The 52,898-nt window shown below is 54.8% G+C and overlaps 2 protein-coding genes across 3 annotated transcripts; one reads left to right on the top strand and one right to left on the bottom strand.

Annotated features, from left to right (window-relative positions):
• Positions 1 to 247: 247 nt before the first annotated feature.
• Positions 248 to 2,846, bottom strand: TMEM170A (transmembrane protein 170A; the record flags this gene model as incomplete). 2 transcript variants are annotated; one of them, XM_082769730.1, is made up of 3 exons in its annotated part: positions 248 to 2,057; positions 2,418 to 2,588; positions 2,732 to 2,846. In XM_082769730.1, 3 exons carry the CDS (start codon positions 2,844 to 2,846, stop codon positions 1,927 to 1,929), a joined length of 417 nt encoding a protein of 138 aa, XP_082625856.1. In that variant the 3' UTR covers positions 248 to 1,926. The 2 variants fall into 2 exon arrangements, with proteins under 2 accessions (XP_082625856.1, XP_082625857.1); XM_082769731.1 differs by having other exon boundaries at positions 2,373 to 2,588; positions 2,732 to 2,822.
• Positions 2,847 to 3,069: 223 nt separating this feature from the next.
• CFDP1 (craniofacial development protein 1) lies at positions 3,070 to 52,648 on the top strand. The gene is made up of 7 exons (XM_082769791.1): positions 3,070 to 3,172; positions 3,286 to 3,391; positions 3,944 to 4,154; positions 5,608 to 5,726; positions 18,786 to 18,890; positions 48,851 to 49,009; positions 51,932 to 52,648. The coding sequence occupies exons 1-7, from the start codon at positions 3,112 to 3,114 to the stop codon at positions 52,020 to 52,022; spliced, it is 852 nt and encodes a 283-aa protein (XP_082625917.1). The 5' UTR covers positions 3,070 to 3,111; the 3' UTR covers positions 52,023 to 52,648.
• Positions 52,649 to 52,898: the final 250 nt, after the last annotated feature.

Genomic DNA, 52,898 nt, shown 5'->3' on the forward strand with positions numbered 1-52,898 from the left:
ATTTTTTTTTTTTCCATTTGTTCTCCAGGATGAGGGGAGTAGGCTCAGGGCACCAGCAGGATGGTACGGCCAGCCCTGCCCCGTCCAGCCCCAGCACTTTTAATCCATCTGGGAAAGGACAGGATGGGTCAGTGAATTAAACCAGGTGCTCCAGGCACAAGCTGTGCGAGGTGATTTGAAATAAGCAGCAGGAAGGGGCAGGAGATCCAAGCAGCTCGCTCGTCACTCCTGCTTCTCATTTGGGGCAGGGGCAGGAAGCGCAGAGGGGAGAGGCCCTACCAGAGCCCCAGGGCTCAGACCCTGCCCAGCCAAGGAGAAGGATTTGCATTCAGCTGCTAAAATTCACAGCTTTATTCCCTGGATTAACACAGGCTAAAATTGAGCGTATTCTCCTTCAAGCTCCTGAAAAACAACTTTCTCCATCCGCTGCCAGAGGACTGATCAAGAGAAGTCGTATCACAGCGAGAGAATTTCAGTTCATGATGCACACGATCCCGTTCAGGGCTGTTTCATCACCTTTGTGGATCACCACTGGCCGTACGGGGGGGATCAGACAAGGAGGGCGAGCTGCTCTGGAAACCCAACGAGTTCAGGAACAACCCAGGTGGGAAGCGTGGCCTGGAAGGCTGGACACGGATGGTGCCTCCCTTCTGCAACCCAGATGATGGCAGCAGCTACGAAACACACGGGGACCACAGCAAAGCCCTGGGGCTGGCTACTCCACGCAGCAAAAGCCTCAGGATTCAGCCCCAGCCTCCCCACGGCCCCAAAACCCAGCCCCCAGAGAGCACACCTGAGAGCCCTGAGCGCACAGCACGCCTCCAGGCAAGGGGCAGATGAAGAATTAATGAAAAGTCACTTAAAGCTAAACCAGTGTGTTAGGAGGGAGTGCACCTCGGCCAGTAGGGGTTGAGGTGCATCTAAAATTATGCTTGCACACCAGTGAAGATGTCCAATTCCCACACACTGACGTGAGCACGTTCAGCAGGTGAAATCAGAATGAGTTCAAGAACACAGATCTCCAAAGCCCAAGAAATAACCGTGCATGCTCACACGTGCCCTGGGATTGCTGCTGCAGGCAGCAGGGTGCAACTCCCGGGCAGGACGTCCAGTGTCTGAAGAGTTTCACAGTAATAAAATTGACTAAAATCACAACTTTCACACCATTTCCCTTGCCCCTGAGGCATGTTCACAGCTCTCAGCCACAAGGTTTCATTCTCAGCTACGATTTTTCCTTTTGCTGCTCCCCAACTTCACCATGAGAATGACCTGGCAAAGATAGGGCCAGAAGAAAAACAATAAAGGAAATTTCTCACTAAAAGAGCTTTGGGCTCACTGCAAACCAAGCAGCAAGAGGTCAAAGCATTAACTGAGCGCTCAGGACACCACAGCAGGCGTGGCTGCTGTTCAGTTATGCTCTGCTGCTGCCACAATTTGTCACCTGCAGAAGGTAGCTGAGCCTCCCCCAGGGAAATAAAGTTTCACTTGGCACTTAGTGTTACGAAAATGTAACAAAATTAATAAATCTCATCTTAATTTCTAAAGCAGACCGGGGACCCGTTTGGTGGCACATTTTGGCCGGGAAGCAGCCAGTGCTGGTCGTTGCTTGCAGCTGTTTGCTCAGGATCGGTGGCACAGCTTCAGCAGTGCCAGGGGGAGCTAACCCAGCTGTTATGGTGGCACACGAGCAACAGAAGTTACAGAAAGCACGTTCTCCAGTGCGTGTTTGTGGCACACAGCCCTTCAGATCAGGCTCTGCCACCGGCCTGGAGGCAGAAAGCCTTCACACAGCCTCGAGCAGGGGAGGAAGCGCACACTGAGGCACCCCTCGAGTTGCGCTCCCTCGTTACTTGATTCACAGAGCCCAGGAGTGGGGCAGACCTTTGGGGCCCCTTCCATTTTCAAATGCTAACATCCAAAGGAAAGCTAGAGAGTGGCTAAAATCCGTAGGAATGAAACCACCACCACACAGAACGTCTGACCCACGCCTAAAATGAGGGCTTCGAAGGGAATCATGTTTTTCCCTGCGGCTCTGTAAACTCCTGCGATGGCAGCACCTGCGGAGAGGGGGAGAAAGCAGAAAGATTAACGCATGGTATGAAAAACACACGGCTGTGCCACGGGGAGGGGGCTACCTGGAGGAAGCGGGGGGCTCTGAAGGAGGAGCCCTGCAGCCCAGCGGGCTGGATATGTGATAAATCTTATCAACCAGGCAAGGAACGTGGATGGCAACGGAGATTCATGGAGAAAGGCGTTGGCAGAGCTCCGCCAAGCCCCCCGTGAGGTGCTGAGCTGTCTGGGGACAGCCTCTGGCTCCAAACCATAATGAGCCAGCCCATGGATACAGCCCATTTTTTACACAGCCCCCAAACCTGGGTGTTTTTTGCCCAAAGCAGGTCGCGCGGCCGGTGCCGTACTGGTGAGGATGCCGGCGGTGATGGGTCCCACGATGCCCATCAGCAGCAGGCCCAGCGACATGAAGCGGCCGTACTTGTGGCGCCGCAGCGTGAAGAGGGCGAGCAGGGCGGCGGGGACGTGGAAGGAGAGCGAGGAGACGAGCGCCCAGAGGAACACACCGTACCACATCTCTGCGGGGGGACGGCGCGTCACGGGGGAGCCGGGCAGGCCCGGGGTAGGCCCGAGGTAGGCCCGAGGTAGGCCCAGCGGCCTCCAGCGGCCCCCCGGGAAGGCCGGGCCCGGCGCCCAGCCCCGTTCTCGGTTGTGTCCGTACCTGAGAAGGCCACCAGCGAGTTGGAGTAGGCGGCGGTGCCGTTGCCGGAGCGCGGCACCAGGCGCAGGCTGAGGATCTGCTGCAGCAGCCCGCCGCTCGCCTCGCCGCCCTCCATCGCTTCACCAGCCCCTCCCTCCTCCTCCCGTCTCGTCCAATAGGAGAGCGCAGCGCGCTGACAGGCACCTCCACCCGCCAACCAGCGCCCCGCTGCCATGGCAACGGCTGCGGGGCGACACCCGGAAGCGGAGGGGCTGCGGGCCGGGCTTCCCCACAGGGCGTGAGACGGGGTCCTCCCCGCTAGGGGGCGCTGCAGGGCGGCGGCGGCGGCGGGGGCGGCGCTCTGGCGGCGGCGGCGGCTCTCGGTGGTTACCGGCGGCTCCATGTCGGGCTGTGAGGAGGAGGCGTACAGCTCGGCCGAGGACGAGGACTACGTGCCCTCGGGTGAGCCTCCCGCCGGGCCGGGGCTGATTAGGGGAGCTTAATTAATCACCGGGGAGCTTAATTCATCACCGGGGGGTCTAATGACCGCCGTGCGTTGCCGGTTGTGCCCGCAGGCGCGGAGTACAGCGAGGATGAGGGCGGCGAGCTGCTGGAGGAGGAGGAGGAGGCGCGGCCCCGGGCAGCCCGCGCCAGGAGCAGCCCCCGCCGCCCCGCCGCCAGGTAGGGACGCGGCCGTGACGGGGAATTCACCGAAATTTGTCCTTGTTTTGGCGCTGTCCGGTGCTCCGCGAGGGTTTGTGGTTCGAGGGATGCCCGGTGAGGAGAAATGTCTCGTTGTGGTGCGCGGTGTGGCTCGGGGTTGGGGGGTGAAAGGGTGGGAAGCCTCGGGACCCTCACCTGTGGCTAATTAGGTCCGTTAATAATGCCCGTAATTAAGCAGTTCTTCATTTGGGGATCCTCAAACCACACACACAAGGCACGTTTAAGGCCTCCTCACCTGGAGGTTCCTCCACGATCCACCTGTACACCCACACTGTATGCCCCCCTATAAGCCCCATTCAGGGCTTCTCACCACGTTTTCCACCTAATTACTGTCGTTTCTGATCAGGGCAGGCCTGTAATTAACCAGCTCACCCCCTCTGAGGTTAGGGGAAGCCTCCCAGGGTGCTGTAGCCAGAATACAAGGCGTCTGTATTGTTTCGCCCACCTAAGTTTGGGGTCTGGGGTGGTGCTGCAGGGTCTCAGCGTGGTTTTTTGGGTGTCTGCTTCCAGGAAGAGGAAGAAAGGAGGCCTCGTGCTAGAGCCCGATGAGAAAGAGGAAGGAAAGGCTCAGGAAAGTGAAGAGGAGGAGGAGGACAACTTGAAGCAGGAAGAAAAAGACAGAGAAGAAGAAGAGAAAAAGAAAGAGGACGCGCTTTGGGCCAGCTTCCTTAGCGACGTGGGACAGAAGCCCAAAGCAGCAGTGGCCACGCAAGCTGACAAGGTACCGGGGCCTTCACCGAGGGGATGTGTGTGGGAAGGGCTTGAAGTTGGGAGGTGCTGGTTCTGGCTGGTGGAGGGGATGGATTTGCTCCTGCCCCATCTGTTTTGTAAGCCTGGAGCCCCACTGGGGGCAAAGCTGGTTGCTTTCCAGCCAGGGAGGTCCATGGTCTGATGGCGCTGATTTTTTGGAGATGCTTTTCAGCATCCTGGAGCGTCCCATGGAGCCCTGGTGGCTTCCCTTCCTGGTGGTGGGATCCCCTTGTGAAGCAGAAACAGCACAGCGAGGCCTGGTCTGAGTTACCTTGTGTGTACAACTCTCCCCCGTGGCTTCCTGTGCCTCTCCTGCTGCTCCAAAGCTGGGGAGACAGAGGAGAGGCACCACTGCCTCTCAATTGCTATGATTGATCCCTTTTTTAAGGGATTGGCCAAAATAATCTCTTATAACTATAATTTTGACTCTTGAATGAGTGATGTGTGAGGAGAACAGTTCTCATTGCGTGACACTTCTTTCTCTAACTGCTGGAAAGCTGGAGAACAATGTAGCTGCATAAGCTGCAACTTTCAGAAGAAGAGCCCTTTTATTTGAAGGCTCATGCTTCTCTCCACCTCAGTTGTTACTGGCTGAACAGCTGAGGTGGTTGTAGGTAGGCAAGATAGGAGAAGTTTTCTTCTGAGCAGTTCTAGTTTTACATGTGGATCACCAGAACACATGTGGTCATTAGAAGTTCCCCTGCGGTCTGGAATAATTTATGGAGATGCAATTCCTCTGCTCTTCTCGTGAACTTCTTAATTTGGACTTGTTTTCTGAAGCTGGCCTCAGTGTGTGGTTGATTTTGAGCACGAATTCAAGTTTTTGCATTGATTATGTGCACGGTCTGAGGATTTTCACGTATAACATTAAAAGCTCTAATTGTTACTGTGTAAATAAAGAGGCAGTGTGGACAGATAGCTTAAGAAAGCTATTTTCCTCTCAATGTTATTGACAAACGGTCTGGTATCTTCAGGGCTCTTGGTGAAGATCAGCCTTGCTTTTGCTACCGATGGATCTTGTATGTTTTTGGGCAGAACCGAATGTATTTCTGTTTAATCCACCCTGGCAGCTTTGCCGTTTGGCTGTGCTTGATTTGGGAAAACTGAATTCTTCAGAGTTGTGCTTGCTTTCTGAAGTGCAGCAATATATTCTTGTCAGTTCCTATATTTAATTACAGTTTCACTTCTCATTTTGGGTCTGTTCTAAATCTTGACTTCCAGTGAGAGTCTGGGAAGGAGACGGGGAGTTTCCTTCTAGCAGCAGGGACTCTCCCTTTTTCTTGTCTGTGGGTGACGTGCTTTGACCAGCAAGACTAAACCATGGTGCTGCCTGAGGTCTGTCTTGGGTCTTTGGCCACTCGGAACAGTGACTTGGTTTGGCTGCACCAATGCATTGCTTTGCTTTCTCCTTCCTGTATTCACAGGCTGAAGAAGAGAAGAATGTGAAGAAGCTTCAGGAGAAACCAAAAGACTCCGAGAAGCCAAAAGATTCAGGAAAAGTGACAATCACCAAAGTGTTTGACTTTGCTGGTGAGGAAGTCAGGTGAGTTGGCAGCTCTGTGCAGAGCAGGTGTCGTTCTGCTGCCGGCAGGCTGGGGATGCGTGGTGTATCCTCTCCTTGTCCCTTTATGCTTTTAATCCTGAGCACAGAAGGACCTCAAGGGAAATGAGGCCAGGATTCTTCTGCCTGAGGGCTGCATCTTTAGATGTAGACCTCAGCCTTCACATTGTAGCATCAGAATATTCCTTTAAATTTGTTTAGGCCTCCTGTGTGGACAGTGTATTAAATGGTGGCACTGCCACTGAGGGATAAAACAAGGAGAGAATCGAATGTGGCCACACAGGCATGACAGCTGTGCATTTTATTCCTTCAGCCCTTTGTATTCCTTCAGTCTAGTCCAAACCCTGTGCCGAGGGCAGGATATCTGCTGGCATGTTCCCTGGCGTTGTGCACAATCCAGTACAAAGATCTGCCGATAGTAAGAGGTGTTTTGCTGAACTAATGGCTAACCTCTTCTCTGAAACAGCTGCAGCAAAGGTGATGGGCTAAGTGAAATCATCAATTTCACCTTTGGCTTGCAGGAGGCTGCATGGGATGAGCTACAAAAAGGGGCAGGCAACTAAGGTGTAAAGGTTCAAGACCAAAACCATGGGGCCCTTTGAAATCTGGCTTTGTCAGATGAGAATTTCGCCTGTGTTTTGTGTGACAGCAGAGGGCAGCAGTTCCCAGCAGTAACGCCTGAGCTGCCCGGATCTGGAGGAGGAAGCTGGGAGCTGGGGCTTCCATTGCTCTTGCTTTTCATGTCGGCACTGCTGCCTGAAAAATCTGAGGGGAGCCGTGAGTCATAGCGGTGCCTTTCCCATTTCCCTGCACGATCTGGACTGTAGGAATACCCTTTGTTCCCGATGAAATACAGAATTGTACCACTGCAGCAGATCTGCGAGAGTTATCATCCCCTTTTTGCACAGGGGAGATGAATTTTTTCCCATGGACACGTAGAAATCTGTAGCAGGATTACAGACAGACATTTTGTTTCCTGATGCACGGTCCTCTCAGCAGCCAGCTCGTTGTTTGTCCCTGCTTTTTCTGAGGTGTGGAAAAAGAGTTTCAAACGCGATGTCCTCCCAGGTAAGGATGGGTGAAGCTCCAGGTTTGCAGGCTCACACGAAAGCCTGTTGGGTTATGACATCTCATCAGGTGGCATGGGGCAGAACTGTATTCCTGGTGCTCTGGAGCCACATGAAATCAGCCTGAAACCTTCTTTGAAGTCTGGACACGTCCAGCCGTGTGTTGTAGGGGAGTGCCAAGTCCTGACACGAGCAGAAGTGCATCCCCTAGAGGAGGGGGTCGATTTACAGGAAAACTTGCCATGTAGGACTTCAGAACATGAGAAAGGAATTTTTTTTTTGTGCACTAACGCTTTGAAGTAGGACTGTTTAAAGTAGGGAGCTTGTGAAAATGCCTGCCTTGAAGCTGCTTGTTTACCTGGCTCTGTGAAAAGAAGCCCCAGATAATAATTGTTTATACTTAAAATCAGATATCTGAGTCATTCTGGCATTCTAGGTTTTATGTGGTGGGTGCAGATTAGTTTTACCAGTGCTGCCCTTGCTTTTATTGGTAACTTTAGTTGGAGGCACTGGGGAAACTCTGTCCTCCCAAAAGTGGCTCGCCTTATGTGAACAGAACTTGGTCAGAGCTCCCAAGATGCTGACGTTGTGGTTTCAACATCGTTATCTTATCTATCATTTTTTAATAGCTGTAATAAAAAGCTTCCAAGTTAGATAAAAGCATATTTTTCAACAGCAGTTGCTTTTCTGGTATCCTTTACTCGATATTGACTGTTTCCCTTGGGGATCTGCAAAGGAACGGATGCAGGCTTCTACTGAATTTGTTTCAAACAGGCAAAAGCTGGAGCTTGGGCAACAACGAGGCTGTAATCCTGCGAGCCACCGCTAATGTACTTCTTGTTTACAGCAGCTGCTGTATCAACAGGTCTCAGAGCCAGCAACAAAGCTGCCACGGGACCCGGAGGGCTGCTCTCTGCTGGTGCTGGAGTTGCAGCAGGCTGCTTTCTGCAGCTCTTTGATAACAGAACAATCCTGCCGTGTTCCCCCTTGATTTTTGCGGCTGCCAGATCCCATTAAAAGCTGGAGCTTTGGTGGTGGTTGCTCTGCCTCGCGTTGCGCTAGGTGGGTAGGATGTCAGGAGCTAGCCCTGCTACAGCTGCTGGTGCTTTTAGCCTGACAGGCGAGTGCCAGAGGGCTGCTTTTTCTTTCCTCTAGCAGGAGGTTGTCTTTGACCCTAATGGCTGCAAATGCTCTGAATACCAAATGCTGACTTCCTTGCCTGGGGAAGCAGCTGGCGAGTTGTTGGTTACAAAGGACAACACACGGTAGCTGTGCGCGCGTTTCGGGGCTGAAAGAACTGAAATGAGAGAGCGCTCTCTGTCGCTTTCCTTTCTGAATGGTTTGAGGCTACTTTGGAGCGTTGCTCTTCTGAAAGCTTGAGAAGAATTTAGATCAGTGTTTAAGCGCTGAGAGATTCAGGGCACAAATTTCCACAGTCTGCTCATTGAAGCCCTTAACAGAAGATCATTTAGCCCTGATCTCATGTTGCAGAACAATTTATTTTCCCCTATAAGAAGACGAAAGATCTCTCTTGCATGATTGGAGTAGTAAAAGTCTCCTGAAAGAAATCTCTAGCTGCAGGGTTACACTAGAATAGTGAAAGAGCTTCCTTTCTAAGCTGTCAACACCCCTAAATATTATAGCTGCACTTAGTGGTGCCTGTTTTAATTAGTTTGTGCTTTTACTGGTTGCTAATGCTGAACTTTAGGTTCAGACTATTGTAAATTGCCAAATAAAAGCCACTGAATTTAGTTCTTTAATTTTGACAAAATGCACGATTTAGTAACGTCTTGCAAAACCAAAGCTCTTGAATCCTGGGACTAGAGATAGTCTTTGTAATGGATTTCTGTTGTCTCCAGTTGTGGCTTTTCTCTTTTTTGTCCCTTTCTGGTGTTACACAGCTGAGGAGCAGCAGGTGACTGTCACCCCGAGGGCTGTGACTGTGGGCAGGGGGAACTGCAAGGGTAGGTTCACCATCCGAGTGGGAGTTCAAGACATTTCTCCCTGCCACAGGAGAGTTAAGTCCTCTTGAAACTTCTGGTTTGTGAACTTCTGATGTAGGATGCATTAGTAGGGAGCCACGTCCCCGGTGCCAGGGTTTATCTGTTGCAAAATGCAATAGCTGTGCGATGAGGCTGGCTTTCTCTGGCAGTCCCAACTATTTTGGCCGTCGGGTTTCTTTAAGCATCTGCTGAGCTCAGTGTTCTGTTCTTTTGCCCTCCTTCCATGAAAGTCACCTCTGTGTCTGTCCAGGGCTGCAGCAGGAGGTGGCTCACGTGAATGGAGCTGGCCCAGCCCCTGGGTATTCGTCACAGCCAGGGCAACAAGTTGGAAAGGAAGGACAAAGTCAGGTCATCGAATGTTAGAAAGAATGGATTTTAAGTGGAAACATCCTCCGTGTACCTTCATTTGACTTGCAGAAGTGCAAAATGAGTAATGATGTGTGGCTTAGGTGCTAATTCAGGAATGGGAGGCCTGTGCTCGAGACCCTGCTTTGTTCAGGGGTAATTGCAAGCTCCAAATAAAGAACTCAAAACTGGAAGATTCATAATTCTGTGCGTATGTGCTTATTTTTGGGATCCAGAAGAGCTCCCAGTAGGCTGGGTGCTCAGACCTCAGCTCTCTGGTCCCTTCCCCTCCAGTCCTTGCTGCCAGTGCTCTCTGCAAGCAGCCAACATCTCAGGTATGGCTGCTACTGGCCCCTGGAGAACTCCCAGGTCAGATCTTTGCATTAACCCTTGAGCCTTTTCTTGAGCATCGTCGCTGTGCTTGCGTGCTCTGAACCCATTTCTTTTAGCTCTCCCACGTCTGGCAGGTGTTCCTTGATGTGAGCAATTCCTGGCTTCTCAGCGCCTCTGGGGCCAGAGTTGTCACGCAAGCTGTGCCTGCTGGCAGGGTGCTGGGCCTGGATCCCTGTAGAAATGTTTCAGGAAAAAGGTTTCAAGATCTCTGTCTGCAGCACAAGCTTTCTGTTGCCGTCAAGATGCTGAGATAAGCAGGTGCAAAGATCCAACCAGTAGCTTTTTCCAAGCTGCATGTCCTTCTACTGAGCCTCCAGCGAGTGCTGAAGGCATTGTGCCTGTCCCAAACAGCAGGACACGGGGTCCTGGGCCAGAAATGTGTAGGGCCAGGGAGGTGGGGATTGTTTTATGGACCCTGCATAACAGGTAAATGTTTGTCCAGTGACTCTTCAGGTACCTCCGTGTCTGAAGGCTGAGCCGATGGACGAGGTTTGGCTGAGTCTGAATGAAGCTCATCTTTCCAGGTTGATCTTGGTAATCTTTATCCGCTTCTTAAATGCCTGTTCCTTGATTAATTCAGGCTGCTTCTGAAAGTATTCCTCAGTTTGCCTGATTAAAGCTTAACATTGCTTTAAAAACTCCATGCAGGAAGGGCCCACGTTCGGTGGGGTACGGTGCTCTCACTGGGACAGCTTTCAGGCTAAATTCAGTCCTGAAAATCACCAAGCATATGGCGGGGTTTTTTTTCTTGCCCCAAGGGACTGCTGATGACCCAGTTCCACGGATATTGTTTGCTTTTGGGGATTGTTTTCAAGTGGGTTTCAGCGAGGCATTTAGTCCAGAGGTACATACAAAGGAACAGAAGGCTCTGATGTGTGTTTGAAGTCCTTGAAAGCTTTACAGATAGAAAGGGAAGAAAATCCTTAGCTTTCTTACAGAACTGACTGTCTCAAAGCGCTTTTTAAGAATTGTTATTCCCCATTTAGGAATAGGAAAACTGAGGCATGCTGGAGCTGAAGATGCCCCCTGATTCCTTGGGTCTCCTGTGCCTCGTGACCTGGGCTCCCAGGGGATCCAAGCCTCCCTCACACACTGCGTGTACCAAATGGATCTGGGAAGGGCCAGGAAAAGGGCTCGTAGCCCAGCAGTGGGGCTAGTGCACATTGAAGCAGAATATAGGGATCTAAAGATGTACATAAATGTTGTTTAAATTTAAAAATGTACCAAATAGTTAAATGATTGTAGTAATTACTGGTTTTCTGTACTGGTTGAGGTTGATATTTCAACAGCCATAGTTGCCGTGTGGGATGGAAGAGAACCTGATTTTCATCTGGTCCTGTTTGCAAATTATTTTCTAGGGTGTTCCTGCAAACAAACTCACTACTCAATTTGTGTTGCTGCTTCAGAGGTTTTCAGCTTGCTTTCAGGATTGAGGAAAAGAAAAAAGATTATTCAGAGTAGATGGTTTGTATGATGGACCTTAAGGGCCTGAAATTGGGCTTTAAGTTGAAGTAATGAGTTTTAATGGTGAAATTCAGGACCTTTGGAGCAGTAGAAGTGAAGGTGAAGTGGTGTGGTGGTGGGCAGGTTCTTTTCTGGAGTCTCTTGGAGGCTTTTTTGTGCTGGCAAAAGCCCTTTTCCTGATAACGCATCTCTCCTTTGTCATCGGTCATCTGAGAACAGCCCAAAATCTCACAAAGCCTTGTGTAGCCTCTTATTTCCTTCTCTGTGGCTGCTGGTCCTCTCTGCTCCTCGTGTGATCAAGGAGACCAAATGTGGTGAAGCTGGGCAACAAAGCGGGTGGGAGCCAGGCAGTCTGGGGGGCTGCCTCCTGCTTTGTTGCTTTGCTTTGAAAAGGGGTAAGGGTCGCTTGTCTGGGTGATAGCTGGAGTGGGGACACTGCTCAGGATGGTGGAGTTAATTTATTTCAAAGGGAGGGGGGGAAACGAGCAGGGAATTTGCTCCCCCAAGTCTCAGGATTTAGAGCTGGCACAGAATAATTGAAGAAATGTGTAATTGTCCATCTGTGTTCTTGCTCTGTGGTCTCAGCATGGCTCAGTCAGATGTGTTAGGCTAATTAGCTCTGAGAGAACATGTAACGCCGTTAACTCTCGCCTTTCCTTCTGATGCTGTTCAGGAAACTCTGGTGATGAATAGCACGGAGTTGGCAGCATGCTCGTGCTTCTTGCTGGGTGTGAACCTCGGTCATTTGCTCCGTGCTCGTGGGGTTTTGTGCAATGCTGAGTGAAAGACATTTGCTCTTAAAATCAGGAGGAAGATCAGCAGTTCGGGTACCCATCTGACTACTGGTGATGTAGGTGGAGGGCTGCTTGAGCTCAAGGTCTGTGTGTGTGACGTGTTCCCCAAGTGCTTTTTTGCAAAAGCCTTTGATGTGATGGTTGTACCTGTGAGTGAGAAGGTGGCTGAGAATGTGTGGTGTTTGGAAAACCCTTTTTTTTACAAGTGGGTAGAAAGTGAAACACAGCTTCCACCAGATGTGGTGGATGAGATTTAAAAAAAAAAAAAAAAAAAAAAATGGAAGGCAGCAATCTGAGCTGATCAGGGCAGAGGAAGAGACCACTCCTTGTATTTTGGTGCGCTTTTTGCAATGGCTCTCACTGCAGTAGCTAGGAAAAAGGGAAAACTCAGCATAATGAGTATCAGTAACTCCTTGAAAAGCCATTCCGAAGTCTCATTGTCTCGTTGAGGACCATTAGATCTGGTTTGGTCTGATGACAGGCGATGCTGTATGTCTGTAGGGTTTTATCCTCAGTCCTCTTTCGCTAAGGGCTTGCAGAGAAATGTGCTTTAACCACTTCCCAGTGACATAGCACTTCTGAGCAGTAGGCTGGGGATGTTGCCTTGGGACCTGAAGACAGAATCAAACCACCCAGAATTAAATGGCACGTCGGTGGGATGCTGTTCAGAGGTGGAAGCCTAAAACATGAGGGTAACTTCTCTACAAACAAGCCCCAAAGTGCTGATGTTGGCAGAGTGGAGAACAGGCAGCAGCCTCCCTGTTCCTCTCCTTACATTGTTATTTTTAGAGGTCAGAGCATGCCTCGGCTATCCGTGGCTTATATTGGCTTTTTCCAGTTCCAAAATAAGCTATTGATTTTTTTTCTTGGAAGCCAGTAAGTGAAAATATGCTACCTGGCAAAAGAGGCTTAAGAACAAAAAGGTCCTGGGGGCACGTTTTGATAACCTTTCCTCTGCGTGCATCAATTCCCTGATGCTTCAGCACTTCCTTGGGGAATCCAAATGCTGTGTAATGTGACAGGGTCCTGAGCTGAGGTCCTTCAGTGTGAGCTGGAGCTTCCCTTTGTGCTGGTTCACTCCCTAGAGGTTTGCTGCAGAAATTAAACTTCATGGACGGGGACACAAAACACAACCAGAAATTTAAGCCAGAGCACTTGCTCCTAAAGTAAATCATGTCACAGGCTGCTTAATGTGCTTTGAGAAGGGGCATGGCCTCGTGAACAGCTCTGGTCAGGGGTTTTCATTAAGGGATGTGCAGATGGGGCTCCTGCTTAGCTGGGAAACTGAAGCACCGAGGGGCTGCGACTTGCAAAGTGTCACATAGCAGTGCCAGGCTTGTCCAGGGTGTTTTTGGCATTCAGGAGCACGCTGACTCCTGTCTTTCTCCCTTATGTTACCGTGCTTTTGAAAACCCACCAGTGACTGAGCTGGTGTCCAGCTGGAAGTCAGCTCGTGCTGCTCTCACGGCTTGGTGCTCGCAAGGAAACAACTGGTGAGCGCTGGTGTTGGGTCTGTGTTTTTGCTGGCAATCAGTGCGATGGAAAAGAGGGCTCAGCTGGGATCTCCAAAGGTGGAAAGAGCCTCAAAGCATCTCCAAAAAGACATCTTGACCTGCAGGCTAACTCTGCCAAGCCTGTGGGATCTGGGCACAGCACCAGGTTCTGGATGACCAGCTGCCTTCTCCCATTGCAGATTCCTCTGAGTGTTTTTTGCCTGTGGCCTGTGTAGTTTGTGTGGAAACAGTGAGTGCTGAGCTTAAGAAAGGATTCCTCCCTTTCCCAGTGCGTAACGGAGGGGACATTGTTCCTGTACCTGGCTTTCAGACAATTTCCTGACTTTTAAGGCTGGAAACAAAAGGTGCTCGGTGACCTTTTTGGGTCACACAGCTGCTCTTTTGCTGTTGGGCAATAAGGGGCTCCTTCGTCCCTCTGTTTGTGCCTTTGTTGCAGGGCCTCAGCTCTCAGCTCTTCACTGCTGGCCGTGTTTCCCTCTCCTCCACGCTGCCGACTCGTTCCTGACAGCTCCAGGCTCAGAAAGGGGCTTTTGATGTCTGCTGAGATGCTGGCAGAGCCGCCTCTGCAGCCCATGGGCTTGGGGTTTCCCCTACTGGAAAGTGCAGCTTGCCAGATGGATTTTTTTTTTTTCTTACTCTGAGATTCTGAACCAGGAGGGTTTGTGTGTTAGCCTGAAGGGAAGGCAAAGCTGTTCCCTGCCTCGCTATCTCATTAACACGTTACAAACTGAGTCAGGCTTAGCCTGGCCTTTCCTCCACGGGGATGCTTCTGCCTCGTGGTGTGGTGGCTCCTGCTGCCATCTGTGTAACCTCTGTGTCCATGCTCATAGCTGTAAGTGAATTTTGAGCCCTGATTCATTGAACCTACAACATTTCTTCCCCAGGCAAGAAAAGGGACCCATAACAGGGATGCTAAGTGCTTTGCAGGGTCTGAGGGGTTGCAGGGATCTGCCTTGCTGTCAGGGTGCTTGCTGCTCGTGGCTAACAGGGTCAGAGGATGGTCGCACTCGCACAGAGCAGCAGCATCCATCCGTTCACCCGGACTGCTCAGCTTCGAGGTGTGCTCCCTAATTTGCAGGTAACCCTTTGGGGAGGTGCAAATAAAAATGAGGGGAGGCAGCGAGCAGAGACACAGAGCTTGTGGATGCTTAGAACCAAGGTGGGTGAAGCTCCAGGCAACGGGGAGGCAAAGACCTGTGCCCTGGCTGGGGGTGATCAGCTCCCTCAGACTTATGAGGACGTGGATTTCATAAGCACTTCAGTGCATTATTTCTGCTAAGGCACCATTTGCTTCTGCTGCTTCTCAGGTGGATGGTTTTTTGGTGCTGGGCTGACCGTGTGGGTAGCAGCACACACCTGCTGTGAGGAACAGCACCAGGCAGGCAGCATGGCCCTTGCCTGGCTCCAGGAGAGCTCAGATCAGATTTGTTTTGTGTTAAAAACCAGCCAGCAGCTTCCACACAGATAGGCAGCCCGCAGAATTAGCAGTCGGTCCAGCCTGATCTTGCCTGTTTTCCTTCAGGGAACAGGCTCTGTTTCCCAAGGAGTAGCTTCTCCCACCTGGTTTGAAGAGCAAGGTTCAGAGAATGGTTTTCTTTGTATTTTAAGAGGGAAAACTGACCTTTTACCTTGAAATTAGACGATGTGAGTGAGTGCTGGGGACCTGTTCCTTTTTGCTCTGTTTGCTTTCCACCAGGTAATCCAGCACACATTAAATACACATCCAGTGTGCAGCTGGTGTGGCCTGGAGCTCTGGCTGTGCAGAGGCTTGACTCTCCCTGGAGGTGCTGAACGCACGTGGGCTGGAGCCACCTGCACCAGACAGGTGCATCTGGCTGGGGAGAGCACCAGGCCACGGCACTGCAAGCATGGGAGGCCCCCAAAACCACCTCCAAGTGGATTTAAAGGCAGTATTCCTCTTGGCTCAGAAGGGCTCAGTGGTTTATTTTATTTTATTTATTTTTATTTTATTTTATTTTTTACAAACTCCTGTAGATGAGTATTGTTTGATCCTCAAGTGATCATTCCAGAAAGCTGGAGGGCCACTTAATGAGGCTACGCACAGATGGGGAATATTGAAAAAGGATAATTAGCCTCGTTTCCCCCCTCTCTGCCTGCGATTCCCCAGAGCTACCAGCGTGAGGATGATGTGGAAAGTTTTCTAATTGTGTCAGGTCTAAACTGGGGCAGGTTTCCCAAGTGAGGACCGAGTGTCCTGAGCACGAGGGGTAAAAAGTTGGCGTTTTCCAGAGCTTCCACTTGTGCTCGCCCATCCTCAGCACGGATTTCAGGGGAGGTGGCACCTTTGTGCTGCAGCAGTGAGGGATCCTGGCTGTCCTCTCCGCTCCCAGTCCCGAATACCAGCCCGTGCTTTCTCAGCCTGCTGCACCCCAGGTGATTTGGTTAGAATAATGCCGTTGTATTGAGCCACCTGGGGATAGGTGCTTCATGTTCTGGAGCTTCATGTTCATTAAGCAATGTAATGCCACAGCAGAATAACGAAATCGTCACGGGGAAGTGATGAAACGAGTGGTTGTGCGTGTGAATTACAGGGTCTGCAAGTGGGCGAGGCACTAGCTCCTCGTTTTATTGCTGACAATATCCTTATTTTCATGTTTATACCTGGATTATAATGTGTGAATGGCATCCCAGTAAACAGCCGGGCAAACAGTTATTTGTGGAGTATTTAAAAGTGAAAGGTCTTGTAATTTTCCTTAGTAATGACTGTGATTTCTTCCAGCTGGATTAACGGCTCTCACGGCTACCCCTGAGGAGCAAGAAGTGTTTTGGTTTCTGCATGGGGAGTTATTGTCTCCCCTAATAATGCAGACCAGAGGATTTTTTCCCTCCCTGGCCTGGTATGTGAGGAAGGATGAGATGTGCATAACCTGAGCTAATACCAAGCAAAGCCCTTGAATATTCCTGCTTTTGTCATTCCTGGTGGAGCGGCCGGGGCTGCTGGCACCAGCCCAGCCCCAGCCTGCCTGGGAGCTGCTTTTGTTCAGTTTTATGAGGCAATCAGGGGGTCTTGTGATGGCGTTGCCTCCAAAGGTCAGTTTTAATCGCGTTCCTTCTGCATTCCTCTGTCCCCAGCCGGGCGGTCCTGCTGGAACAGGTTGCACACAGCTTTGCAGCTCTGTTGCTGCGACGAACAGTCTCAAAAATACACTTTGAGCAGCCATCGACAGGCCAAAAAAAGTGAACCAAGTGCTTTGTCTCTGGGTTGGAGCAGGCTGAAGGTGTCGTGATGTTAAGACAAGACCAGGGGCCCTGTGCTCAGGTCCTGCTCTGCAGCAAGCTTTGCAGAGCTGCTCCCCATCACTCACCCCAGATCCTGTGAACTATTTGCTTGCAGCTTTCTCCTGGGCTTGTGGAAGTCGAGCACACAGCACCCCAAGGAGCTGGGCTGTCACCTCCCAGCACAACACGTGCCATCGGGTGCTGCTTGTCACATCGTCTGCCTTTCCAGGTGCTGCATCCTTCATCCAACACTGCCCCAGTCCCAGCAGCTCACAGGGTGTGCGACCTAGCCCAGGAGGTGCTGAGGCTGCACCGAGGACTGGCAGCTCTTTGAAGGAGGCCAGCACAGGGATTTTTTTTTCCCCCAGGATGCTTTTTTGCTGTGCTGTGCCTCCCCAGCTGTGTGCCTGCTGTTCCTCCCGGTGACTCAGGGACTCAGAGCGGTGGTGGGCGGCTGACCGGGGTGGTGCGGCACGCACAAACAGGCTGCGGGGCTGTACTCAGCTCAGGGTGGGCTCCGTGGGGAATTGTGGCTGCGTGGAGACGCCAAGTTCATCCTGCTGGAGGAAATCCATGCACACAGAGCAACCTTTGGGGGTGATCGCTGCATGATGTGGCTGCTGGGGGCTGCGAGTGGGCGGTGTGTTTGGGATGGCTGGAGTGGTGACGGCACATCAGGGCTTTTGTTTCTTCCGGAACTGCTTTTCCCACCAGCTCCTTCCCAATCGGATCAGCGAGTCCTTCTGAATATTCATAACGTGGGATTTGTCTCTGTTCACACGACTGCCACCGGGCTGGAAGGTGTGTGCCCGTGCAGAGGGGGAAATGGGGTTAATCTGTTCGATGCTGGCAGCACGGGGCTGAGCAGGACGTGTTCAGTGCAAGCATTAATTCTTGTGTCTGAACGTGCCTTCTCCATCGTGTCTGCTGTCTGGGGAGAAGCTGGAAGAACCCTTCCCTATCAGCTTCTGCACTGATTCCCTGTCAGCAGGGGACGTGTGTGCGCTGGGTCGGTGCGAGTGGGATTTCAGGGTGCTGATGCCTCTGGGCTTAACAAATAACTCTGCTGTGCTTTCCTCCCTGCCAGCGTTTGGAGCAGCGATCCAGCTGGCTCTGCGTGTGCTGGGGTCCGGCAGGAATCCTGCAGCCAGCTCCTGCCAGGAGGGAGCTTTGGGGCCGCAGGCTCGCGTGCCATCGCCCCAGCTGCCAGCTTTGGTGCCGGACTCACTGCAGGAGCTGCTTCAGTGGGTAGCAGGCAGCAGCTCTTGGCCTGAATTTTAACAGGGCAGATCCTGTGACCGGTGAGGCTTTCAGCTACGGGGCCTGATGCTGGGCTGACCAAGCTGTGAGTCAGGCTGCCTCCTTCAGGTCTTTATTCTCTGCAGATCGAGGCCCAGGGCTTACGGATTTGTTATTGAAGGGAGCAAAATTGTTAGCTTGGCAAACCAGGGTAACCTCATTCAGAGCCACTGAAAGCATGCTAAGCGTGTTGCTGGAGGCAGGGCAGTGCGAATGAGGGGGCTAAAGTAGCTGGGGTTTCCAACAATTAATTATTGAGTGGTTTTCTGGAGATTCTTTCTCGTGATCATAATTCATTCCCTATTGTAGATGCCATATAGATCTACAGTTTTTTTTGAAGTTCAGTATTTTACACCCCGAGGGCCTCAAACAAAAATGAACTGGGAAATGAGAGCACGTTTCAGCATCCTGCCTCGTCAGAGCTTTCTCTCTCCTTTCCCACCCCTGCACCAGGCTCCTGCTCCAGTGTGGGTTGCAGATGTGGCCAACCCCGCGTACCGTGGGTGGCAGAACAGCTGTCACAGAAGGGCTGCCTCTGTCCAACAAATGAGGACATCAAGAGCCCAATTAAGAGGCTGGAGTTGCCCCCCAGTGACCCGAGCAGAGCATTCAGTGCTTTGGAGTGAGGCTGGCCTGTTTGGATGAATAAGCGCTCCTGTTCGTGCAGAAAAAATCCTTCCCCCAGCTCTAATTAGCTGCTCCTTCCCTTTTTTCTTCTGTGAGTACAGAGGGGCTGTAATTGCAATGAAATCTCAACAAGGTGGAAGTTGAGCTTGCAGCTGACGGAGGTGATCTTGGTGCAGGTGGGGTGCTCAGCAGCCCGGCTCTTGGACTTGTTTTCCGTGTTTCCTTGCTGGATCTTTGCTTTTGCTGTTGTCAATTTGGCTCTTCCTTACTCTGGTTTGTCTGTTTCCTCCAACAGAGTGACGAAAGAAGTGGACGCAACCTCAAAAGAAGCGAAATCTTTTCTGAAGCAGCAGGAGAAGCGGCAGTCGTCGGCTCCAGCTTCCCTCCCAACAGTCTCTGGGTGAGTCTGTGGCTTCTCTGCCCAGTATGGACCTTTAGCAAGAGATGTGGCACTGCAGGCTCTGCCCTGTGATATTTTAAGCTATTGGATGTTTGTTTCCTGCAGGATTTCGGTGGGAGCAGAACTGAGCCTGGAAGGGGTGATGATCTGTGGGGAGGGAAGCGAGCCGTGAGTCCCAGTGACTCACTTCATAGGTGCAGACTTGAATTTCTCAATCCTCATAAATCCTTCATCCCTGTAAGGAAATGTTGTTTTCAATGTCTTGAGCAGCGTGATGGAACTGGAGGTAGCCCAGGAACATGCCTGAGGTTGCCTGCAGTTCCTTTGAAAGGTGCTTCCATGGACCATAAAAAGCCACAACGGGCTGGGCTGTGACTTACAAACTTTGGGGGAGTGAATGAGACATGTTTCTGCCTCTCCAGTGTTCTCTAATGCCATTACAGCGTGGATTTGATGCTGCTTGTTCGAGCTCTGGCACATAATTAAGAGATTATGATGCTGCTTGTCAGAGATACAAAGGGGTCAGGTCTGGGCCTCTGACGTGTCACTGTGCTTCGTGGTGAGCTTGGGAGATCGCGAGCTTCTCGGCAGCGGGGGAGCTGCCTCTCTCCCAACAATGATTTTTATTAAGTCAGCCATCTGCATTTAGAGCTGAAAGACATAAGCTGGGTACGGGCTGGTCACGCAGACACGAGGCCCTTCAAATACCTACATTGTCCTTCCCATCTGCTGCAGAGCCATTCCCCGGCGTGATTTCAGGCTGCCTTTCCCCGAGATAGGGCCTGATTCACTCCCTGCAGCTGGATTGTCACTCGTGCCTCCAGCTCGTAGCTACATCAGGGTGGCGAGAGCACAGCGTGCGGCGTGTGCGTGACTTAGCAGCTGCTGTTCCTGCGATGAATGAACAAACAGATGAGTGTAGCTTGGCTCCTGCTCTCTGTGCCACACGACGGTTTGTCCCTGCAGAGCTGGCTGGTTTTAACCGAAGTGGCGTGGGGGCGTTGTGCTGGAGAGCCTTGCTTTGGGCTGGATCAGTGTTCCTGCTTCGTTTTGGCCAGCCACAGAGGGGGTGCAGGTGGCAGCTCTGTGCCCTGCTGGCACTCCGGTCTCTCCAAACCCCTCTCGGTCCCCCCGGCGATCTCCCCGCTGCTCTGAGTGCAGGCAGGTTTGGTGGCTCACTCAGAGAGCCCTTATTAGCCTTAATTAGGTTGTCATTCAGCTTGCCAGCGCCTGATGTCACCGTGACTGTCGCTTGCCCAGAATATGAGGCTGCCTGGCTTGCTGAGGGCTGTGGATTTCGCCTTCCTTCGGAGCAGCCAGCCCTGCTGCTGAATATGCTGGAGGTGGTGTGGTGATGCTACGGCAGAGGTGTCACCTCGGTGTGAGGAGCCCAGCAGTTCTCTAGAAGGTACAGCAGGTGATTCTGGGGCAGCCTGGCAGCGTGTGCCCTCCGTCTGGAAGCTTTCCACCTTCAAATAGTACCTGAGGGACATCTCTGAGCCTGCCAGAAAACACGATGCTTCCAGCTGGGAAGCTAACCGGGGTATTTTCAGGTGAGAAAACTATTGCCAGGCTTGCGGTGCTTTTTAAAACCAACTGCAGGTCCCTTATGCTAAGAAAATCGCACAGGTTTGAGGTGCTGAGCTATTGTCCAAGCCCTGACTTTGCTCCCCTTGGAGTTGCAAGGCCTGGTGGGGGGAAGGACGGAGCCCAGCGTGTCCTGCTGGTTCTTTACTGGTGTCCTTTGGCTACGTGCAGTACTGACGTGGGAGGATGGATGTGTTTCTCTCTTGTGCATAGAGATGGAGTCCCCGTCAGGGTCAGCATCACCAGCAGGCACCGCAGTGCACATAATCAGGGATCCTGCATGTGCCTGTGGACATCCACAGTTCAGCGAGCCGATGTCAGCCTCCAGGAGCTTTGTGTCAACTGTAATAAAACAAAAAAAGTAAATAAACCTCGTCCTGCATACAGGGGGTTGAACAGCTCGGAGCTGCTTCCCTATCTGCCTTTTCCTCCTGTACCTTGCAAGCAGCTCGCATTATTTCTGGGTGCACCCAGCCTGCCCCGTATTTATTGAATTTCCTTTCTCTAAACAGGCAGAAGCAATCCAGGAAAGCGGCGGTCACCGAGCTAAACATCCGGCGCCGCATCCCCGCGCTGCAAACCCTCGCAGCTAACTGGTGCGGGGCCGGGATGTTTGGGGCTGAAAGTGCATTTCCTCAATGTGCTGAACGGCCCCACCGGATGCGCTATAAAAAGCCGGCTCGTAAGGGACGTGGGGGTGGCTGGAGGGGACCAAGTGAAACACTTGGCTGTAATTAAAGCCAGGAATACGAAACATCCCACCCAGTTCTCGCAGCAGGCTTTGCTGGAGAGGTCAGAAGCCCTCGGTTCCCAGGGCCCTGGTGGTTTCCCAGCCTCCTGACGATTCCCATCGTGTCCTCTCATGGCACCAAGCTCTCAGAGCACTGTGGCAGCTGGCCTGGTGCTCACAAACCTTGCCAGTGTGTGTGTCTTAGGGCCTGTTTCCCATCCTTGTCACCACTCCTGAGCATTTTGGAGGCAGCGAGAGCAGCTCCTGGCCATCAGCGTGTGACCCAACAGCTCGACGGGCAGCCCTGGTGCTCCGAGAGCTGCTTCCTGCTGCTAGTCATCCTGCTTTGCAACACCCTGCCATAGCTCAAGTAAATGAGAGCCTCCACGTAGCTTAACTGCAAAATGGCTGTGTGCACGTACGTGTGTGTGTGTGTGACACTGGGAGGAGGGTGTGGGAGGCACCCACGGAGGTTTGGGTCCTCCTGCTCAGTCCTCTCTTCTTTTCGAAGCACGGGGACCTCACCTAGGGAATGGGGGTTCTGTGCAATCACGAAAATGTGCGAGATGAAAGGAAAGAAGTGCTGCTGGGGGATCTTATTTGAGATCCCCCTCTAGGCAGCTGTTTCTACACGGCCTGAACGGGAGCCAGGATGAAAAAGGGAGGTTTAGCACTGGCTTTGTTCTCGCGTTTGCTCATTACCGAAACCACTTGTAATTAAACGTGGACTTGCTTGCTCAGCCCAGCTGTTGCTTCTCTGTCTGATCCTGCCTGGAATTACAGCGGTGGATGCGTGACCTCCTGGGCCTCTTCACGCCTTCCTTGCAGCCTGGTAGAAACGCAGGGTGAAATCTGACTGAAGTGAGCAGCGCCGCTCCCACGGCTTTCGGTAGGTTTGGTGCTTGGTCCATGAGGGTTTGGACCTCAGTGCAAGAGCTGGCAGCAGGAGCAGTGCACGAGAGCTCTGCCCCAGAGACAAATGCTTGCCCTGAGCAAAGAGAGCAAGATAACCTCCAGCCTCTTCACCGTGAGTGCTTTTTTTCCTCTAGTCTCCAACAGGGCAGCTCACGTAGGCTGGCCGTTAAATGATGTGCAAAGCTTCAGGGCTTTGCTTTTGGAAGTCATTTACTGTGCGGCGTGCTACTGTTGGAGCAGGGGGATTTCGGCAGGAAGACATCTGTGCGTGGCTCCTCTCCCAGCTCGTGTGCGGGAGGAGAAGTGGTGGCAGTCCTGGTGGGAGGAGACGGATGGGTCAGCTCCTTGCGCTGTCCTTGGAGGACCTTGAGCCTGTTTGCAGCATCTGACTCCTTAATGTAATTTGGAAGCTACGCTTCCCCTCGAGCCTGGCTGCTTCTAGAGGCTGCTTTGCATCCGAAGCTTTTCTTGCAAAAGATTCTCTTTCTGCATGACCTGGCTGGAGCTAACTGGGTCCCTTTGCTGTGTCTAACACCGGTTCCTTGGGATCTGAAACGGGCACTGGTGAGGCAGGCACAGGCTCTTCAGGTTCTCCGAACCTCAGGTGATCTTGAGGCAGTGCAGCAGCACTCGTGCCTCCAGGGAGCAGCTTCATTTCACAGCAGCCCCTGCGGCCTTTTTCCTTCAGAAAGCAGGAATTTGCATTCCAATTCCAGCTCAGCACCAACTGGTTATTTAGTGAAAACTTGCACGTTTTACATGTAGGGGCTGAACTTGGATGCAAATAAAGCAAATAATCACGACCTTCTGGGTAGCTGGAGGTGTTGTATTTTTTTAAATAGTCACTGGAGCAGCTGAATGGCTCTGTTCTTGGTAGGGATTTCAGTCATCAGCTTCCTCGTGCGCTTCCCTTGCTGTGCTCCAGAGAGTGCTGTTCTCTCAGACCGAGAAGTCCCAGCCCCTTGCACTGCAGCCAAACGTCTGGACGTGAGTAGTACACGGCATATTTCTCTGTGCACAACAGGATGAACCAGCCAGGGGCAATATTCGTGTGCCCTAGAGCTAGTTCCACTTATTTCCTATTCATATACTTTGGTTGTCAAAGATTAAATGTGGCAGTGGCTGCTCCAAGTGAACAATTTCTCTTTAGGTCTTAAATCTTTTTTTTTTTTTTTTTTTTTGGTTTGATTTAATTATTCCTTGTTAGTGTCTGTCCACTGGTTCATGCAAATCCACTCTGAATCAATGCAGTAATGAGGCTGTGTGCTTTTTTGGAGTACTTTGGCCTATTTGCAAGGTGGACTGGGATTAATTACCCCGTGGGGATCAGCGTGGCAAGGTGCTTGCGTGTGCAGGGAAAGGGAAGCTTGGAAATTTGGAAAACGATGGCTGGGTCGGTGTGGAAGAGAAGGGTCCTTCTCTTCTTCCTCCTCCTCCACAAACCCATGCCGATTGCCACACGCCTGTGCGTTAGGATTGCCAAACGCCCTCGCCCTCTGGGATCTCGTGGAGCCAGTCCCGTACCCGATGTCCCAGACCGAAAGCGAAACGTGCGCCACACATCCTCCTCGCAAATAGTTTCCCAGGAGCAGTCTGTGCTCGTTCTCAGGCAGAGTGAGTCAACGCCGTCTGCCCCGGCCTCTGGTTTGCAGCAGAAATGAATGAGATCTCTAGCTCCAGCCCCTGCTGTCCTGCAGTCTTGATATGCCAGCACGTGTGCGGATGGTTTTGCTCGGGGCGATGGCATCGTGTTGGAAAAAAGTCCAGTGGTGCCCGTACGGCTCCGTGCCGTGCTTCAGTTCCTCAGTCTTGATGTGGCTGAGCTGAATCCCCGGGCTGGACTAACTGGGATCAGCTGTTTCTTTTTTTTTTTTTTCCAGCCTTGCTGGAGGTTCAGCAGAAAGGAATGTCAGCTATTTGAGGACTTAGACTCCCTAAAGCATCTGTCTTATAAAATACAAACAACCCCCCACCAGAGCGGGGCCTTTGATAGTTTCCCCAATGAAAGTTGTGGGGCCGTTTTCCCTTAGGGCAGCGCAGGTTTTTATGAGGCTTATTTTCATTTGCTTTCATCTCTTAGATCACGAGCGTTTTCTCCTTCTCCCTCTGTGAAAATGATTGAGGAAATTAACTGCTAATGGGGAACGAAGCCAGCTGTATTTGTATTCCAGGCCCCTCGCAAGGTTACGGAGGGAAGCCCCCACACCTTCCCCTGTTAGCCGCGGTCTGGCTGCAATGAGGTGAGAGGGGAAGCCTTTTTTTTTTTTAAGGTTAAAGCTTGGGACTGGAGGTGGATCCTGTTCCCAGCTGCGCCATGGCTTGGGGGGGGAGCCTACCAAGCAGATTGTTTCCACTCCTGCCTTCTTTTGCTTTTATCGTGCCTCCTTGCGCATTAACCGAGCTGCACCACGTCCCTCCGGCGGCTCCCCCGTAGCAGATGCTTGTGTTGGTTACATCAGCTTGCTTTCCCACACTCCCTTTCCTTGCTTTTTCCCATGTCAACAAAAAAAAAAGTGCAGCTGAGCCGTTCTTCATTAAAAAGGAGCCAGCTAAGTGGGGCTGGAGGGGGGCAGTCGGTTGTGGGGAGCACCCTGCTTTTGGGCAGTGCTGCTGGTGGCTTCATTCATGGAAAATCCCATACTGGTGGCTCCATTCATGGAAAAATCAGCAGAGCAATATTTTCCAGCGGGTTTGTTAGCCAAAACTTTGATCTGCTGCTGGGTTGTCAGCCTCGTGCAGGGCTAGGCTTAGAAAACAGGCAAGCCCAGGCTGGCTCGCTGGGGATCAAGACGTGAAGTCGAGCAATTAGGATTAAATGGGAAAGTTACCGACTCAAAGTGCTGGCTCTGGGCCTTAAAGGAGGTGTTGGTGTGAATGTGAGCTCTCGAAGGGAGCGATAACCCCTCCGGTTGGCAGCACTCCCTGCAACTGTTCCTCTGGTTGTTTCCAGAGCGGTCCCTGAGCAAGCGTGGCCGTGCCAGCCGGGGGGGTTCCTCCTCCGGGTTCTGGTTCGGGGGCTGGCTTGCACTTCAGCTCTTGCAGTCCTGGTGAGGTGAGGAAGCTCCCAGATTTTCACTCCCCTCATTCATGTCTTGCAGCCCGGTGCCTCGAGGATCTGGTGCACAGGCTGAGCAGAAAGGGCACCTTGAACAAGCTGCAGGCTGTCTGGGGCTCTCCGGAGTGCTCTAATCCGCTCTGCCAAGCCGTGGAGTGCTTCATTTCCCTATCTGCGGAGTTTCAAAGCCTTCCTGGTGTGTTGGGCTGCTGCCCGGTCGGCTTTGCCCCAGAGCCCTCAGTGCTGCGCTCTGCGGAGTGAGCACGGTCCTGGGGGCACCAAGGGACCCCCTGTCTGGGTTAATAACAGGGCTGTGCTCTCTCCAGGTGCCCAAGGGCGCTGGTTCTCCCCAAGGCAGGGAGCTGAGGAACCTGATTTATTTAATGCCTGCTGGAGACCACTCATTTTTCTAGGAATCCCCAAGAAAGATGCATTTTGTGCCCTCTCTTTTTGGTCTTTTCGTAGCATCTCCCACCGGTTATCAGCAAAGGTAGATAAAGGGCTCTTTGACCTGCTCCCAGCAGCAGCTTTGATGCCCTTTTGGGAGCTGCACTCCAGTGCTGTTGCTGTAAGCCCCCAGGCAGCCGGTGGACAATGCAGACGTCTGTTCATCGCCAACCCGCCCGGGCTGAGAACAATGATGGTATTTCTTGAAGTAACAAGTCCTGGGCATGTGCAGTGTTGGGCTGTAGCACGATTTTTTTTTTTTTTTTTTCTTTAAGCTGCAGGGAGGCTCGAGAGCAGCAGTCTGGGTTGAAACAACCCCGAATGCAAGCGTAGGAGAAATTTCCACCTTCCTGACGGCTGGAAAACCCAGGGAGAAAGCAAATGGCTGGTGTTCAGGTGCTGCCTGTTGTGCCTTGTGGCTGAGTAAGCCCACGGCGTGCGTCACCGTGGGGAGGTGGGTGGGCTGCCTGCTCACCAGCAGGGAGGGGGTTAAAGCCAACCCGCAGCAGGAGCTGGCTGATTGCAGCTCGTGGCTGTCCTAAAGCCGGTGGGAATTCAGCCCAAGGCTTCGTCTCCCCCTGCCCCCCTTCCTGCTGCTGGAGGCAGGCAAACCCTCCTGGCTCCCCGGGAGCTGCCGCGGCCAGCACGGCGAAGCGTTGTGGAAAAGGAGAGGCGTAAGCGAATGCAAGCTGAGATTTATTAAACTTTCTTGGGAGAGCACCGAAAGAGACATTTATTTTTTTTTTCTGGCGTGGCCGTGCAGTTTCCTTCCAGGACGGCTGCTACGCAGCGTGCCTGCCTCTTCAGCTGTGACCTGCAGATTGCTCCTCGCAGGAAGCCTGGCGAAGCAGCTGGTGTGCACGATAGCCCCGACTCCCCCGGGACGGGTACGCGGGGACGTCCTTGGCTTGGCCATGCCCTCCGGATGACGCACGGCAAGTTGCTTAGGCCAGAACCCACGGAGGTGTTTAGGCTCTTAGTCCTGTCCCTCGCTTAAATCCAAGGAGGTTTCAGGTGCTTTTTTTGTGTATTTTGCCCCCAGATTTGTAACATTTAAAGTGCTGCCGTGCCAATACACGTGTGAATTCCCAGAGGTGGAGGCTCCTTTGTGCAGCACCTGGCACGCTGCTCCGCACCAGGCCACAACGGCTCCTGCAGCACCCACCCCGCTGCCAGGGCCTCCGTCCTGCCCCGTAACACACATTTTGCATTAGAGAAGTGCTGAACAGTGCAGGGCCTCTTGTGCAGCGTTCGCTTTAAGCTCGGCACCGTCGTGGTGTTTTTCCTAATGTGTAAAATCCCTTCTCCCTCCCTGCTGTTTGCAATAACCCTTTGGAAAGCTGGACTGGCTCTCTGCTGGCTCTCCGCTTCCTCCCCGCTCACACGCGCGCGCTGGAGAGCCTCGCCAGCACTGTTTGGCTGTTTGCGTTGTGGAAGATTTTTTTTTTTTTTCTCCTACTTTCCCAAGTCAAAGGAGAGCGTGTAGCCTTTGTTTTGGAAACAAAACAACTTGCGGAGAATTACATGGCCTCTGCAAAGGGATCAGTACGAGACAGGTCGTGTGCTTCGGGCTGGCTGTGGAGACTCTACGTGATAGCTGTCTCCTTCCTTGCTACAGGGTTTTGTGACCGTTGTGTTTTAGCAGGAGCTCTTACAACCAACCAAACAGAAGTGCTGTGACTGCCCGGCAAGGTATGACCCCCTCAGTCAGCTTCCATTCCTTCCTGCTCTGCGTTGTGCCAGCTGTCCGTGCTGCGTGGTGCTCAGCCGCTGAAGTCACCTGAAATGAACGTCCAGTCTGATGCCCGTAAGCAAACACACCAGTGTCCTCTCTGGCCGTGGGATTTCTGGCCGTTCTCCTCCTTTAGGAGGCGGTGAGATCATGCTGGCAGGACCCAGAACGTAAATCCATGTGGGCTCTGCCCCAGGCTGGGAAAAACCTGGAGCGCGGCGGCATCCCGGGGCTGCAAACCCCGGCAGAAGTTGGCACATCCCCGGCACGCGCTCGTCTTTGTGCCAGAGCTGCTGCTTTGTCTGCTGCGGGATGCGCCGGGGAGGGGCTGGATATCAGCCACTGCCGCTATAAGCCTTAAGTCTTTGCATCAAACTTACAAACAAAGCATCCTGGGGTGGTCCTGGAAACTCCCAAGTAATGCTCCATGCAGGATTCCCAAAGCAAAGCCTGCAGTTGTCTCCAGTCCCTCTTGCTCTGCTTTTCCTCCCCGTTCTGCACCTCCTGTGCTGCGGGCAAGCCCCAGGGGCTCAGCCCTGGCAGCGTGAGCCCTGTCGGCTTCCAGCAGTTGGATTCCCAGGCAGACACCAAGGTTTGAGGGTGCTGTAGGTTACAGCTACGTGGAGTACACGGGAAAATCTGCATGTTGTGAAGGGTTTTTATTGTCTGTGCTGTAAGAAGAGGAAGATCTGAGCCCCTCGTGCCGCTGGAAGCCCCAGGAGCTCAGGAGCTGGGGACTTGGTGGGCTCCATCCTAACCCCTGTGTCGGGATGGGGCCTGAATCAGCTCGTTTATTTCTTAGCCAGTACAAGTGCAGGGTCCCAAGTCATTCAAGAAGGTTATTTGGAGGCAGCTCCCTGCCTGGAACAAGAGGAGGGCTTTGAGCGCGGTCCAGTCCCATCCACGCTGGCAGACTAAACCATCACAGACTTCTTTAGCCTGAAGCAGCTTTGGACAGCGTGCACAGGACCACGGCGCCTTTACGAGCCCACCCTGGCTCCTTCTGCTGATCTGTGTTGAGGAGCAATGAGAAAAACACAAATCCCTGGAAAACACAACCCCCCGGCACCCTTTCTTTGCCTGTGCTTTGCAGGAGGCACTCCAGCACCATTCTCTTCAGCAACCGAGCCGAAATAGTGGGTTTGGGGTGTTTGCTGGTGGTTACTGGGATAGGTGGAAATGTTTGGCACTGTCCTGGTTGTGTACCCCAGAGATTTCAACTAAAATCTCTGCCAGGGTGAAGGCCAGCAACGCTGCTGAGTTCATCTGGCCGCAGCTCCAGCACGGCACGCTTCTCCCTGTGCCAAACCTTGGTGTGCCCTCAGGACTTTACCCAGTCCTGGAGACCTTGAGAAGCGAAGGATCCTTCCCGTTCTTCGAGGATAATTAACTGCAGCAGCTAATTGTTGAGCAAACTGTTTGAACCGGTTAAAAATACACCAGAGCTGCCCAGAATCCGGCAAATTGGTTGCGCTCTGCTCCCGTGGCCTGGATTTCGATGTCGCTAGGACGTGGCTGTGTTTACTGCTGCTTAATCAGAGTCTGCTGCTGCCCTCCCACTCTCCCTAGGTCTGCCTCCGGATCCGAGGATGCACAGTGGCTGATTTATGGCACTTCCTAGCTTAACCAAGGGCAAACTGCAGAGCCATATATCTGCGTGTGAGCGAGCTTTCTTCCTCGTACACGGAGATAAGCGCCGGGGTGGGTACCAGCAGGCTGGCCACTGCGTCAGCACAGCCCTTTCTGCGCGTGCACCTTGAGCCTGGGTTGTGCGTGTGTGTTTTTTTTTTAAAAACTTTATTTGCCGTCGGTGATAAACCCAGATCCACGGCCTGTGCTGAAAGGAAAAGGGCCTGTTGATTTTTAAATGCTGATACCGATACAGCAGGGCTGTGGCTGTGACGGTCTGGGAAGCCTTCAAGCATTGGCTCAGAGCTTTTGCTGAATGCCACGGGGATCTCGGTGTTGTGCAAAATAAAAGAAAGCGCTAACGTGCTTCAGATGCAGGAAGAATGGACGGGGTCCTCCTGGGTGCACGGGCTGTGGAATTGTAGGGCTGGGAATGGGAACAGAAAGATAGAGGAAAGAATGAGCCTTAGGAAAAGGCCCCCTGGCAGAGAGTTTCTTATTTACTTTGATTTGTGATGTAACTGAGAGGAAAGCAGCTGCCCAGAAATCCAGGCGCCTATGGATTGATTGCTGTAGAGGAAAAGGTGAAGACCCTGTTCCTTGGAAATGCTCAGGCGTGGCGAGCTGGATGTGGTAGGTCGTGGTAATCGCAGTGCCTCTGCTCTGAGAGGGCTGCGTGGTTCTGCTGGGGGCTCCTCGTCAGCTCATCAAGGCCAGCAGTCATCCAGAAGGCACAGTGAGGGCTGAGAAACTCCCTGTAAAACAGCTTCCAGCGCTAAGCTCATCTCTCCCAGCCTTGTAGGACTCGGAGCCGCAGGCAGCACTGATCTGCACTGGGAACACTTGGGGTTTCTTGCCCTGGCTCCAGCACGGGACCCCTCGAGTGGCTTGTGCATGCCATGGAGCCCACAGAGCATACCTGCTGCTTCTTGGAGGGCTTGAAAGCAAAAGCATGGCTCTGTGCAGGCTGAGCTGGGCTGCTTCCAAACCCGTGCTGCTCTGTGCCTCGCTGTGCCAGCTCCAACCAGCTCTCCCAGAGCTGGATTTGCTGGGCAGCGCCTGCTTCCTCAGGGATTGCAGCCCCCTTCCTCTCCTGCTGGAGACAGAGATGCTGGGTGCTTTTTTTTAACTTCTGCAGGCTGTTCTGGACTAGGGCATAGCTCCTGCTGGGAGGAATATTGCAAATAGGGGTGGTGTTGACGTGGGTGGCAGAGGCTGGGGCTTGTCTGGGCAGGAGGAAGCTGTGCAGGAGAGGACCCCGCTCTGGTCCTGTGCTGGAGAGGTCTCAGCACCTGGAGCACCGGGTGGAAGGACGTGGTCAGGGGTTGGTGTGCGTGTGTGCTGTGGGAAGGAAAAGCCCGGTGGGGGAAAAGGAAAAGAAAAGAAAGGAAAAAAGAAGGAAAGGAAAAGAAAAGAGCTTATAAAGCTTTATTGTAATCTCACGTAAGTAAGCAAACTATGCTGAGAGTACTGGGGCTGACAAGCCAGTCTGTTAATTCAGCTGAAGTTTCGCTTAATGTGGAGGGACTAAATGAGAGGAAGTGGCTTAGGGTTGAAGGAAAACAACACATTTTGTGTCCCAATAGGGCATCGCTGCGGTCACCTGCATGCTAGTGCTGGTGGTCTCTGCGCACCCAGACCCCGTGATAGCACTTCCCTCAGCTTTTTAATTAAACAGAGGCTTCGGTTTCATACGTTTCTTCCTAGATTTCCTCAAAGCTCTTATGTTCATCCCCTCGGAGCCAGTTCAGCTTCTCCTGGTAGATTACAGCCTGCTGGAAAACACAGAGCACATTGTGAAGCCCGAGGCAGAAGCTGACTCAGCAATCCTTCCTGTTCAGGCTGCTGCTGTTCATGGAACAGGAGGTTGGGTTTAAAATACCCCTGCCAAAAATACTGCTGCTCTAACAGAACTGGTGCCCGTTTTATTAGCTGTCACGGTGTCCTTTAACTTAGGTTACGTTTTTTCTTGTTCAAGAATCTCAGCCTTCTAGTGCCTTAACATAAACACTCTGGAAGAGAGGATTTTCCTCTTACGTGCTGGAATAATTCTGGTTTTTTTCTTTCCATGGAAGGGTTTGGGATTTCCTCTCCAGATCTCTGGAGAAAGGCCGTGTCCTAGACGCAGTTTGTGTTGTAGCTTGTGGTGGTTTGTGTCCTTAAAGGATTTAAACTCATGAAAGCTGAAGTCCTGGGAGCCTCCAGGGAGGTGGATGGGCATCGCTTACGGCATGAGGAGTGTTTGTAGAGAAAGTGGCTTCGGAGGAGGTGGCCGTGGAGCAGCGCTCCACGCGACGGCGGTGGGAACGGTGGGTGCCTGTCCTTCCCAGAAATACACCCGAGTGCCATTTTTCCACTTGGTGGGGATTAAAAAGTTACACAGGCTCGGCCTAGTTTCATTAATGGATTTAAAACAGGCCTTGGCAGAAAGCAGCCAAGCACATCAGGAATGGAACAGAAAATATTCCTCCCGAGTCCAAGAGCCTGGAAACCGCCTCTCGCACCATCTAGAGCAAGCGACAAACGCTGTTCTTGCTGTAATCTGAAATCTTTCTTCTCCCTCCCCCACATCCATCGTGTGCACGAGTGCTCAGGCTGTTTATTAGCAAATTTAAAGCCCCAGGCACAGGACTATTGTGGAATCGCCCTAGGACTGCTGCGCTGGAGGAGGGACGTGTTGCATTAAAAGGTACTTACTGAAGCAGCTGAATTCGGTTCCTTGATTGCCTTGGCTGCAGCTCGAGGTGCTTATTCCTGTTTCCTCCTGTTAACCCTTATCCCTTCCCCAGTCTGCTCTGCGTTTCTGGCAGGTGATGATTATCTCTGAAGGAGCTGACAGCTCTGGTAAGCTCAAGTGCTGCCGGAGCCCTGACACGCACAGGTTGGCTTTGGCTGTTTGGGAAGAAAAGGTTGCAGGGAACCTGGGCGACGTGAAGGGTGTCCTGGTGGGAGCACCGAGCGCTGCCCAAACGCAGCGTGGGGATGCCTTCCTCCCGTGTGAAGACTGCAGGGATCTCAGGCTGGTCTCTCAGGATGCATTTCTCAGTTACACCATGTTCAAGGTTGGGATAACTCTGCCATGCAGCCTACTGCAGAACATCAAGACCAGGTGATGGAAAAAGAGGTATATTCCACCCTAATTAAGGTCTCGGAGGAAAATCTCATGTACGGTGTTTCAACAGCTAGTACTAGGATGAAATTAATTTCACAAAAGGCCCTATTTTAACTCCTTAATGTTTGATAGAGACAAAATTCTTTGTGGTTGAAGTCTGGAGGAGTCCTACCTCTTGCATCCAGGGGTCACTACTTCCATACAGAGCTAGAGCTGGGCTATTGTGGTTTGGTGCGGGTAGGTGTGAGCTATGAAAGTTGTTTTTCTAACGTGCTGTGACTCTGCTCGCTTCCCCGCCCTCAGACTGCATCTGTACGCTTCAAAATAGGAGGAGGAAGAGGGCAGAGAAAGAACAAAGGCTCGTCGTACAAATGGAAGGAAACCAGGGGAACTCGGGAGGAAGCGGACAGTGCGAAACACAAAACGATCCAGCTGCGCTCAGCGCGTGGGGATGCCTTGGGCTGGGCGTTCAGAGAGGCAGAGCTCGAGCCCTGCATTGTGGAGCTCCACTTTCCTTTGGGTCAGTCACCTATTGAGCCACCTAACAATGTCCATTATGTGCGGGAGCTTGTTTATGCCCGTGCTGGAGCTTGCTACCTCTATTCACAATGTCCTCCTTGCGGAGGGTCCGGGCCCGGCTCCGTTTTGCTGTCGGATGCTTGGTGCCTGCTCGGAGCAAGCACCTCGGTCGTGCTCTTTCTTACATCTCCCTCGTGGTGGCAAGATGCCCAAGGAGAGCATCTGCTGATGAAAGCACTGTTTGTTCTTGGTTCACTGATAGCAAACGTCTCCTTCCCCTCTGTCCTTCGAAGGAAAAAAAAAAAAAAAGAATGTAGCAGCAGGAGGAGGGTCGCTGCCTTCCCAGAGCTGTAGTGCTTAAATCCATCCCCTGGGGCAGCCTGGAGAGGTGAGGCCAGAGGTGTGCTGGGGCTTGGTGGCAGTGAATTTGGGGGCACTGGGTGGACCTGCTGCAGAAGAGGTGGGGCTGTCAGCCCACGAGAGAGCTCGGCTTGGGTTTGCTCTGCAAAGAAAGCAGCTGGCCCAGGTTCAATGTATGAGGGAGTCCCCTTGAGATGCTCCATACACTCCCTGTGGGGCTCAGGGCAGCAGCTGCAGGAGTGCCTGAGCTTGCTCCGTGCTGGAGATACCCACTGCGGCCGTGGGCAGCCTGAGGTTTTCTCCCTGCTGCTTGGAAGCAGCTCCCAGCCCCAAAATACACCATGAGTTGTCGGATCACGTGGCTGCACCGTCGCCCTGATGAATTTAAGAGCCGAAGTGCAGCTTTTGGGTTAGCAGGCATCACAAAAGGTCGGGCTCGGCCTCAGCCCGCGGCTTTCCGCAGGAGGACGTCCCTCCTGCTGAGGGAGGTGCTCTTCCTTTCACCCAGCCCACAGCAAGGCAGCTGTGAGCGCTGATTGAAAGCTCTCGAGCTCGAAATAACGCACACGCTTCGCTGGGAGAGTAATTTGGTCGTCGGAGCAAGTCCGAGCAGGCAGTGGTGTTTCTCCTGGTGCTTAGAGGAAGAAAAGCGTTGTGGCGACTCGCTTCCTCGGGCACACGCCCTTGTGTAACCAGCACTCGTTCAGCCAGAGCCGCTTAGCAGCTTTTAAGGCATTTCTTTAGGAAAATAAAAATGAGGTCTGTGTGTGCAGGGAAACATCTGTCATCCTTCTGAGCAGGGAGCGCAGCGAGCGCCGTCCCTGGAGCACGTGGGAGAGCCCCGGGTTCTCACTGCAGCCCTGCCAGTTCCTCACGGAGAACAGAGCTGGCATCAAAAGGTGAAAGTGGTTTAGCACTGCATTCAGAAAGTCAAAGGGTGCCTCTCTGAAGCCTCTTTGAAGCCATGGACGTGTGTGCAGCGCATGACACGCAAGGAGGGGTTTAGTTCGTGGGTGCACTCCAGAAGTTGTGCTGCTTTTCCAGTCAAGCCCTTTTAATCGCCCTAAGTTTAGCGCCCAGAAAGCTGGGCTGCACCCACACTGTCCTTGCAGTAAGAAGTGAGGAGAAGAGCACTTAAATGGGAAAAAAAAATAGAAGCTACGACGCAGCTGGATTATGTTGGACTTGTCACTGCTTTTAATATTCCTCGCCAGGCACAGCGATCAAACTTGGTCGTTTTTAAGCAAAATAAGCCTCAGTCCTCAGCAGCTTCTGTCTGGGTACATGAAAGGGAGGAGTGAGCCCACAGCTGCTGAAAGCAGATCTCAATTACTTAGATTTCACTAGGTATTTAAAGATTAGGTCCAGGCATGGAGGATAAAATGTTTTTTTCTTCATCTTTTAATAAGAAACTTGCATTTGCAGATAGGAAAAAGACCAAAGGCTGGAGCCTCTAGCACGCTCCTCTCTTCCCCACTGCTTCCTCTGAGCAGGGTGGGGTAGGGAATGCGTGGAGATCCTACAGGGAATAAAACCACGTCCCTCCTGGGCTCCTGCTCACCACAGCCCTGCCCCAGTTCCCAAAATTGATGGGTAGGGATTTGTCGTGCCGGAGTTCTCATGACGTAGCCTCGCTCGCTATGTAGGAGACCGAGCGGCGTACGTGGGAATTAAATATATGGGGCTCTGCACGCTGCAGATGGGAACAACAAAGGGCAGGAAGATCTCTCTGCTTCGTGCCTGTAATGCAAGAGGCTTTGAAAGATCCCGTAGCCATTTGTTTTTGCTGTCTCCACTGAGTACCAAACCCTTTTGGGAAGGGACACCAAAAAGGAAAAGAGTTGGGAGACATTTTTCCAGCTGTCCGTGTTTAAAAATGTGGGAGGGGGAGAAAGGCGTGGGTCCCAGCGTCAAGCAGAGCCAGCAGCTTTCCTGTCCCCTCGGAGGGAGCAGAGATGTTCTCCTCGCAGCAGCTCTGCTCCCAGAAATGAGCAGCGAGAAGCTCGCATCTGCCTGGGCAGGGCGTGAGCAGTTCCCACCCAGGCTTCTCGGGAGCAGCCTGAGATGTTTAACGCCCTCCTGCCAGCCCAGCCGCTCGTCCTCACGCAGGTCGGAACAAGCCGGGGAGTTGCTTCAAGGGGATTTGGGTGTTGTGTGGTGTAAAAAGCCTCGCTGACGGCTTGGGATGCCTTTTCCTTGGGGGCTGGAGGGGGGATGTAGGCAGCTCTGGCTGCCCTGGGGGAGCTGGGCGAGCGGCCCTGATGCTGCAAACCAGGAACCACCTCCAGCTGTGGTCCCTCTGCTCCTCCCGAGTTTCAGAAGAAGCGCTCGGCGCTTCCCACATCTCGCCCAACCAAACGTGCGAGGTCAGGAAGCCAGCAGGGAAATTCTGCCTCATCCTCGTGAAGCAGAGGAGCCAGGTAAAATAAACACTCGCCTTCTGAAGTGGTTACCGGGGATTGCACCGATGCAGGCTTCCCCCCCTGCCCTGTTCTCCGAGGAGCTGAACGCAGCAGGGTCTGCTCGGGTCGGCGCCCCACCTGGGAGATGCTCCTGGAGGGGTTTGCTGCGAGGGAGAAGAAAACCAAAGGGGATTTTTGTTCGTAGCGTAAGAATCCCGCTTCTAAGCTGTGCCTTCAGGCCTGTGGTTAAACGGCGAGGGCTGTCAGTTTGTCTTCCAGCAGAATTTACTCTGAGTCGCCGTGTTTAAGCGAGGCAGTGTTGTGAAAAGGGGCTGCCTTGGCTGGCAGCGTCACTCTGCAGCCTTTTGCCACTGAGAATTGATCTCACTCAGCTTTGCTGCTGATAAAGGGTGTTGGGACAGTCGTGCTGTTCAGATGTTCTTGCTTAGCTGCTGTTAGGTCTGTCCAGAGGCAGTGTGGGAATGATAACAGAGGAGAAAGTACGCTTTGGTTTCTTCTTGCACGTTGTCACCAGGCTTGCTAGTGAGCTTTGGGCCTCTCTGTATTCCCCTTGCTCTGCACGCAGCAGAGTAAGTCAGGGTCCCCAGGGTGGGTTTCAGCACACAGAGCTGTTTGTGGTAACCCACAAGCTTGGAGGAACCCAAATTTGACTTGCAGACCCATTCATATTGCCTCCGCCGTGCCGCTGCATGACCCAGAGGAGCGTTTTCCTGGAATCCTGGGATTTCTGCGTTGTCACCGTGCCACTATTGACAGCGTCCGCAGCACGCTCTTACTCCTCAGGGCTGCACAGTGAGCTGCTTCTGTTCCAGGGGCACAACGTGGGCATTCAGAGCCCGGGGGCTGTGTTAAGCCTTGGTTCTGGTTGCTGAAACCCTGAGGAGAGGGGCTGGGTGCCGAGCACCGGCGGCACCAACCTTTCCATCCGACCCTCCGGGCTGGCTTGCGGCTGAGCATCTGCGTCGAGTCTCACTGCAGATCCCCAGGGTTGTCCTGGATTGAACGAGTTGCTAATCTAAAATATTTGGTGTTTTTCTCCCAACCCTCAAGTCCTGGGCCAGGTAAGGACCTCAGCCTTCAAGTAGAGAAAGCAAAGTTCCTGCTCTGGTGGCTTTTCAACTACCCTCAGCTGGAGGGGTGCGGAGGCCGACTCAGGACGTGGGAGCCCTGGAGCTGGTGGGCGCAGAGAAGTGCCCGCGTGCTCCTGGTTACACCGCTGGGCCTGTGCCTGTGACACTGGGGTTTGTGCTCTGCTTCGCTGCTGGCTGCAAGCACGAGGCTGATGGAGGTGGCCTGCCCCGGGCTGAAACGTGCCTGGTGCCAATACATAACACGGTGCAGATCTGCCTCTCCTTAGCTGTTTCCTTCTCCCATGCGGTCCTATGGGGCTTGGATATCCAAATCCCCCAGGGGGGAGGCTGCTGGGGGGCTGTAATTTGCCCCATTTTCATCTCATGTTCAGAGGCGGTGCTTCGTAGGGAGGCGGTTGGGTTTTTTCTTTTGGCTCCTGAGTCCGTCCAGTCCCTTTTTAGTCTAAAGAAATCTTGTTATTATCCGGGATCTCTGTCCTGGTTCTTACACGAGATTGGGGTGCACACAGGGCACTTAACCACAACCTGCCTAATGACCACCAGGCTCCCACCCTCGGCTATTAAGGAGCCGACGTTTTGGGTTGAGAAACAAACCTTTGGGGTAGAGGGGCTGAGCATTTTGGGTTGAGAAACGAACCTTTGGGGCTGGAGGGGCTGAGCGGCGGTGCTTTTTTTTCTGAACTGGTAACGTTGCAGACAACAAAGGCTGCTCTTTCAGCTCGAAGGCAGACTTGAAAGCGGCGCAGGCTGGAGCCACGTCTCGGTGCCGGAGGTTTCCAGGCCCTGCGCGTGTTTCCGCACGTCCCCCAGCAGCGCTCAGGCACCTACCTGGCCGCGCATCCTTTGTCCCACTTGCTGCGCCTACAAGTAATGGGTGTTTGTGTTTACCCAGCTTGGAAAAATCTGAGCCCCGAGGGATTCCGGCTTCCTTTTGTGTTATGAAACCGCTGGAGCCGAGAGCCAGCTGAAGAAGCGCTCCTTGCTCGCAGAGATTTCGTTTCCAGCGAGGGTTTTGGAGGCGCCCTGCTCGGTGCTGCTGAGGAAGGAAGGCTGCTCCTGCTGCCTGCAAGATAGCAGCAGCTCTGGGAAGGGCTGGACGGAAGGAGGGGCTAGCTGTGAGCAGGGGCAGGCTTCTTCCTTCCCTCTCCAAACCCTGCTCTGGTTTGTTCGCCCAGCACCCCCCTGGCCCTGGGAGGTCGGGGCACCCTGCCTGGGGCGTGGGGAGGGCTCGGATTGCTTGGCTGCTTCCCCCCCGCCCCAGTTGGTTGTCAGACATCATCCAAAAGCCTTAATACCACCCAGCAGGCTGGAAATGGGGAGGAGGACGAGGCTGCCGCTTGCTCTGCTGCTCTGGAGCCGCTGCAGTTGGTGTTTTATTGCTGCCATTAAACCTGGCCGAGGGCAGGGAGGGGGGAATGTGGCTAATGCGCAACACCTGCCCCCGACAAATGCCCCAGCCACCAGAGACCAGGCAGTAATTTTGCAAATCACGAGCAGGTTTTCAGCCTTCCCAGGAAGAAATGAGGGCTTTTGAATGCTAGCCACCGAGCGGCCTAAATTACTGATCCAGCAGATTAATCTATAAATGGGGGTAGGGTTAGAAAAAGCCAGTGGGGAGCGGCGCGTAGTGCGAGGTGACTGGTTCAGTGCTTGCTCTCTGCCTCTGGCTGCTCTGACCTGACAAACACCGCAGCCACTCGCACGTGTTCTGGTGAAATACATCTGAAATACATCATTGAATCGAGCTCTGGCTGAGCCTCTCTCCAGGAGAGAGGGCTGCTGCGTGCAGCAACACGCAGACGAGTGGGAGACGGGGTAAGGAGGGGCGCCTACAGCCCCAGGGTTTCTGTCCGAGCCTGCTGTGCGCTCAGAGGGCTGGAGCTGCCACCCCGGGCAGAGGTGATGTTGCAGGATGTCTGCCTGCGGGCTTCGGTGGCCTTTTATTCGGGAGGGGAGAGGCGGGAGGTGGCTTCCTTTGCAGCAGCCAGGGTAAAAGAGGCTTTTAACGCAGCCCAAATCCTGCAGCTGCTGACTAAGTTAAAAAAAGAAGCGCTGGCACTCTGTCCTCCTGGGGCAGAGCCTTTTCCAGCTCTTTTCCATGACCCAGGGATGCGAGCCATCCCTTCTGGGCTTTTTTTTTTTTTTTTTTTTTTTTTTTTTTTTTTTCCTTTGTGCCACTTTCTCAGAGGAGAGCAGTGTGAGAGCTTCTTCCCTTGGCAAGGCTCTCACCCTGCTCGGGCTTCTGCGCGCGCAGAGATGGGTCAGGCTGGGACTGGAAGGAAAAGGGTCCCAGAAGCGTAGCAGCAACGTCCTGGAGGGGGGTTGCTGAGGTTTTGTTTGGTGCTGCCTCCTCAAGCCTCTAATTACAGACCCTGGAGAGAAGGAGAAATTCAGAAGCAGAGATAAGGAGGTGCAGCTCTGTAGGGTTTAGGCTTTCCACTGGGCTTTTCACTAGTGGTGTGGGTGCTCCCAAAGGCTTTCACCAGGACCCCATCCAGGAGCATCACCAAGGAGCTGTGCCAGGGAAATGGTCTGAAGAAAGGGATGGATCAACCTTCACCAGCAGGTCTGATTTGTAATTAAAAACAAAACAAAAACAACCACCAGCTAGAGGGTGATGTTCAGGGGACTGCCCAGATTGAGTCAAAGGGGGTTCTGCTGGCCTGGGGCAGGTCACAAATGGCTGGAAATTGGGCTGAAAAAGGGACAGAAAAGTGATGAATTGACACGGCAATGTGCAAAAGGCACCATCCATGGTGATAATCCCCAAATCCGTGGCCCTTCTCGCTCGAGAACGGGCTGCAGCGCCTTGCGTGGAGGAATCGGTGCTACGGGGGACAGAGCCCTGCGTCACGGAGCGCTGAGCTGGCCACCTGCGAGGTTCAGAGGTGATGTTATTTCCTCAGCACACAGATGAAACACTTCACGGGCTGTGCTGTGCCCCTCGGAGCCCTGGGGGTCACTGGATTTCAGCCGGGAGGCGCTCTGGGGGCAGCAGGCGCTGGGGTTGCGGCGGTTCCCCGAGCGCAGGCTGTGGAGCTGCAGCCTGCGTTTTCCAAAGAGGCATCCACAATGGAAAGCCTTAAATTGGGGAGCCACCACATCCTTTGGGAAGCCGTTCCCATGGTTAATGCGTTTACCACGGACCGGTTCCAGATCCCCCAAGGAGCTCGAGGCCTCCCCTGGCAGCGTGCCCGCCTCGCTCAGTGCTGCTGCGCCGCTCACTGCCCCCAGAGACAAAAGCCGGGCTACGAAGGAGCTGAGTGACCTGCTGGGGGTCAGATGGGAGAGCTGGGGACCTGAACGAAGCTGCTGGCTCTGGCTGAGAGCATGGGAAGCGTCAGTCCCTGCACTCAGCAGTGGCTGCCGTTGTCTCCTCGGCGGATGATGCACGCGGGGAGCGCGGCCGTGCCCTCAGCAGCTGGTGGGTCACGCAGGATTTGGGAAAAGGCCCTGGCATCCTCCCAGGCAGAGGCTGTGGGACACTCAGCAGTGAATTCCAGAGATGCTGTGTCACCAAAAGCCTGGCCCTGCATGTTGGGGGCTGTGGTCCCCACGTCCCACCAGCGCTCTGGTTCCCGAGCGGCTTTGGGTAGGTGGATGGTGGCTGCGAAACCCGCAGCTCCCTTCAGGAGCATCCCGGCTGCCCTGGGAGGGACAAAAAGGGGAGTTTGTCACCCGTGGGCCTCCATCAGGAAGGTGACAACTGGGGTTGTGGCTGGGAGAGCTCAGCTGGCCGCAGGCTCTGCCTCTTGGGGCTGGAAACCTAAATCTGTTTGCAGGGGAGAGGAAGGGCAGCGCCTCCAAGCAGCGGCCGCCAGCGCTGGTAGGTGCTCAGAGGTAGCAGGCCTTCAAAACGCTTCAGTAAAACCCTGGGGGAAAAAAAAAAACAAAAAAAAAAACACAAGATAATCTTATTTTGTCCTCTTCTGTACCTTTCAGGCTCTCTGCTTTGCCTTTGGGTTGTCACCGGGCCGTTTTTGCAGCCTTAGGGGGTTGTATTTGAAGAGGAAAGCGCGCCCTTCCACCAGCCAGCTTTTTATTGCTTGCTTTCTCCTGGGGTTGGGCTTGAGGCCTTGTGTGCAAACATCTCTAAAGGTTGTAGGGTGCTTCCCTCCACTCCTTGCCCCCCGAAATACCTCCTTTGATCTGGATCCTCTCACCCTGCGCCGGAGCAGGGGAGCAGGTAACCAACTGAAGCCCCGGCGGAGCCGCCCTTCCCCAAAGCAATTAAAGGTACTCCAGCCCTAATTCTTGTTTTACGGCTGCTCCTAGCAGTGCCCAAATGCTTATTGTCCCCCGTAGCCTCACGTGCTGCCAGGACAGGCTTTCCAGGGGCCGATAATAGATGATATTGGTGCTCTTTCTTTCCTTGCACGACACAGCAAAGCAGCTGCTGCGCCGGGCGGCTCGTGCTGGTTACTCATTACAGCGCCGGGGCTGTGCCAGCCCTGCCGTTTGCTCACCTCCCCCTTGAATTTCCTGGGAACTTTCCCCTGCCCCGAGCTTGGCAAACATTTGCCGGTGGCAGGCGGCGTGTTTGTTCTGCCCGGGGACTTAAAGCTGGCGGATTAATCGCTGAGGGCGCAGGGGGACCCTCCCCGCTCCTCTCCTGGTTTTCTCTCCTCGTTTTCATCAAAGCCTGGAAGCCGAGGGGCTGAGCAGGGAACCCAGGGGCTCCTGCCTGGCAGGGGGGGCTGGGGGCCGTGTTCTCAGGCTGCTGGGGCTGTCAGAGCCGCCTCCCACCCTAAAGAGACCTGGGAATCGCCCCAGCTGCTCTGCAGTCCCCGCTCATTCACTGGAAATCCCGTTAGCGCTGGAACAATTCCATTAGCAGCACTGCTCGGGCACAGGTTTTTGTTTTTTTTTTGTTTTTTTTCCTCCGCCGATTAAAGCGGAGTCCCCGCAGCAGGCTGGGGGCTCCTCGGAAGGGAGACATTCCCCGCGTAGCTCGGGGCTGCTCAGCGCCGAAATCCCAAACAAAAGCTCCGCTGTCAGACAAAGGAGAAGGGAGCGAGCCTCCCAAGGCAGGCAGGCAGAATTCCTCCTCGGCTTGCCAGCGATTTCTTCCGAACCGTGCTTTTTTTTTAAGGCTTGGTCTCCGATTCAAAGCCGCGTCGTTTCGCAGAGCGAGATGTCGACCTTTTTAAGGTCCCACGGTGAGCTAATTTCAGTGCCGCCGGTTGCAGCGGCTCTGAGCGTTCTCAAACAAATGCCTTTTAAGATAAAAAATGGCCTGTGCTTGGTCCCAGCCCAGAGCTGTGGTCGGGGCTGTTTTAATTTGAAACGTCTCAGCTCAACCCGGTGAGGTCAGAGGGAGCTGCAAACATCTGAAAGGCAAGGCACGCGTCTGGGGGTGCCCAGACACGGGCACAGCACGGGGTTTGGGGTGATGCCTGTGTGTTTTTCTAGCGTGAAGGATTTTAATGATAATTCTCAGTATTTTCTCCCCCCCCTCAGCTATCACAAGCCCAGCTTCACCAGGTTTTTGCACATCATCATGAGCAGGAACCTCGAAGCACGTGGAGAGCTCGCCCAGGGGCTGGTCGGCATGCAGAAGGTGCAGTCGGGTGTGCGCTGCTGGGTCTGCGGGGTCTCTGCTGTCCCCAGACCTGACCCCATCGGTGTTCCCAAGTGGCCAGTGTGTTAGGGGAGCCCGCTGGAGGAACAGCCTCTGTGCTGTGCTGGAGGGGAGCCAGCCCCGGCTCCACAATGCCACCCTGCGAGGCTCTGCTGGCACAGAGGGGCCTTGTGCCACCCCGGCCTCGTCCCCTACACTGCCCTGCACCCCCAGCTCCCCCTCTTTTGTTGACAGCCAGGCCTGAGGAAAATACGGGGCTTCCTCCAGCTCCTGGAGGCAGCAGCGCCTTCACAAAGGCTCCGGGCCCCAGCAGGAAGCCGCGGTCCCTTCCCTAACGAGGTTTTCCTGCCGATAAGGGGACCGGCAGGTCGGGGGCCCTGGCGGAGCCAGCGAGATCCCCAGGGGCTGCGTGGGGCTCGGATATGTCCCCACTGAGCCTCCCAGATGGGAACCCACCCCCTGCTCCCTTGCCTGCCCCTCCGGGGTGCTTGTGGGGTGCTGCCTGCTCAGGGAAAGGCTGGGTGGGCACGGCACCCCCTTGTCCCTGCCCTCGGTGTACGGTTCCGCAGGGCGAGGAAAAGGGGAAGAGCTGGGTGCTTTTAGGGTCTGGAGAGGATGAAGAGCCGTGTCACCTCCCTGGGGGACGTCCCTGCAAGCTGGCACCAGGCGTCCTGCAGCAGCCTGCTCCCTCCAGCCACAGCTTTGGGAGCAAACGCCACGCGCTGCCCCTCGTGCCATGCGCCCAGCTTCCTCCTGCCAGCGTTCCCAGTCCTGCATCGGGGCGGGAGGCTGGGAGCAGGGCACGGAGCTGGTACGGGGGCTGCCAGCCTGGCTCCTGCAGGCCTTCCCCGTGGCACAGCTCGGGAATGGCTGGGGGACCCGACAGGAGGATGGCAGGACAGGCAATCCGTGGTGCAGCGGGCAAAAATCATCCCCTGGTTCAAACCGAGGCATTCACTGGCCGCGGCGCTGCCCAGCTGTGGTTAGCTCGTATGAGAACCATTTCCTGCCGCTGAGGAAACTATGCAGCTGCACGGCAGCTCGGGGCAGGGGCAGACGGGAGCGTTTGCAAACCCTTTTGTGCTCCTCTCCCCGCCGAGGGGCCGGTTCTCACCTGCGTCCCCACGTCAGCACGGTTGGGGTGACCCCGTGCCTGCACAGCGCTCGCCGGTTGTGGGTTGGGGAGGGCAGGCGGGTGCTCGGCCAGGTGGGGACAGCCGGGAGCCCTTATAATGCAGGTGGGTGACTGCTCGCTGTGAGATTTGGCCTTGCCCTTGGTGAGGGCAGAGTGCTGAGAAGGCCAGGGGCTCGGGAAAGCCAAGACTTGACGGTGAGCGTGGTGCTTTCAGGGCTGCCTGGCCCAAGCTGCCACCGCTGGGCACTCCACAACAGGAGGGAGGCAGCAGGGAAATGGTTGGTGTTACAGCTCGTCTTTGGGTTGGGTTCTTCTGCTGGGAACCAGAGGGCTGGGCACAAAATTGTCTCTGCTCCTGGAGGTGCAAAAACCCGTGAGGAGGGCAGAGAAGGTGATCCGCTAGCTCTGTGGTGCTGTCGTCTCCACCACGTAGCTGCAGGGTGTGCAGGATGCCCCGTGGGATCAGCATCACCCAAACAAACGGGCTGCTCACCTGCGGCATCACCAGCTCCTCGTGGGCAGAACAGGTTAATTAGCCACGCTGCCTAGCGGGGCTGGGGGCCTGTGCTTCATTTTTTTGGGGAAAAAACAACCATCTCGCTCACAAACGTGGTTCGTGCCCAGCACTGGCTGTGCTCTTAGGTGTTGGCTCACGCCGTCTCCCAAAAATGCTCCTTGGCAAGAAGCAGGGTGTTGGCTGAGCTGCAGCCACAGCCTATTTTGTGCTCGCTGTTGGCTTTGTATGGATTGGGTCCCTCCTAAAATACGGAGAGCAGGCAGAAGCACTCCTGCTAGAGAGGCTGTTATCCACGAGGAGCATCTGAGGAGCAGCAGCACGGGGTCTGCAGTCTGCCTGCTCCCGAGGAGCCAGCAGAAACAGCAGCGGAGGGCTTCGGAGCCCAAAAAGGGGAGAGCAGGAGCTGGGGATGCTGCTGGCTCCTTGGCCAGCCTGTGGGCACCCATGGGGTGAGGGGGGCTGCAGTGTCACCGTGCATCCTGCCACCTGACCCTGCTGGCCTCGCCTTCTGGCCATGGGTTTGGTCTGGTTTGGCCAACTGGAGCTTGGCCAGCTGCTGGCTGCTCTCCGGGGGTGTTGCACAAAGACAGAAGAAGGACCTGGGAGGTCATTTCCAGGCGTCAGTCCTCAAGGTGCCGTGCGGGGATGTCCAAGACGCGCGGTGCCAAAGGCTGGTGCATGGAGCATGCTGCTGGGTCAGCGGTGGAGTCCCCATGGCCATGTGGACGTGGCACTGAGGGACGTGGCTTAGCACAGGATGAAAGTTGGCCTTGGGGATGCTGAAGATCTTCTCCACGATTCTGCAAAACGCACGGGCCCATCGGAGGACCGGCACGGACCGGCACAAAGCTCTGCCTTCGGCTCGCGGCCATCCTCTGCACGCATCAGAGCAGGAAAGAACGGCCTGGCAGCATCCAGGCAGACACGGATCCGAGTGAATCAGCCCCGGGGTGACTCACGGGTGTCACAGGGCTGTGAAAAAAGCTCACGTCACAGGAGGCCGGGGAGGAGCCGCGTGCTTCGCCAGGCGCGCGGAGCATTCCTGCTGCTGCCGGCACCGTCCCGGTTTGGACGCCGCGTTTCCAGGAGGATGTGGGCCAAAAGGAGGGAGTGCGGGGAGAGCAGCGAGCACGGTCAGCGGGCTGGAAGCCGCGAGGAATGAGGAAAGCTTGAAAGAGCTGGGGTTGTTTAGTCTAGGAAAGGGCAGGCTGAGCAGGGGGGGGCGGAACGCGCTCAAAGACATAAAAGGCTGCTGCAAAAAGCGAGGGAATGATCCGTTCTGGGTGGCTACGAGGAAGATAACAAGAAAGCTTACACAAGGGAGAGGCTGATGAAGTCCTGAAAGCTCCAGCGCCTGTGGGATTGGCTTCAGGAGCCTCTCCGAGCACCCGTCTTGGGGTGGCCAGGAGAGGAACACATCTCCCTTTGGCAGCCAGGCCCCTTGTAGCTCTATTTTCCTGCTGCTTGGGGATTATTTCAGAAAACCCGTGATTAATTCTGTCACTTTGGAAGCAGGCACATCTCCAGCCACCACTGACATTATGAGACAGCGATTCGCAGAGCTCGGGGTCGGGCTGCAGGCTCCTGCTGAGATGGGAAGAAGCCTCCTTTTTGAGGACGGGTGGTGGTCACCTGCAGTGGGACAGCACAGGAGCCCTTTGCGTGCTGCTTGTCCCTTCATATGGCCCTGCTGGGCACGGTCCTTGTCCTGAAGACACACGACAGGCACAGGGAATCCCCCTGCCGAGGCAGAGCTCACAGACAAGCGTGCTGGCTCAGGGGCTGATTGGGGCCGTGCTTTTTAATTGCGGAGAGTCAGAGCGTGGCTCTGTGTCCTAAATAGGCCGTTGTCCTGATTCTCATCCCTGGGATCCATTATGTCTTAGCAAATTACTTTCTCTCTTTTAAATGCCTTGGTGATTAAAGATGCCACGGCAGATACCCTTAATGAGTACAAAAAAAGGGTAATAACTCCTCTTGTTGGCACTGAATGCAATTAATCAGGCCCCTTTCCTTGCCTTTTAAACAGATGAGGCATTTAAGGCCAAGCAAGTTTTTAATTGGACTTTAATGTCTCTCATTTACTTCGTTTTGGCACAGGCCGAGGAATTCCCACCCCCAGGTCGGCTGCGGGTTTGCGCGGGGCGATGAAAGGCTCGGCACAGCCAGGAGCCAGCGGCAGCCCCGAGCACAGCGGGAGGAGCAGAGCCAGGTGGCACAGCCCGGCACGGGGCTGACACCCCGCACCAGCAGCGTTTGGGGACACGGATTTGCCCAGCTCGAGGACAAGGCTGCCCTTTTTCCACGGGTTGCCTTGCCTGGAAGGGGCCACTGGTTGCATTGTGCTTAGGGAGCTGATGCTGGAGGTCTGTATTCATACCCCGGGCTGTGCAGCCTCAGTTATAGGGTGAGCCGTGTCTTTTAAGGGATATTCCTGAGCTCTTCAGCCAAGAGGAGGCCTTGAGCAGCGTTGCCAATGGATGTGTGTGCAGACGTTGTTGGTTTATGCCAGGGATTCCCCTGGGAGCCAAGATCTGTGCAGAGCGACCTTCCTCCAGCCTGGAGGCGCTGCCTCTGCTTCCACGGCCGGGAGCCACCTTCCCTCGGGTTCCCCTCGCTCGTGGCTGTCCTCGTGGTGGTTTGGGGAAGGCAGCAGCCTGCAGCGTGTCCCAGGCCATACAGGGCAGCGTGCTGCAGCCCGGCCTGCCCGCTTGGCCTCGGTTCCAGCTCGGCTCTTCCCCACTGACAGCCAAAGGAACAGCAGAAAAGGCATCGGCCTCGGCGTGTGGGAGCTTGCCTCGGAGCCTGCTCGTCGCCCTGTGCCTCAAACACCCCGCAGAAACCCTGCCGTGGCTCCCAGGTGCTTTTGTAGGGTCTGCAGTGCAGCCACCAAGCGGCTGGAAGGTTCCCACCCACCCAGAGGCATCCAGGGACAGCAGCCTGCGGTTCCTCACCCTCGCAGTGATCTGTGAGTGGGATCAGAGGTCGCACTGCTCTGGCTCTGTCTCTGTCTCAGGACATCTTCAAGCTAAAACCCGAGGCTACCCAGCAGCTCCCGCATCACGCCCTGGCTGCCGTGCACGCTGCGGTGCCTCCCGTGCTTCCTTTGAGGTCCTCGTCGAGGCTGAGGTCCCCTCCAACCTCAGCCATCCCATGCCCTGTGCTCAACACCGCACTAATTATCAGCCTGGATCACTGACCCTGATTGGAGCCAGCCCGGCAGAATTTTCTCCTCCATCCTTCGGATTCTCCTCAAACATCCCCCGTGTCTGCCCGCTCCTGGCCCCGGGCGGCACGGTGACCCCGCTCAGCACAAACATCGCCTCCCAGGCAGCAGGGAACGCCACGGGGCACGCTTCTTGCCCAATATTTTGTTTGGTTTCGCCTTCTCGTTTGCCCTATCTCCTCTCCTCCCCCTCCCTCGCAACCTGCGCGCTCATCTGATGGGAGGCTGGGCGGTTGTGCAAGGCTCACCTGCAGCCCTGTTTGTCTCTCATGCACGGTTCCAGGGGTGCCCTGCAGCATTTTTCTCCCCGTTGCGACCTCAGATAAGGACCCTCGGAGCCGTCGTGTCCTGCAAAGTCAGGGAGGGCTGAGGGGCGAGCGAGGATGAAGATTTTATTGCATGATCACGGTGCGGACATCTTGATGAGGTGGATAAAGGACAGAAGATCGTCCTGCCTGCATGGCATGTTGCCCTAGGGCTGGAAGAAATAAGAGGGCCAGACTCTAGGACACGTCCACTCCTCTGTCCCGCAGATACGGAGCTTGTCCAGATGCCCTTAATTTGGGGACTTGTACCCAAAATCCACCTACACTGGGAAGCTGCAACCCCAGGTGACCACAGCCGGGCGTTCTCACGCCGCCAATCTCCTGGCCGAGCCTTACAAAGATGCCACTTTCTTTGATTTCATTCCATACAAACCCTGCAATTATTTTTCTTCGGAGCCTCGCGAATGACGGAAGCACAAACCCCGCTAAGGACCCGACAGCAGCTCTGGAGGCCATCCCGAGGCCGGCTGGCCTGGAGAGCTCCGACGGCGAGCAGGCTGCCGCTCACCTGGCCGCCCTCCTGGGGCCCCCTCCCCGCATTCCCCCGGCTCCCTGGAACGAGAATCATTTCCTCCCCGGCTTTTCGCAGAGGCAAGGGCCTCGCAGACGCGGAGTTATCTCTGGAATGTGTGCAAACAAGGAGTTCCACGGGATGCTGTTTGCCCCCCTCTCCCCGGCCCGCTTGGGGAAGGGGTTAAGGCGAGTTTGTTTTGCTGGTTCCGAGCTTTGAGAATTGTCTTCCCCGGGCGGCGACCCGCTGACCCCGAGTCCCTCTGTGTGCCTTTCCCAGCTGAAAGCTGAGATTCGGGGGCCCTGGCACGCAGGGGTGGGATTTGGGGCTTCTAAGAAGAAGGAGGTGAAAGGCGAAGGTGGGTTTTGAGGTCCTTCCAACCCTTCTGTGGTTAAGCAGGGGGACAAATCCCTAGAAATGATAGAGGGGCTGGGACAAAATGCATCACAGTGAGGGGCATAAAGAGCCCCCTCTGTCTAAAGAGAAGTTCAAGAAAATGCAGGTGCACCTTCACTGCGCTGTGGGGGCTGCCTGGGCACCGAGGGGCTTTGGGGTTTCGGATAAATGCAGTGCCCAGAAGCTGGAGCTGGGTGAGATGAAGCTCGCTCAGAAAGTACTGAGGAAATGGTTAATTCCTCGACGTGCTCTCAGCGCTGGTGACGCACTGAGGCTGGATCCCGGCCAGCAGCCGGCGCCTCGACCCGAGGACAAAGAGCTGGGCTCAGCACCGAGGTGCTCGGTGCGACGGCTTGGCCTGGTGCGTGCGAGGGGTCAAACAGGATGGTTTAATGATCTCCCTTGGCCTGAAAGCTCTCTGTTCTCTTCAGGAGACACATGAAAAAGCCCTTTCACCAAAAAGCATGCGTGTCATGAACTCCGCCGCTCCCAGGCAGCGGGCAGGATCCGCAGGGAGCGTGACCTTGCTGCCTGGAGCTGGTGGCCATCTGCTCGGTGGCCGTGGCTCGCCTCACCGAGGCCACCTCTCCCCCGTGACGTTTCTCAGCTCCACCATTAATTGTTGTGTCCCCGCATTTAGGTAACGTTCGCCTCCTCCTCTCCCTCAGGGTGAAGAGGCCGAGCGGCATGAGCAGCCTCCTGGGGAAGATCGGCTCCAAAAAGCAGAAGATGAGCACGCTGGAGAAGTCTAAGCTGGACTGGGAGAACTTCAAGGAGGAGGAAGGCATCGTGGAGGAGCTGGCGATCCATAACCGAGGGAAGGACGGGTAAGAGGGGTTTAATCCCAGCCCAGCGTTTCCCTATGGATGCAGGAACCCCATGGTGTGCTGCAGAGTCTAGGAAACCCACGGGATTTCTTGGGAATCCATTCTAGGGATACCTACAGCTGCTTTAGGCGCTGCAGGAGGTCGGGTGAAGCCTGCAGCAGGTGTGGGCACACCTCTCGCTTTGCTCACAGCCTCGTGACTCGAAGCCCGGCTGACGCAGAGCCTGGCTGTGCTTTATCTCCTGCTAGCGGGACCCATGCGGCGTGAACCAGCCTAGTGCAGCGCTCCCGGGAGGAAACACAGCTACCTTTGCCCTGCTTTTTTGTTTTTTATTTAAAAAAAAGAGCCTCAGGTTGGGAGGTATGGGTGTTTTTTTTTGTTCTCTTCTGCAAATGACGTGCTCTGGCTGCGGCTGCGCGCCGTCCTCCTGCGTAAAGGCGTGCGCAAAGCCGGGGCGCTGAGCAATGTTCACCCCGACGAAGCTAATGGAGGGGTCGTAAAAGTAAATGGCGCTGCTGTAAATAAACCAGAAAGCTAATAACGTGCTGCAGGGAAGGATAACGCAATCACAAGCGGCGCGCACACCGCAGGCGCTTTGCTAAGCTCTGGGAAAATGTAAGCGCCGTAGCGGGCGGCTCATAAAATGGATTTGGATTATGAGCTCTTCTTCCAGTCTGTCTGCAGGAAAATCTCAGAGCTTCTGCATTCCACCAGACTTGATTTTGTGTTTCAGAGAGGTGCTTTATCACTCAGTTTAGTCCCGCACCCTCCCACAGTGCCCCTTCACCCTTGGATCTGCCCTGCCCACGCTGCCAAGCGTGATCCTGGCTCTGGCCCTTGGCTGCCCAGGGCAGAGCCACCACAAAGAGCCCGACTGTCTCCTGCCCGCTGCAGGAACGCGCTGCTTCTCCCCCAGAGTGCCTTTCACAATCTGGAGCCAGCTCTCCGAGCAGGCCTGGGGGCCTGTGTGAACATTTGGTACTGCTTCTCTTCCCCCAAAACGTGAGCAGGACAGCTCGCTGCGCTCCCGCTCGGAGGTGCCGGCGGGGCAGGTGGTGCGGGCAGGGCACCTGCTGCTCTCAGGCCCTCCTCCAGCAGCCTGCTGTCCTTCCCGGAGCTCCCTCTGCTCCTTTAAGGCAGGCTGGGACGCCTCTGCTCGCCCTTCAGCGGGGCAATCATTTACACATCTATCAAAACCGCAAGGAGTGGTTAGTCACCTTTCAACCCTGCCCTCTCTCTGCCTTCCCACCCCTCATATCACCCGGCCCGAATCTCTTCTTCCCCTGCAGCAGGATCCTTGTGTCAGATCCCTGGTTTTCCAAGGAAGGACCGAAGCCAGGAGGGGAGGCAGCTGGCCTGTGCTGCTGATCTGCCTCTGCGATGTCTTCCCTAGCTGGGACTGCAAAGCAGCCTCCAAACTGGGCCACCTTTGTAGGGCAGCCCCGGTGGGGGAGCACCCCGCTCTGGGCGCAGGCAGGACCCAACGGGGGATGGATGGAGCCTGGCAGGGGACAGAAAACACCCCCAGGCTGCTGTCCCTGCTCCAGGTGCTCCTGCTCTGTGAGCCGTGTCACTGCCCCGGGGCGCTGCGGGGCCATCCACGAGGCTGCCTCCTCGATGGGGCTGGGACAAGCAAAGGGCCAGGGGGGTTTGGCCCTCGCTTGCCATGCTTGTGGTGGGTGCTGAGCTGAGGAGGGGGAGGAAAACCGCCCCTCCATGCCCCGTGACATTATCATGTACAACGGTACCCCCCCGATTTCCTTCCCCTGGCCTCCCCTGTCCCCAGGCACGGGTCAGCTCTGTGCTTGCGGGGACAACGGGAAGCGACACTCCCCTGCCTGCCTTTCCTGAGCCAGCGCGGGGCGGAGGTCTCAACGCACGGTCCCCTCGCCCTGCCAGGGGCAGGTGGCCAGGAAGAGCCCCCCCGAGGCCAGCACGCTGTCCCCGTCACACCGAGCCAGGCACCACAGGCTGGCAGCGCCGGGCTGACCCATTTCTGTCAGCACAGAGCAGGCGGAGATGCTGCTGGGGACCGAAGCGGGGACAATCAGCCTCTGCGGCGCATTTGGATTAATTAACCACGGGCTGTGGTGATGCTGAGCTCTCCTCTGGCTCTTGGCTCAGGCAGGGGCTTGGTGCCACCAGCGCCAGCGCTGCGGTGGCCGGCGGGGAGAAGCCAGAGGCAGCAGCTCGTGCCGTGCCCGGTGCCAGGCGTAATGACCTTGTCGTGACAGCCCGGCGCTCGCCGCTGTGGAACAAATGCAAAACAATTGTGATGATTCAATTACAGCCCCCGTTCTGAATTGCAATTTCGCTCCCTCTGTAGGTTAATTAGCAGCACAGCCCCGGGCTAGCCGTGGCAAGGGTTTGCAGCAAAGTGCATTCAAATTCGGCTGCGCAGCATTAATGAGCGGCAAGGTGCTTGGCGGGGGCGCAGGCGTGCTCGCTTCCCTCCCTGCGGCGTTTAGGTGCCTGGCTGCGAGGGTGAGGCGAGTTTGGGGCTGTTCTCAGCTGCAGCAGGCTTGCTGGGTGATGCTCTTCGTGGCCCTAATGCTTCCCGAGCCTGTTACCTGCTTGCACGTGGCTGTGCTGCTATCAGTGGGTTTGGGGGACGCTTTACAGGATCACCTGGAGGCCAGGGGCAGCAGCAGAGCTCTCTCCTGCTGAGGAGCTGCACCAAACCTTCAGGTTGGCTGTGAAGGTCATTTCTCCATCACAAAAAGAGCCCAGGAGCATGGGGTACCCCTGGGCTTCACCCCAGGACCCTTCACCCCATACTGCTGTGAGTCCAGAGGTAGTGGTGGGGGCACCTCTCCAGCCACGGAGCCCTTTCAGCATCCTTTTCTGCCCGTCCCCTGGGGTCCCCTCGGTGCCAGGCTGCGGGCGCTGCTTACAGCATCTCTGCCTCTCTCTTCCCCGCAGGTACATCGAGAGGAAAGCGTTCCTGGAGCGCGTGGATCACAGGCAGTTCGAGATCGAGCGCGACATCAGGCTGAGCAGGATGAAGCCCTGAGGGGCCAGGGACGGCTGTGGGGTCCCGCTGGCTTCCGTGCCCCAGCTGGGGGGCTGCCGGCCCCCGCCTGACCACGGGGCACGGGAACCGTTCTCTACCCAAGCCTGTAGGTCCCGGCAGGTTTTTCCTTTTACTGTAATGTTTGGGGAGGGTCTTTGTCAGTGGGCAGGGGGCGCTTCGAGGGGTCAATCGCCCGGCAGGTGACAGAAGCGACCCCGTGGCACCGATCCTTTGCCACCCCTGGGACGCTGCTGGAGCCAGGGGCAGGAGGATGAAGCCAGGTTGCGGCTCGGCCGACGTTTGTGGTGAGAGAGGAGCTGCAGGAAAGGCTTCGTGGCTGCCGTGTGTGTGCGAGCCCTGGGATTCGGGGCTGCAGCCCTTCTCCCCGCTCTGCCAGCCCCGCAGCCTTCCCTGCCCCTCTGCGCTCTCGCCCAGACAAAGCCAAACTGTCTGTACTTGTCTGTGGGGTCTGATGGTGCTGGGGCTTTTTAAGCAAGCCGAGGAAGAAATCCTCCCTTGTTCGCTCCGTCGAGGAGATGGGAGCAGCTGCAGCAGGCAGGACGGGCCAGGATCTGTTCACGTGAATAAAGTATTCCATCCCGATGCTCTCGTGTGCTCGCAGCCTGGCTCCGTTTGCAGCAGGCAAAGAAAGTCAGGGTCATGGATATGGGTGTGCAACTGCGGCCCTGCTCGCTGCCTGCCTCCGTAGCAGCCTCGTGGTCGCAGCCGTGGCTCTGGGCAGGAGGCTCGGGGCTCTGGGATCAAATCCACAACTGGGGCCAGCACAGCCCGGCCGTGGCAGTGCTGCAGGAGCAAGGAAACCCGCCGAAGGCAGCGATATCCACGGGGAAAGCTCCCTGGGAGGGCAGAACTTGG

The sequence above is a fragment of the Aythya marila genome (assembly GCF_965140915.1).
Source record: "Aythya marila genome assembly, chromosome: 12".
Taxonomy (NCBI): Eukaryota; Metazoa; Chordata; class Aves; order Anseriformes; family Anatidae; genus Aythya; species Aythya marila.

Excerpts from the sequence above, each read along its gene's own strand:
- CFDP1 (XM_082769791.1), top strand. The coding sequence starts at position 3,112 with ATGTCGGGCTGTGAGGAGGAGGCGTACAGCTCGGCCGAGGACGAGGAC. Across the intron at positions 3,173-3,285 it reads CGAGGACTACGTGCCCTCGG|GCGCGGAGTACAGCGAGGAT; the intron begins GTGAGCCTCCCG and ends TTGTGCCCGCAG. Across the intron at positions 49,010-51,931 it reads CATAACCGAGGGAAGGACGG|GTACATCGAGAGGAAAGCGT; the intron begins GTAAGAGGGGTT and ends TCTTCCCCGCAG.